This window comes from Rutilus rutilus, assembly GCF_951802725.1.
Source record: "Rutilus rutilus genome assembly, chromosome: 16".
Classification (NCBI taxonomy): Eukaryota; Metazoa; Chordata; class Actinopteri; order Cypriniformes; family Leuciscidae; genus Rutilus; species Rutilus rutilus.
Window position 1 is genome coordinate 5,962,659 of NC_140224.1, and position 67,196 is coordinate 6,029,854.

The 67,196-nt window shown below is 39.6% G+C and overlaps 2 protein-coding genes across 3 annotated transcripts; both read right to left on the bottom strand.

The window, feature by feature from the left end:
• Positions 1 to 12,674: 12,674 nt before the first annotated feature.
• On the bottom strand, positions 12,675 to 41,568 carry LOC311305754 (poly [ADP-ribose] polymerase tankyrase-2-like). Of its 2 annotated transcripts, XM_084433583.1 has the most exons (27): positions 41,202 to 41,550; positions 36,540 to 36,764; positions 36,285 to 36,380; positions 35,139 to 35,175; positions 34,938 to 35,013; positions 34,595 to 34,689; positions 31,320 to 31,386; positions 31,039 to 31,225; positions 30,835 to 30,956; positions 29,990 to 30,081; positions 29,817 to 29,895; positions 28,109 to 28,280; positions 26,902 to 26,981; positions 26,617 to 26,762; positions 25,683 to 25,848; positions 25,367 to 25,586; positions 23,368 to 23,477; positions 20,442 to 20,630; positions 19,279 to 19,522; positions 19,113 to 19,195; positions 18,015 to 18,135; positions 17,037 to 17,134; positions 16,188 to 16,262; positions 15,278 to 15,383; positions 14,730 to 14,916; positions 14,377 to 14,533; positions 12,675 to 13,557 (listed from the first exon to the last, which is right to left on the bottom strand). In XM_084433583.1, the coding sequence occupies exons 1-27, from the start codon at positions 41,380 to 41,382 to the stop codon at positions 13,498 to 13,500; spliced, it is 3,471 nt and encodes a 1,156-aa protein (XP_084289709.1). In that variant the 5' UTR covers positions 41,383 to 41,550; the 3' UTR covers positions 12,675 to 13,497. The 2 variants fall into 2 exon arrangements, with proteins under 2 accessions (XP_084289709.1, XP_084289710.1); XM_084433584.1 differs by lacking the exon at positions 20,442 to 20,630 and having other exon boundaries at positions 41,202 to 41,568.
• A 3,228-nt stretch (positions 41,569 to 44,796) lies between these two features.
• abi3b (ABI family, member 3b) lies at positions 44,797 to 54,358 on the bottom strand. The gene is made up of 5 exons (XM_084435133.1): positions 54,129 to 54,358; positions 52,714 to 52,881; positions 52,314 to 52,508; positions 45,888 to 45,964; positions 44,797 to 45,566 (listed from the first exon to the last, which is right to left on the bottom strand). Exons 1-5 carry the CDS (start codon positions 54,258 to 54,260, stop codon positions 44,960 to 44,962), a joined length of 1,179 nt encoding a protein of 392 aa, XP_084291259.1. The 5' UTR covers positions 54,261 to 54,358; the 3' UTR covers positions 44,797 to 44,959.
• Positions 54,359 to 67,196: the final 12,838 nt, after the last annotated feature.

Genomic DNA, 67,196 nt, shown 5'->3' on the forward strand with positions numbered 1-67,196 from the left:
TGATAACCTTCCCCGTGTATTGGTGAACTGGCGTTGGACCAATATATCGGGCCTTACAAGCTTAAGAGGCTTCTTTCAAAAACATAAAAAATAGTAATGTTTCCACTCCTTTTTTGACTGGTATATTTGCAGCCAAATTTTTTTTGGGTATATATAAATATAGAGATCAAAACCACTAATAAACTCCAAAAATGTTTCAATCAATTTTGTTTCTGGGTCATTATGTGTAACGATGCATGCAGGGAAGATGAAGACAGAAGACTCAGGTTCTCAGAAAACACTGATAAGTTTAATTCTTACTCAAAAAGCAAGCAAACAGGCAGTGCAAACACATCTAAACATAACAGAGACTGGACCAAGAGTGAAGGCCAGGGTGAGGCTTAAATGACAAACTGAAACGAGCTAATAAATGACACAGCTGAAACCAATGAACTAATAATGATGACGGTAACCATGGAAACTGAACAAAGGCGGGAAACTGAACAAAGGAACAAGTGAAACTCAGACATGAACAAAACAGGGAAACAGATTAAAAACAAACCCTGACATTATGTCCAAGTAATTTTGAATGACTTCATAATCGCATTATGTGCAGTTATAATCGTTGGTGAGTGTGGGGAATATGAAGACGCTCCCCAGTCAGTGTTTCAAACTTCACGACATACATTATGTGTTTTAAGGTTCTGCAAAATATGCTATGCAATGCTTTTGTGCTCGAGCCCTATAAGTGCAGACTCATTTGAAGCAATTATTCATTCCATGTGTACTTTCATAAAATATGACCAGCACTGAAATATAATTCTGTTAAAAAAACATATAATGAAAATAGAGCCCTTCTCCTTTCCTGTATATCAGAATGTCTGCAGTCAAAAAGTGCAGTGAAATGTGCGGTACCTTTGAACTTTTAAACACATGAGCAGGTATTGTATTCTCTGAGCCGTGTGACTTATTTACCCAAAACATGACATCTCCTCCAAAACATGTCAGAAGAAATGCAAATGAGAGAAAAAAAATCAAAGGTCAGGTCAATAGATGATGTGTATGGAAGATTTTAACGCTGCCATAAGGAACAAATGTCAGTGGAAGCAAACTGAGCACCAAGAATATGCTTAAAATTCATTCCCACACTGTAAAGGAGGCATGCTTGTTAAAAAAAACATGCCACTTCCTCCTCTCAAAGGTCAAGAAGAACTGGAGCTGTACATGCACAGTGCAAAATTCACAACTACAGATTGCCAGGGAGAATATCAAGAACATGTTCACATCATATATATATATATATATATATACAACTAAGCACCATTACCATGCAAAATCTGTTCTCATTACTGTAAGATTGTAATGATAGTATTTGTTGTACAGTTTTTAATTAAATAATCTGATGCCAAACGCTTCCTTTCACTTTTCACAATACTGGATAATAAAACACACCTGATGCACACTGGGATGTAGTTTTATTTTGATCAGGTCAGGATTTTCTTCTGCCCTGTCTTTCTTTCTCCTCCCCACTGCATTTATTTGCATGCAAATGAACCTCAGGTGCTGCTACCTGAATTCTAATCATCGTTTAAATCAAGTGTATTATTGGAGTATATATCAAAAGTTTCTTTAAGACTTGGGAATGACACAGGGTGACTATATCATCGCCCTGTGATGAATGCCAGTGTAGAGTTTCCCAGCTGCGGTTCCCTGAAATATATTATTTATTGTGCGTTTGAGCAAGTTGTTGTTACTGAAGTGCATGAATTCAATGCATGAATCACGGGATCACACGGGATCAAAACATGGTGTATATACCAAGTGTTCTGGGGGTATACGATAGGATCTGGTAAAGATTAAAATGAAATTTAAAGTAGTATTTACTTTAGGCAAGGCAAGGCAAGGCAAGTTTATTTATATAGCACATTTCATACACAATGGCAATTCAAAGTGCTTTACATAGAAGAAATTAAAATAATAAAAAGAAATAAGAATAATTAAAACAGTTTAGAAAAATAAAATAAAATACAGTACAAACAGTCGGACAAACAGCGGCACAGTGCTCATTCAGTAAATGCATAGCTAAACAGAAGTGTTTTGAGTCTGGATTTGAATGTGACTACTTTTAAGGAGAACGTACTCAGCATTGGTGCTGACTTATGAATTTACACATGGTTTGTCCTAAAGCATATTAAAAACACCACATAGACATATAAACAGCATTAAAGTGGTGGTTGATTATGATTTAACTTTTCTAACTTTAGTTAGTGTGTAATGTTGTTGCTGTTTGAGCATAAACAACATCTGCAACGCTCAAAGCAAAGGAAGATATTTGCTTTTAAAAGAAAACGTTTTTTAAGGACTACAGCAAACTGGTAGGGACTACACAACATTCCTCTCGGGTTAGTGACATCACCAACCCTAAAATTTACATAAACCCCGCCCCATGTTGAGAAGAGGAAGAGTTGTTATAGTAGAGCACATTTGTGAGTCTGCTCAAGCTGTCGCATTCGTCTTTTCACATGCAATACAGTAACACAAATGCAATAGCATGTCACTCTGTAGGCATCTTACAACAGTTCCCACACTAGCGATTTTATAGATTATCATGACAGAATATTCTAATCAAAGACTTGAAGATAGTTAACTCCACATCAGCAACATAAATCCATCAGCTAACCATTCAGAAACATCCACGCATTCTTGAGTCTCTCCGTCATTGTCCGACTCCAGTTTAAACATAAAAGAAAGAACAGTTTTTGACATTTTAGTGCTTGTCTGTGTAAGGTAATTGGAGCTGCTAACACACACACATGCTGTAAAAAATTATCTGTGGGGTATTTTGAACTAAAACTTCACATACACACTCTGGGGACAACAGAGACTTATTTTACATATTGTAAAAAGGGGCATTATACCACCCCTTTAAAAGCTCGATTTTCACCACTGGGGGACTTTAAATGTATAATTACTGTCACAGTGTCTGGTTTTGTGTATCTGTTGATGTGTTTGTGGGTGTGGGATCTGTGTGTGTGTTGCTTGTTTGTTGCTTAGAAACCAGCTGATCACTTAATCAGCCCGCAGCTGCAGCTAGTTAATTCTGTTTGTTAGCTGCCTATATCTAGCGGGAGTGATTATTGCATGGTGTCGGTTCGTCACTCGTGTTTATGCTCTCTTACCCAGTTCCGGTGCCTGAGTTCCTTACGGAGTTATTTCCTCGATCTCGTCTGTGTTCCCAGACTTCTGGAGATCGTGTGGAGTTCTCTTCATTCCAGTTCCCGGTTGACATCCACCCAGAATTATTCATATCACTCATCCTCTGCGCTGTATTTATATCCTGGTCGCCCGCCTGCTATACGCGGTGTTTTGAGTGTTTCATCTGTTCAACCTGCTTTCAATAAACTGTTTTCTTGCATTTGGATCTACGACTCTCATTCTGACAGAACGAACCGACCATCATTGAATCCAGCAAGCACGGTGGAATTGCAGAAGGACTCCATCAATATAAAGATCCAGCATTATGGGGTTTCATATCCTTCCTCCTAATACGGAGAAGGAGAGGAGGGGACGGGTCTAAAATTTGATGGTCCTACGCCAGCAGGGCCAGACGGTGGGTTGTCTGGCTCAGACTTTTTGGACTCTCTCTAGAGGTATGGACTACAATGATGCGGGATTGAAAGATTTTTTAATGTCTGCTTGGATGACCCATTGCCTGGGTGGGAAATAAAGGGGCTGGAGATCCTGGACTTTTGGGGGTTCACCAGATACCTTCATCATCGGAGCCAGTGGAATACACCAGTCACGCCTGTGTCTCCTAACAGGATGGCTGAGTCTACGCCTGTGTCTCCTAACAGGATGGCTGAGTCTACGCCTGCGTCTCCTGACGGGATGGCTGACCCTGCGCCTGTGTCTCGTGACAAGATGGCCGCCATGCCCTTGCCGGAGATTGTAGCGCCTCCAGAGGCGGTGGGCTCGATGCCACCATCTTGCCATCGTAGGCGGAGGAGGAGGAAGCAGGTGTCCACCGTCCCTCAAGACATGGAGGTCGTCACGTCTGCCGATCCAGAGACTGTTCACGTCACGTCTGCCGATCCAGAGACTGTTCACGTCACGTCTGCCGATCCAGAGACTGTTCACGTCACGTCTGCCGATCCAGAGACTGTTCACGTCACGTTTGCCGAGCCAGTGTTTCCGAACAAGATGGAAGCCGCCGAGCCAGTGTCTCTGGACAAGATGGTCACCGCCGAGCCAGTGTTTCCGGACAAGATGGCCGCCGCCGAGCCAGTGTCTCCGGACAGGATGGCCGCCACTGAGCCAGTGTCTCCGGACAGGATGGCCGCCGCAGAGCCTGTGTCTCCGGACAAGATGGCCACTGCCGAGCCTGTGTCTCCGGACAAGATGGCCGCCACTGAGCCTGTGTCTCCGGACAAGATGGCCGCCGCTGAGCCTGTTCCTGAGCCGGTGTCTGTTCCTGTTCCTGAGCCGGTGCCTGTTCCTGAGCCGGTGCCTGTTCCATTTCCTTTAGCCGGTGCCTGTTCCTGAGCCGATGCCTGTTCCTGAGCTGGTGCCTGTTCCTGTTCCTGAACCGGTGCCTGTTCCTGAGCCGGGGTCTATTCCTGTTCGTGAGCCGGGGTCTGTTCCTGAGCCGGTGTCTGTTCCTGTTCCTGAGCCGGTGTCTGTTCCTGTTTCTGAGCCGGTGTCGGTTCCTGTGCCATGGCCGCCCAAGGAGTCGTCTCCACCATGGCCGTCCGAAGGATCGTCTCCGCCCTGGTCGTCTCCACCGTGGCCCGCCCGAGGGGTCGTTTCCGCCGTGGCCGCCCGATGGACTGCCTGATCCGTCCTGATCCGGGGGGGGGGGGGGTAAATGTCACAGTGTCTGGTTTTGTGTATCTGTTGATATGTTTGTGGGTGTGGGATCTGTGTGTGTGTTGCTTGTTTGTTGCTTAGAAACCAGCTGATCACTTAATCAGCCCGCAGCTGCAGCTAGTTAATTCTGTTTGTTAGCTGCCTATATCTAGCAGGAGTGATTATTGCATGGTGTCGGTTCGTCACTCGTGTTTATGCTCTCTTACCCAGTTCCGGTGCCTGAGTTCCTTACGGAGTTATTTTCTCGATCTCGTCTGTGTTCCCAGACTTCTGGAGATCGTGTGGAGTTCTTGTCATTCCAGTTCCCGGTTGTCATTCACCCAGAATTATTCATATCACTCATCCTCTCCGCTGAATTTATATCCTAGTCGCCCGCCTGCTATACGTGGTGTTTTGAGTGTTTCATCTGTTCAACCTGCTTTCAGTAAACTGTTTGCTTGCATTTGGATCTACGACTCTCATTCTGACAATTACACTGTAACAGGGACACATTCAAATAAAGGTTTACCAAAATTTTCTTTTGTGTTCCACAAAAAAATAAAAATAAAATACAAATACAGCATACAGGTTTGGAACGACATGAGGGTTAATTAATAATAGTAATAAACATTGGTTTATTGCTTCACTGTTGAGGAGTGTGCCTAACAGAAACCTGCACATGTTAATCCATTTAACAAAAGGGTTTCAAGACAGCAGCAGAGTTCCCTCGTCTCATCAGTAAGTCAGAGGATTGTATATACCTTTATTCCGCTCCTACATTTGCATGTCAACGGGACTCACCCAGAAGCAGGAGTTCACAGGAAGGGGACTCAGGATCCTTTGGGAAGACTGATAACAGTGATGAAACGACACTCACAGATGCTTGCTGATCCCTTGTGGGCCACATGGCAACACACATCCCAATTAGTTACATACTCCTACCTAACACTCCCTAAAAAATGTGATTATATAAGAGAAAAGAACAAAACAAGATGTGGAAGGGTGGAAGTTTAGCTGAAAATACCAACTGGAACTGTGCTGCAGATTTGAGAAGTCTCGGATAGCATGCGACAAGTCACAAAGAGTACCAGGGTGAATCTAAAGAACATATTCAAGTCATTTTTCAAAATAAATAAATAAATAAATAAATAAATAAATACAAATCTTACATGTTTGTCCATGTATGCTCAATTTCATATAGTAGTTTTTTAAGTGATCATCTGATCTGTTAATGCCATGTGTCTTACAGTAGCAGACAGAAAAAAAATCCATTTCATGCAATAAAAATGAACAAAACATGTACTATACCTTAATTACGTAAATATTTAGGATTTATTTGATAGTTAGGGTCACTGCTCACCATAAAAGATCCATCTGCCCATGCATTAGAATCAGTCATTTTTCCCCTAAATATAAACATGTGTCAGCTAGACGGACGCCTTTGACTGTTGCATCGTTTGACTTTTATCAGTGTCTTGTTTTAAGTTCGCAGTTTAAAGTCATGAAATGAAAAAAAAAAAAAGTCATACGGTAGATAGAAAAACTTCTATAGTGGTGAACGATGACAAATATATTTTTTTTTATCCCCATTTGCTCCAATAGCAAAAGAAAACGCTCGTGATAGTTTCCACGGCTTTCAAGGAAAGAGGAAAAAAAATACAGAAGAGAGAAATATGTCAAATTTGCCATCACTCCCTCAGAAATTTTATTAGAAACATTTTCAGCAGTGTTAAATTATTTTGTTGTTGTTGTTTTTTGACAGTTACTGCATTATAAATGTGTATTTATAAAAAATAAAAAAAATGTAATATGAAAAACTTTACTAGATTGCGATGTTGATAACTGGAACACTCTGTGAAGAGGGACCATTTGTCTTATTGTGAACAATTCAGCAGTACTTTTTTTTGTCCTTGTAATGTTTAGTCACCATGAAATCAAAATTGACAGTTTTTATGGAATATGGAGTATTTATTATAAACTATTTTTCCGTGGACATAATTTTTTTTAATTATAAATTCATGTGCCCTCGTAATCTTTAATCAAAATAACTTCCCCTCACTCTTACAGCAACATCTCTTCTCTTCTCTGATGACGTGTTTACTGGCTCGAGGGTGGGGCAACCTGTCACTCATATGAGATCGACCAATAGCAAACTAGAAAACCATCCAATCAATTCCAGATGGACAAAATCAAGTCCCGCCTACATTTGTTCTTTTGCGAGAAGCTGCTTCACTCCATCACAGCAGAGTTGTGGCCAAATCGTTAGTCAGACTTGTGACCCAAAGGTCGCAGGTTAGACTCTCAATACTGGCAGGAATCAACTGAGGTGTCCTTGAGCAAGGCACCCAAACCCCAATCACTCCCCGGGCGCCGCAGTGAAGAGCTGCAGAGTGTGTTCACTACTCACTGCTCCTAATGTGTGTGCACTTACTTGGATGGGTTAAATGCAGAGGACAAATTACATGAATGGGTTATCATACTTGGCCTTCACGTCACTTCACTTAGATATATACGTCACAATAGGGAACAAAGGCTATCGCAACTTTGCTTCATACCGACTGCGACTTCAACCAAAATGTCATATCTGGACCTTTCTGTGAAAACAACAGACTTCTCTGATCATTTAGTCAGCTTAAACCATACATGACAAAAGTCGATGTATTTTGATTTAAGAATGCTTAGATATTTGTACAAGAAAACAAGACAAAAATACTGAGTAAGTAAATAATTTTTTGAAGAGTTCTTCTCATATTGACTTCAGTTGCTCACCTCCAAATGCCCACTATTGGACAGCATATACGAACTCCAATAAACCACCAAACCTCGACCCCTTGATTCTGATGTTGTGAAGCACAACAAACATGAATCGAACTGTAAGCATATCTAGAGTACTGTATGTTTCAGGCCTATTCAGATCACCAAAACAAGCTCGTCTAACCAAGTGTTTGGTAAGGACCACACAGTCCAGATGGGAGTAAATATTGGGATAAGGAAAAAATATGTTGATTGCAAGAAACAAATTAACTTGTGAATGAAGCTTGCAGTCTTTTGATCATCGAACAAAAGAAAACGCAGGACTGAGAGAAGAAGATAAGTACAGAGACAGAGAGAGACGTGACTTCAATAGCCTTCTTTGTATTCATATTGCTATCTGAAGGGGTGAGGACACTAGAGGATTTCATTTGTCTGTGTAACCACCACTCTAATAGCTATACATCAAACGCGCGGGCTGACTGTCTAACTAGCATATGCATATATGCACACTGATTATTCCTATAAAGAAATAAACCATGCTTGTAAGATTATATATTTATTTCAGTGAACCGAATAAGTTTCCATTAGCAGTAGAGACGAATCCATCCATCAACAGTCTGAATCTGGTGTGCTGTCAGAAGCATTCGACTGGAATGACAAAGACAAAGGAACACACACACACCCACACACACACACACACTTGGAGGTCACATATGAAATGCCAGCGTCCTGCTTCATGGTTTGTCTCCACTCTCTATGGTACATGATGGGAAGGGACAGCAAAAGAATTTCTTTGAAGGATCCTCAATGCCATGTCTTTTTCTTCAGGGCAAATCAATAGACACTTTCCAACATATGTTGCCTAGAAAAGAAAAATGCATTTTGGTTTCATGAAGCCAGATCAGTCATCTATCTTGGTTAGCTAGCTGTGGAAAACAAAGGTTTTATCTGACACTATGAGAGAAAATGGATAGGCCTACACACACACACACACGCACACACACACACACACACACACACACACACACACACACACACACACGCACGCACACGCACACACATACGCAATTGAAACGGGAAACCATTAAGATTTGTAAAGGTTTCTGAAAGACATATTTTTTACACATCAAGGCTGCATTTATTCGATCACAAATACAATACACAGACATATTGTTAACACTGTTTTATTTTTTAATGTATTGTAAAATGCAATTTATTCCTGCGATGGCAAAGCTGAAAGTTCAGCATCATTACTCCAGTCTTTTTTGCTTCTCAATTATTATAAATGATTACATGAGCTCAATTATTAATAATGGTTATTATTATTATTATGTTATTATATAAACAGTTTTTTGCCGCTTAATATTTTTGTGGAAACTGAGATGCATTTTTCCAAGATTCTCTGACGAATAGAAAATTCAAAAGAACAGAATTGATTTGAAATAGAAATCTTTTGTTACATTATAAATGTTTTTACTGCCACTGATCAATTTAATGCATCTTTGCTGAATAACATTTTTTACCCCAAACTCTTGAATGGTAGAGTATCACGGTTTCCACAAAAAAGAAAAGAAAAAAAGTTTTCAACATTGATAATAATAAGAAATGTTTCTTGAGCAGCAAATCAGCATGTTAGAATGATTTCTGAAGGATCATGTGACACTGAAGACTGGAGTGACGATGCTGAAAATTCAGCTTTGCATCACAGGAATACATTTTTAAGTATACATATTAAATTGTAATAATATTTTACAATGTTACTCTTTTTAGTGCATTTTTGTTCAAATAAATGCAGCCTTCGCAGGCATTAGAGACTTCTTATGTCAGTTTTCTAGACGCAATAAAGAATGTGTTTTGAGCGGCAGAAGCAGCACTGGCACATTTCAGGCTTATTGACTGTCCAGACAGTTAGATGGACAGCTTGGCAGCCCTGCTATTCTGTTATATGTCCTTGACTTTGAGTGAATATGAGCATTGTGATAGTCAGACAGCTTCAGAAAACTTTTGGACTGAATACTGTCAACAGCCTGACACATGCAACTGCACACAATCTGCACACATTCAGTTATTAAATTCCAAAATATTATGAGACAAACAAAAAGGCCAATGCAATACCATAAATATGTCATATCTTTTTTTTTTTTTTTTTTGAGAACTTTAAGATAATTATATCACATAATAACAACAACAATAATAAAAAGTAATTATGTTATATCATTATCTAAAAGTTCTCAGTTAAAAAAGAAAAAAGATATGACATTTATGGAATGTGCCATTTGACAGTCTTATTCTTTCAAAAGCATTTTACTTTCACGAAAACGTCTGCAGCACAAAAGTAAATCATTTGTGTATGAACCTGTCCTGAAATGCATATTATGTAATGTCACTAAAACAGGCATCTATCTTTCTTTCATGATGAATTCAGTTTTTTTTTTTTTTTGTTAAGCAGCTAGCTTGCTAATAGATGCAGATATTCACATGGATTAGCAACGTGTTTTCCTGAGCTCATGTAGTCATTGCATTTGCAATGTGCAATACTTAAAGTCTGAAGCAAGGGACTTTAAACAGAACACGACAACAGTCTAAAGGCCACAAGGAACGGAAGTTGCGATAGTCTTTTCTGGCTTCTCGAACAAGAAAAAATTTAGGGCGGGACTTGATTTTGAGCCTCGTGCTGAGATGTCATTTGAGTGACAGGTTGCCCCGCCCTCGTTTCAGTAAACACAAAATAAGAGAAGAGATGTTGCTGCAAGAGGAAAGGTTATTATATAACTTTATAACTTTTATATTTTTGAAAATGTGAACAGATAATCATTTATAAAAACAAAACAAGCATTGTCCATATTTATGACAATATATCATGGGAGAAATCCTAACAAAGACTACCCTGGTAATCCAGAGTTCTCGTGAGAGCACAAGTTGAATTTGCTCTGCGAGTTACTCTGGTGTCGAGTAATGATGGGTCATTTATGTAGAAGAAATGTGAAATTATTTTTGAATTTGGAGCTTTCTAGACTGAGAAAAGCCAGAAAATGTATTTTTGGCTTATGTGGATGAAAGACTACAACTCCCAGAATGCACTTGCTTCACTTGCCCTAGGAGGGCACTCCCAAGCCACGCCTATCGGTAAGAGAGTGCAGTTTAAAACAACAAGGCTAGTGAGTCTCCGTGACGAGTCTGCCCGGGATTTCGAGATCGCCCAAAATGTCCGGGATTCGGCTTTTGCGTTCTACAGTCACCATTCATTATGTTTACTGTGGCGAGCAGGACGAGACTGAGGGCCGTGGGAGATGATGAGAGGCCGGTGGCGTGATTACTGAGACACACCGGTCTCGTATCTCTCACGGAGGAGTGGAAATTTTCTTAGAAATGTTAAAACGCACATCAACCGATCACTTGTTTAGCGTTCATGTAAACACTACATTCAGATTCACCAATCTGAATGAATTCAGTTAGATTGAAACAAAAGGTGTGCATGTAAACAATGAATGGCGAATGCAGAAAGCAAAAGCCGAATCCCGGACATTTTGGACGATCTCGACGGCCGGACATGTCTCGGAAAAAGAGGATGGTAACCCCTACTACTCAGCTTTCTCCACAGAACAAGAGCCTGCTAGCTTAGCTTCCAAAAAAAGTTGGACACTATGTGTACATTCTGTGAGTGAGATCCCACCCTCTATGGGCGGGTTGAAAAACAATGACGATTTTTGCGTCATCTGAGGATTTTTTCCAGACAAAAAATACATAAATCTCTCGTCTCAGGGGGATATGAGGGTGGAAAGCATGGTAATTCGAAAATACTACAGGTTTTCTACTAATACGCTTAATGCTAAATCCTGAAGTATCCCTTTAAATATGCCCATCTTTCTGAGCTGCACCAATCACATCGGGTTATCTGATATAGGCGGGCCAGAGGCGAGATGACTACAGCACTGCGACGTCGAACGGTCGAAGTCATTAGTAAATATTGCAAGATGGCCATGGATGAACTGAACACCATTTGTTTGAAACGGCTTTGGCCACTACAATGAAAGATTTAGACATTTTCTCTAAAAGAGGAACAGAAGACGGCGCTCGAAACGTTCCTTTGCAAGAAGGGCGTTTTTGCTGTTTTGCCGGATATTGTAAGGGGTAAAGCCGCCTTTCCACTGCACACGACAAACGACAGCCGTCGGACCGGAAGTCATTCATTTCCAATGGAGAGTCGTACGGGAGCTGCGGGGAGTTCCGATCATATGCGTATGCGGAAATTTCGGATCCGAGCTTCGGATGCGTTGAAATATCTGAACTTCTGACACCAGGGGGCGAAATGCGACAATTGAATGCGAATATCGCATTTCGTCCCCTGGTGTCAATCGCACGGAACTTTGAAATTGGTCGTGAAGCAAACCGTTACCCTCGGCTATTCACAATGGTAAAATGAATGATTTTCTTCAAAATATCTTCTTTTGTGTTCAGCAGAAGAAAGAAAGTCATACAGGTTTGGAAGAACATGAGGGTGAGTAAATGAGGACAGCATTTTCATTTTTTGGTGAACTATCCCAGTCTATAATCTACCTGTGAGCTCCGCTGGTAGCTAAGCCATAACTTGTTGTGATTGGTCGTAGTGTTATCCAATTGCGTGCAGTGAGATTGTCAAATGCACGCTTGGTGCCGCCCTTCGAGCTTGCCGATTTTCATTAGTCGACGCCAGACCATTAATCTTTCAGATTTAGGTCTGGATTTCCAGGCTAAACAAAGACTACCATGGTAGCTAAAAAATCATTTATGTTATCATAATTTCTGTGCAGTTTTTCATTCATTTTTACATTAAAGATTGGAGCTTGCATTTAACCCAAGCTTTGCACTAAAAGGCAAACTCATGCTATTCTTTGAAGTATCTTTTTAAATATAATTTACCATGTAAATGCCTTGGTACATTAATATATTACCCGTGACACAATCACAGTACTCACTTAAGGTTTAAAGTTTTGGCTTTTCAGTTTCACCCAAAGCACAACAGTGCCTCCTGTTGGCCATTTGTTAGTTTCACAAACGACTGCTGCACTGAGATGGAGGATTCACTTTGTGGGATAATAACGACAGAAACAATACCAGAGGTTGATAAAAAGCGTCTCTTTATTTGATCGTACTGTTGTTGACGCCGTTGTTTGTAGGACATAGTAACACATCATTAACATGACATTACATAAGGAAAAACTGACATGTTCATGCACAACAGGGTACAAATACTTATGAACTACAAAAAAAAAAAAAAAAAAAAAAATCATATCAAATTCCAGAAACAATTCGTTCAAGCACCCAATATGTTGCAGACTGAGAATGAAGCAAATATTAAGTAGTCTTGTTAAAAAGTTCAGCAATTAAACACTTGAATCAATATGGGACATCCTGTGGGATGACGGTGTCCTTTTGAAAGTTAAATTCATACTTTTTTTGGGAGGGCAACAATGCTGTCAAGAAGACATTTCTAGATCATTTTATATGTGGATTAAGTCACATCCTGTTCTGCCAAATAATCTTTATCTTGAATACTTGATGCTTTTCAATTGGTCTGATGCTTCAGAAAAATCCCTGTACTCACATTGTGTAAAACTGCAGGATAGTGGCAAACATTTACATCTCAGGCATAGATCTCTTATGATACAAACATCGATAAATTAATTAGTACAAAATATATACATTTGTCTTTGTAAAATAAATAAGTAAACTTTGTGATGGATGAGGAAAGGAAATGCAACTTTTGTAACCAGTGTTAGTGACTGAACTGGTGAGGCCAGTTTGTCGGACATTTCATTAAGTTGCTGTAAATGAGATAAAAGCAGACAGCTGTAGCAAGAGAATAACGTTATACATTCTATAAAAATTGCATGCAGTAAACAAGCAGTTTCTCTCGTCTGAGACGGAAAGACCCGTGTGTTAATCTGTAGAACTGTCCGGTTTGATGATCTGGTATGTGATCAAATATTCCGGATAAGCCTTGGGATGCAAAATGGCAAATGTAGTATTAGTTTCACATAATACAATCTGTCAATATACTATGTATATATATATATATATAGCAATTATATTTCACAGCAATTAATTGATTGATTTAGAAAGCATTAAATTGATCCAAATTGACAGTAAATAGATTTAGTGTTACAAAAAAAAAAATCTATTTCAAATAAATGCTCTACTTTTGCACTTCCTATTCACCAATATTAATTTATTCACCTATTCATCATTGTTTTCACAAAAATATTAAGCAGCAAAAACTGTTTTCGACATTGATAATAACTAGAAATATTTCTTGAGCAGCAAATCCCGCATATTAGAATCATTTCTGAAGGATCATGTGACACTGAAGACTGGAGTAATGATGCTGAAAATTCAGCTTTGCATCACAGGAATAAATTACATTTTAAAATATATTCAAATAGAAAATAGGTATTTTAAATTGAGAAACATATTTCACAATATCACTCTTTTTACTGTATTTCTGATCAAATAAATACAGCCCTGATGAGCAGACCCAAACTTTTGAACGGAAGTGTACACGTCGCCAAATGACATAAATATGGGAAGCTTTTGTTTATTTTTGTAGAAATATTTGCAATATTATTTAGAATAATAGAGTTTTACATTTTATGAGGAAATTGTGAATGATTCTTGCTTTATTCTAATATGAAACACTCACTTTCGCTATCTGAGTAAAATGCAACAAATAAAAAATCTGGCCTATACTTTTTGTCTCAGAATTAAAATGGGTTGAGAATGCCATTTCACGTTGACTATAGATCGATAATTCTGTATTACCTGCTCTCCTCTGTAGATGACGTACTCAGCCAGAGCAAGACCGTTGACACTGGGCCGGCCAGTGACTGAGTGGTGTCCTGGTGGCGAGTGGGCCATCTTCATAGCGCTGAACTGCAGGAAGGACTTTCCCAAAGTCACACGGCAGAACAGAAGATGCCTGGGATGGGTAGACAGATCCAAAATTAAGAGCATGAGCACTTTAGAAAGGAAATAGGAAATCAATTTCACCTCAAGGTTTTGGAAAAGAACACGTTGCTGAAAAAACACTTAGATCGGCACATTGTGCTGGGAAACATGAAGCCACTTAAATGAGAGCCCTGGCCTCCATTCCCTGTAACGGGATCTCATCTCACCTCTGACACGCGTAACATGACCTGTCCTTGTGAAGAGGGCAACCTGTTCCTCCTCCTATTCCGTAAACATACTGGTTGCTTTTGGAAGAGTTTTCCGCAAAATAGATCCCGGCCCCGAACATTCCCCCAATGTACGCGTGCCTCTCATCGAAGCCCTTGTGAATGATGGCGTTTACGAACGGTGAACCTGGGAAAGCAGAAACGTCTCTTTAAGGTTTGATTGATCAGAATTGGGCTGCAACTAACGATTATTTTGATAATCGATTAATCAGTCGATTATTTCTTCGGTTAATCGATTAAACAAATGGGATCAAATCCCAAAATAATCATTTGAATAAAAAATATATATTATTTGATTAAATTATTGGTCACAATTCGTACTATTAACTGACTAATAACTATGACTTTTGCCTCAAAAAAGTCTTTGATTATTTCTTTATTTTTGATTCTTTTAATGATCAATTAGTTGTTACAGCCCTACTGAGAATAGCAGTGAATGAATGAGTCATTTACACCAGGCCTTGGATGGATAGACAGATCACACACACCATGGAACAGCATGCGTTCATTGGAATGGTTGTGGTTCTCCTCAGAAACCTCCTTCCTGCGATGAGTGTATCTCTCCCACAGCTTCTTGTTGCACACCTTCTGGATCTGGGAGCAAAAAGAAAAGATTTTAGTGGCACTTTTTGATTTGATAACATTAGTTAACGCATTAGGCATGAACTACTGAACTAAACGACACGAACAAGCAACAATAAACCATTTTCTACACATATATGAATCTAGGTTAATGTTAATTTATAAATATATTATTGTTCATTTTAAAATAATGTCTGTTGATAATATTAATTGATAATTTATATAACTTGAAATGTTAAAAATGTAGAAATTGACATTAACCTGGATTAATAAATGTTGTAAAAAGTATTGTTTCTTGTTAGTTCACGATGCCTTGTGCATTAACAAATGTTAACAAAATATTATAACGTGTTTTCTTTATTATACCAAGAGTTTCTTGGCCAGGGGCATTGTAACGCCACATTTTTTGGTTTGGTATGGAAAAAGAGTCTTTTTGAAGAGCACGATACACACATAAGTTTTACTTCACATGAATAAAAGAACAAGGAAATATTTTGGAACGGCACTACTAAAAAAAATTACATTTAAACAAGACTAACATTTTTTTTACCTTTATTTGCATTTATCCAAAGGGACTAAGATTGCATTCAAGGTATATACAATTTTATTAATTTACATGACTTTTTCCAGCTCAGGAAAATCAATTCTCTAACATTTCTGGGCTTTCCATGACTGTTTGAAACCCTGGAAGTAATGCAATGTGAAAAGACAGATGCAGAGGCAGGGAAGCGGTGTGGAAACGAAGCAGCCACAGTTTAAGAACAGCCTAATATAACAAAAGAAGAGAAAAACTATGAAGACATCCAAATCTCTTACCTTCACAATGTTGTATCTGTTGAAAATCCCACCCGCATGGCCGCCATCCCTGTGTTCCCTTATTGTGCTTTGCATCTGTTCAGAGACACAAGAGAACCAAAGTAAACAAAGTACATCCTCTGTGTTTTAATAATTATTCTACACATTCTGTCCAAGGATACTTATTTGTATATGGCTTCTAGGGGTGTAACAATATATCTTGTCACAATATATCGCAATACAAAAATGCAACAATATGTATTGTGGATAGTTCACCCAAAATAAAAATTACCCTGTGAGAAAAAATTGAGGTTTTCAGAGTCAAAGTATATTCATATGTTGAATATAATGTATAATAATGGGGGAATATTAGTGGGTCCTGATAATGCTTATGTTATAAGTTACCAGTAAAAAGTGGCCTACATTATTTAAAATATATCTAGCCAGTGACAGAGCATAGCAAGCATATTCGTCTAAAATAATTCTGTATTCAGGTTCAGAATCATGAATATATTTATTCTGGTGTCACCATTGTCCAAGCCTATTCATTTACACCCACAATGTTATATCAAATTTAGCATTTAATCAACAGTACATTTTTTCTTAACCTTTTATTATATGTCTTGGAGTATCGCAATAATATCGTATCGTGAGTTCAGTATCGTGATATGTATCGAATCGTGAAATTAGGGTATCGTTACACCCCTAATGGCTTCATAAGCCACTTGAACGTGTACATGCCCTATTACTGGATTCTCCTAGTACACTTATGGATAACAAGATTGCGATTATGTTAAACAAATATTTCTAAGGGTCTGAGGCAGATGCTGATCAAAGTGAGAAATGATAAACATATGAACAAAACTTTACCTCCTCCTCAACGGACTGAAACTCCTTGTCGTCTGGAGACAGATCTATCAGTATTGTTCCACTGTTGGTCGTGTTCAGGGTAGAGTAAGGGTTTAAACCTGGGATGGGGATATAAATATTTAAGTGCAAATTAATCTGCAAAGCAAAAGCTTCAGCTACGATCTTAAAGGGTCATATGAGTAATCAAAGCAAAAAGGGGGGAAAATAATTACAATTATTTACTGTACAGTTAGTTTGTATTAGAGCTTTCAATAATTTTTTTATATATTAGGGATGCACGATATATTGGTCACCATACTGGTATCGGCCGATATATGTTCATTCTTAATGTTATCCTTATCGGCCCAAGTGATTAACTGTGTAAGTACATAATGTGCATGTAGGCTACGTTATGTAGGCTACATAAAATTATAATGAGAACATCATTATAATTGTGTGCTTGGGACATTTTAACGGTGAGACTTTTGTTTTTGTAATCAGGCTCTCAAAAAATATATAAAAACGATTTATCGGGCAATACATCGGTTATCGGCTTTCAAATATAAAGAATCATTGGTTATCGGTATCGGGCAAACATTTCATATTGGGGCATCCCTAAAATATATGCTAATCAATTCATTAAATTAATTGCAATCAATCACATATATTAATATTTGCTAAAACATAAATGCGTGTGAGAGTGAGAGTAAAAATCTTTAAAAAAACATCAACATCGTTTAACTGTAATGCTGATAGAGGGGATGTAAAATGAAATACTTTTTGACAGTATAACTTTGTTTAACATTAAAAGTTGACTTCAGGATAAGTAAATAAACGTATGCATAAAATGACCTCACTAAAAAAGCAACTTGTCCTGAGAAAAATATCCAACGTCAAGCAGAGTTCTTAGTGGAAACAGATCAAAGTGATCTTTAAAGCCTCTCTCTAATTAAGCATTCTCTCAAATTAACTGTTCTAGATGAAAGAAGAGGCTCTTACTCTGAGGTCCACTCATAAGTCTCTCCACTCCTTTGATGATCTTGTGTCTGTGACCGTAAGCGGTGATCCCGATCTCCTTCAGCTCTTTGTGTCCCATTTCCACCAGGACGTCCAGAGTTATCTAAACGGCACAAACCAGGCATGTGACTAATGTATTAATCCATTGATCAGCAAGACCTCAACATTGTGTTCCTCTATGAATCTCAATATTTCAGTCAGTTCTGAAGCTAAAACATATTTTGGGAGAAATTAAATAAAGATGAACAGATTACAAATATTTAAGTCTAAGCTTTTGCTACAGGTTGTACAGTAATAAATCGGTTCATCCTACAACGTTCTCTCTCAAATGCCACTTTTGAAAGTCTGATTAATTTTTTTTCATTCTAGTGAATTGATTCATCAAACGGTTCTCTCTCACATATGTAGCATTGAAAAATCAGTTAAATTCTAGTGAATCAGTTCATTCTAAATGGTTCTCAATCACATATGTGGCATTTCGAAAGTACCATTCATTTTAGTGACTCAGTTCATCCTACATGGTTCTCTCTCACATATGTAGCATTGAAAAGCCAGTTTCATTCTAGTGAATCAGTTCATCCTAAAATTGTATCTGTCCCAATTGTTGCACGGTAAAGGCAAGTTAAATCTAGTGAACTGGTTCATCCTAAATGGTTCTTTCTCGCTTATGTTGCATTGGAAAGTCTGATTCATTCTAGAGAACCAGTTCATCTCTAACAGTTCTCTCTCACATATGTAGCATTGGAAAGTCTCATTCGTTCTAATCAATGGTTTCTTTCGGACAAAAGATTCACAAAAATAATTGAGATACAGATAAATGAGGGTGTTATTATTGTATTTAGCTAAATTTACCTGTACAGGTTTGATATTGTGATCTTGTTCATTCATTCAAAACCCCTTCAGTGTTTTGCTTTTAGCTTAACAAGCTAAAGTTTCAAAGTAGCTCTGCCAGTGTTGTAGTCTTGCTCCGACTCTAAAACTCAAGGTCTCGGTCTTGTTGTGAACTCTGTCTTGACTCAGACTAAAAGTTGGACTCGCTATTGATAACACTATAATAAACATTGAAACATTAGCAATTACCTGCTCTCTGTCAAAGATCTCCAGCAAATGTTCCAGGCCCAGGTTGTGAAGGAACTGGCTGATACTCAACTCCATAGCTAGACCTGAAAAACCAACAGGTTATTTACAGAAAGCTTTCAGTAGTCACCAAATAATTGCTACAAGCATGAATCTTAAATTAACCCACCCCCCTCTTTCGTCTGTATGCCTACGGCCCCTTCGGCTCCAGAAGACGACAGAAGTGTGGTCATCTCGGGGAAGGTCCCGGACTGGCCGTCCATACCGGAGTTTGAAGAGAGAGTGGGACTCGAGCTGAGAGTGGATGGCACGACTCCCACAGACGTCGAGACGCTGATAACCTGGGGCTTATAGCACGCCGGCAGCGCTGAAGGAGGCATGGCTGCCGTGAGGAGGGCTCGCACATCGTCCGTCTAGAGAGAGAGATGCGCAACATCAGAAAGTCCCAAACAATTAAGTAACGACCGATTTCTTGAGACAGACAAGACTGCAGGTCTCCCAAACTGACTCGCATTTAGTCACAAACTTATGTGAGTGTCAGTCAGATCTCAAGCATGTAGACCGTGAGTTCAGCAACAAAAATGCAAATAAGGAAGCATTTGTATACAAGACCAGTGAAAATGCTAATTTCATTAAAGCAAGCTGTTGGCATGCATCCTTGGTTAAAGGGATAGTTGACACAAAAATGAAGATTTTGTCATCATTTACTCACCCCAGTGTTATTTTAGTATCATTGATATACTATTATAGTTTTGTTAATATTTTGAACTAGATTTTATATTTTCTTTTTCACCTTATATTTTATGTTGGGAATTTTTTTTAATAAAGTAAGTATATTTATGAGAAAATATTGATTCATGGCTAATTGTTAGTTGCAGCCTTAGTTTAAAGAATGTTCAAGCTGCTCCTTTCAAAACTTAAATGTCATGAGGATGCATTCATGATGACAGAATTTTCATTTCTGGTTGATCTATCCCTTTAAATATCTTCCTCCAGGCATCAGACAGGCATATTTTCCCACTCCAGACGTTACTGCATGTGCAAATGTGGAGTATTTTCAGGCAATGTTGAATGGAATGATCAGTAAGCCTCCTCAAGCACTGAATACACAAAAAGAAAAGTACCAACCCTATAAAACAGACATATTTATGAGATAAAAAACAAAGAGATAATTCTCCCTGGCATGATTAAAAGAAGTTTGGCTTGAGAAGGCTTAACTGTATCAGACGTGCAGAAAATGAACAGAACGGTAGATAAGCGGTTGGAGACGAGGAGAAAGATCTTCTTTCCCCGATGTGGCTTGTCCAATAAGCACACAGAAAGAGTGAATACCGTCACGAGGTCCAGCGGCGACTGGCCTTCCTGGTTGCGGAGCGTGGGGTCGGCCCCGTGAGCTAGAAGCAGTGCACACAACTGGGTCCTGCCTTTCTGCGCCGCCTCGTGCAAAGGGGTGAACGCCCACTTATCTGTGGCACTGACGCATGCGTTGTACTTGATGAGCAAAGCGGCCACATCCACATGCTGCAATGAAACACATGGAGCGGTCGTGCTCTCGGGTTGGTGTCTCTTTCACTTCTTGACGAAAGTTGCTGCATGAATATGTCTATGCATGGCTGCCAAACGGCACCGCACCTTTTTCCCTTCCCCAACAGGTTATTATTAAGGTGAACACAACACCTGCACAACTTTAAACTGTCATTCCAAACATGTATGACTGACCATTTTTGGTGCCAAATTTGAAAATGCGATTGAAAGGAGATTTGAGAGCTGGGCACAACCTAAAACTTTTTGACTTTCTCTCTTTGTGTAAATCAACTACGGGTTCAGAGTATTTATTATTCCCCACATTAATTTCACATGTCTAGTACAATTATGTGGTTTTGCTTCATTAATAGTGTATACTTTTTTCTTTATTTACCCCGAAAGAATGGAAGTGAAATGTGACAACATGTCCCATAGGTGGGGTACATTATAACATGACCATATGTTATCAGATCTATTAAAAAAATATACAAGACAAACTAAAATATTTTGTCAATAAAATACAATTTCTAACTTTTTCATGTCAAATAATGGCATTTTTTAATAATTAAAAATAAACTAATTTTTGAGTTTGACAACGAACACACCGCAAAACACAGCTATACAGCATAGTTCAAAAACATAATAATAATTCATAATTTCTGAACATTTACTCTCAGTCTTTATTCACCTCTTTCTCATGGTTTCTCAACTTAATTCATAAATGTTGTTAATGTGAGTTATATCACTAACATCACAGAATAGCATAGTTCTAATAGAGGCACTTTGTAACGCAGTGTTACAACGTGCCTCACCTACGCAACTGGGATTTAAACCCGGTTTGTGTCTTCTGCTGGTTAGAGCCGCATTAATCTAATCTAATAGCTAAATAACAAATTGGAGCTTAAAATAATAGCAGACTTGCCTGATGGTATATAAACACTAAAAACTAAGATGAAAAATTAAAGGGGTGGTTGATTATGATTTCACTTTTTTAACTTTAGTTAGTGTGTAATGTTGCTGTTTGAGTATAAACAACATCTGCAAAGTTACAATGCTCAAAGTTCAAAGCAAAGGAAGATATTTTCTTTTAAAGAAATGGCTTTTTAAGGACTACAACAAACGGCTGGTAGGGACTACAGGACATTCCTCCCGGGTTAGTGACATCACCAACCCTAGAATTTACATAAACCCCGCCCCCGGGAACACGATTTATAGATTATCAAGACAGAATATGCTAATCAATGACTAGAAAATAACTACACATAAGCTACATACATTCATCAACTAACCATTCAGAAACTTCCTGTTGCATCCTACATGTTGTCACTTCTTCTTGAGTCTCTCTATCATTGTCTGAATCCGGTTTGAACATAGGGCTAACATTTTTTGAAATTTTCAGTGCATGTCTGTGTGAGGTAAAAGGACACAAGCTGTTGAAGCTCCGCCCTCTGTGCCGGGAGCAGCAGCTCATTTGCATTTAAAGGGACAGACACAAAACGAGGCGTTTTTGCTCACCCTCAAAAAGTGACAATTTTAACATGCTATATAAAATATTTGTGGGGTATTTTGAGCTAAAACTTCACATACACACTCTGGGGACATCAAAGACTTATTTGACATCTTGTGACAAGGGAATTATACCACCCCTTTAACTTCAGTAAGAAATTTACTTTTGCTATGGTTAAATAAATGTTCTGTGATATCTTCCAAAGATTTTTGAATTTAGGCACAATTTTTTCTCTATATAGTGTTGATATGGCAACTTGTAAATATACTAAGTTTTATCATGCTGGCATGTGTGGAAGCTTTTAAACCATGTGTGTTACAACTAGCCCCGTGTTAGGTTGTGCCCCGCTCATCCCTATATTGGAATCTTATGGATTACTTTTATGGTGCTTCTTTGTCATTTTTGGAACAAAACATTAGATTTTTAAAAATAAAAGTCACTTTCTGTGTTCCATGGAGGAAAGAAAGCCATACGGGTTTGGGAAGACATATTGGTGAAACATTTCTTGACTGAACTATTCATTTAAGAAATGTTTATAAGATTGCAGATATCTGGGAAAAGGGAAAAGGTTGAGAAAGGGAAACTGATTTTTACCAGAAACAAATCAAGGATGTTCAGTTGACTTTCACACAACAGAGACTATCAGACTTTTGTGATAGACTGCTGCAGTGATGAGATATTTTGGAAGTTAGCATCACACTGGTTCCCTCGACAAAAACCCAAATTTTCCTTTGTCTTTTAATCTATTGCAAAAAATAAGCTCTGTGATCAACAAAAGTTTATGATACTTGCATGTTTTGTTCATCAAGATAATTTTCACAAATTAACACAACTTTTTTCAACTTTGAAGCCTAAATACAATTACCAGAAATTAAAAGCTAACCTTAGGCCATAAACGAACTACACCACGGTCACTCAACTTCAACGTCACAACCAATAAGCTTCCAACAACTCTTTCAGTCTTTAATGAATAAAAAAAAAACATTTTCCATTTGCGATTATAAACTCAACAGGGCTCTGAAAGAGAGTAGATGAGTTTACCTGTTCAGGTGATGACGTTTAATGTCCTCGACAACCTTTGTAGCAACATTTTGCCACTTGTTAGCAACTACATTTTCAAGACACGTAAAAGCTTTAAACATCACGAGTGGGGTATTACTGGCGTGTTTTATGTCATAGAATAAAATGTGAAAATAACTGATCATGTTAGGTGTACGCAGTACTCACCCCGTAAGATGCAGCGTTGTGTAGGGGAATGAGACCACCTTTATCCTGAGAGTTCACCTCTGCCCCGTGCTGCAGCAGATATTCAGCCACCTCCAAATTATTATAGCCAGCTAATCATACAGAAAACGAACACCACCAACATGAAAATATACTTTTTCAATTTGTTCATATTTCAGATATTTTATTCATTTATTTGAGCACGTTTTGTAAAGTTCACTAAAGTCAATTTTTTAATGACTATTTGCTCTTAGCCATAAACTGATTCCAAATGCAAATGTAGCAGGCGTAACAAAGCCAGAATGTTTAAAAAGGTCTCCAGGTTCTGGTTTTGCCTTTAAATCAACTGTGCATCTTAGATTCCGACCCATTCAATATGTGCTGCAGCCGCGGCGCTACCATTGGGCCCGGGTGGGCCTGGGCCCACCCATTTTAGGTCCGTGCCCACCCATTTTCTACTATGGTTTTGTACGTTTCTTCATTCGGATCTATTTGCGATCCATTCCATTCTAAACAAACAACGCAGTTTACATGCTTCGTCCTTGTTACATTATTCATTAAGATAGTAATTATTAAATGCACGCATAATTATCAGTGAACTTGATAAATGTTGCAGATATGTTTTACATGCATGCACAAACAAATGCCTTTCAACTTAGTGTGCAAAATTCAGAATAAAATGAATGTGCAGCAATTTGTACAAATAGAGAGTCTGTAGGCCTACTATATGTGTTGTAGCCATTAAATAAGCTCATTTAGTTTCATATTTGTTAAAATATTATAATGTTATTTTTTCATTTATGTTGATTATGAAAAGTTACGAGTAAGATAGGATGCGCAATATCGAGAGACATGGAGCGGGTCAGACATGATTTTGGCCACTTAAGGTTTGTTTTGTAGAAAGCCTTTTTTTAAGTGAATTTCGTTTTGTATAAATTGTATCTTAATTTTAATAATTTTTTTATCAACCAATTGCCTGGATTTAATAAATAAGAAGCAAATATAGCAGACAACATAATCATGGAGGCGCCTGCGGGGTCACTTGCATTGCTCGTGAACAGGAGCGCTCATCCTAACTTAACGAAACTCAGCATATGCCTCACAGACATGAAATATATCTTAAGAAAGCTTGAAATGTCTTTTTAACAATTTAAAATGAAAAGAAATAGGCTACTCTCTGGTTATGTAATCCATGATGTGCATTTCTCTCTATAGGCGCGTTCACTACGGAGATGGCGATCGTCAACTTCATCTTTACAGCTGTTGTTGCTGTTAATAAACTAAAAATAATAGGCCTATAATTTTATTAAACAATAAATTAAATGAAACTGTAATTGTATTAAAAAAAGCTACAAAAAATTCCTGTTTATATATCTTTTAAAACCTATGCTAATTACGCATTAAATTCAGGTAGGCTACTGAGTCCTCACTGTCCTCAGTGCCGCAGAAAAGCGCTGAAACGGAGATGAAGGGGAACCCGTTTTTTTTTTTTTTTTTTGGGGCTTATTTTAACTGGCCCATCCAGTTTTCTGGGGGCCCACCTACAATCAAAATCCTGGCGCCGCTAGTGATGTGCTGTATGCATAATTAGTGTTTTAATTTGAGAGAATGCAATTCTCAGTGCGCTCTGTCATCTAGTAAGTCTGTGTTTACTCTCTTTATTATTTATACATTTTTAAAAATCTCTTTATTTGTGTATAAATCTGAGGTTTAGTACCTGCTGTTTTAACAGATTACTTGTATATTAAGTTCACCTTTTTCAAATTGATACATTTTTAAATATTTCAGTAAATATTATAAAATAGTTTTATTGCAAAAACATTGTGCGTGTTATTTAAAATGTTTTAAATAAATTGTGTGATAACATTTTTAATGTATATATATCGGCCAGATATCAGCATCAGCATCTGCCCTAAAAAAAAAACCCTTATTGGTCAAACACTATCTATACAAACTTAAGTAAACTATTATATGAAAGCATCCTACTTTGACCCACACCTACCAGCGAGGTGCAGCGGAGTGGAGTGACGTCCCTGTGTGTCTCGACAGTTCACGTTGTCTGGAGTGCAGAGCTTTTTAACGCGAGTTAAGCAGCCTTTCTTAGCGGCGTCCAGCAGTGCTGCGTCACCCCTGAGCAGATCCTGAATGTCTGTATCCTCATCCTTCACCAAGTCCAGAGGGGTGTTTCCATCACGATTCTTTTTGGTCGGGTCGGCACCATGCTGTGTCAAGGAATTACTTTGTTATACTGTCGTGAACATAGCACTGAACACAGTGCTTCCTCCATCACTTTGCTGCCATTGATAATAGAAGAATACCTGAAGCAGCAGTTTGCAGATCTCATATTTGCCCTTGGCGGCCGCCTCGTGCAGTGGGGTGAACTTCCACAGGTCGGCCACGTTAACCACAGCACCGTGAATGACGAGGAGCTCGGCGACCTCGTAATGCCCATAGGAACAGGCGTTGTGCAAGGGGACCAGGCCACTATGTAGCACAAAACGGAGACATCATCTTACTTAAACCAATGGGTCGTTTTCACATTTCTCATAAGCAGAAGTCGTCATAGTTGGGTAAACTTCTATAGTGGTGAACAGGAGATAACAAATATAATTTTTGTATTCCCATTACCTAATAGCGAAAAACAAAACAAAAAAAACATGATAGCATTTCCACAACTTTCCAAAAGAGGTGAAAAATATGGAGAGATTGATTACAGCAGTCAGAACAGAGAATGATGTGAAATTTGTCGTCACTCCCTCAGCCGTTGTATCAGAAACACCCTCGCAGCAGTTATTATGCTTTTTTGTAATTTACTGCCAAGGCAATATAAAACAAAGTATAACATTATAAATGTATATAAAAAACTGTTTATGAAATCCTTTGTTTATGAATCTACTTGAATAGGTCATCCTGCTTGAATGTTCAAAAATCACTTTATTTGATTTTTTGACATATTTGACATTGTTGCAGCTCCTCTCTTCCCAGTCTGTCAGTAACGCTCTATTTAGTTCCTGTCTCAATGAAGGCCCTCCTTCTGAAAAGTGCAATGTGCTCTGATTGGTCGACTGGATCAGTATGTTGTGATTGGTCAACCGCTTCCAGCATGTTTCGGAAATGTCACGCCCCTTACACTAACTGCATTAGATCTGTGGTGGAAAAAACAGCGTCTCTTGGACATGCGACAAAACACTACTAACGCAACTCAACCAGCCAACCCCCCCCCCCCCCCCCCCTTCCCTTTTGTCATCTCACCCCTTGTCTTTAGCGTGCACATCGGCTCCGTGCAGCAGCAGATACTCCACCACAGCTACACGGTTGTACCCCGCCGCAAAGTGTAGGGGTGTGGACTGCCTTCCCTCCACGTCTCTACAGTTCACGTTCTGAAGAGTACAGAGCTTCTACATGGAGAGGTAAAAAAATAAACTATTTATCAGTCCTAACATGGGAATCTGGTATAATCGACTTCATAATGATTTCACAACTACATGGGGGGAAAATTGATCATCTCACACTGTTTGGTGTATTTTTTGTCCTCACCTTCACCACTTCCAGACCTCCTGATTTGGAGGCTTCTAGCAGCTGCCTGTCTGTGTCTGAGTTGCCTGTAAATGTTCCCTCTGGGAATAAAAAAACAACAAGCAAGGTAAAAAAAAGAAGAATGTTTTTATGTTTATGTGCTTTTGTGTTTATTTTAAAGTGCCCTGATTATGTTATTTTAAAAGTCTCCTACAATCGGTTTACATGCATTCAGGGTAAAAAAAACACTGACATTTTCTCATAATATACATTGCAGCATCAGCTCTTTTCTCACAGTGCCAGAAACAGTTCAATAAAGGATTTAGTTTGTCTAATTGCCTCCTTTCCGAGAGCCTACTCTGCTCTTATTGGTCTAATGGCCCAGTCTGACCGTTATACTGCTTGTGTGTGTCGGAAATGAAACGCCCATTACACTGAATAATATATCTGAATTTCAGCTCTGGAGGCTTCCTCAGCACTTCTGTGCACAGTCATACAAACAGTAAAAATGGCATCAGGATTTACCGTTACCGTATCAATTTGAGCCCGAGTCCGGTAATGAAACATTGGAAGAAGCTGAGAGGATTTGCTTTTGCAAAGCAGAAAACAGCGTCTTCTCGACATGTCGACAACACGAATCAAACTCTTCCAGTCTCAGCTACAACTACAAGTGTTTGAGGGCGGGTCAAAGTAGATGTTGTTCTCAGGCAGCCGCAACATTTGTGGTGAAGAGAATTAAAAATTTTATGTAACAATTTACTGACGTGTTTTGGCTTAAAAGCCTTCCTCAGGGTCTCAAAGGAGGCAGCCAATGATGACGAACATAGGCTGGTATTATGCAAATTTGTTACAAATCTACTTTGTTCGTGCAGGAAGAACGAATGGAATTACTGACGACTCGTTTCAGGCTGTTTCAGTTCTTTCGTTTGGAAAGCAGTAATTACATTTGTCATGCACTTTGATCTTTTACATTCACAAACAGCAATACTACACAATACATGAAAGATGATTTCTGAAATAATGCATAATGGGGCACTTTAAACGATTAGTTAAATTTTTTTTTAAGCATTCTTAATCCAATCCTGTATTCCAATTGTAAACAAAACACAAATTCATGCTGATCTTTTCCATACAAGTGAAAAATGAAACAGCATAAACATTCTGCTAAATTTCTTTTTTTGTGTTCCACAGAAGAAAGTCATACAGGTTTGGAACGACATGAGGTCACCTCGCAGTATCTCCTGAATGCTTTGACTGGCGATCTGAGAGGGTGAGAAGCCCTGCAGGGAAGTGATGAGCGGGTCACATCCAGCACTCAGGAGCATGTGACAGGTCTGCAGATGACCACAGTGAGCTGCGCGGTGAAGCGCTGTCTGACCCAGGTTATCTACCGCATTCACCTGCACATCACAACAACACGTTCACGGGGAAAGCACTTTTTCAGTTTTGCATTACTGTTTTCTTTGTTTTTACAAACTGAGGGCCATATCAAAATAATTCGATGTATTTCCGATTGAAACAGGATATTCAACAAGACAAAACATGTAGGGGCTGAGATATGGGAAGTTACTGGTTGAGTCACTGGTTTGTGTACTGATGAAATCTGTATTATAAAAATGGATTTTGATTTCATGTTCAATCACAAGTCAAGTAAAATGTATGTGTATTGCGCTTTTCACAATACACATTGTTTCAATGCAGCTTTACAGATAATCTAGATGTTAATGTTTATAATATCTTAATATCTTCATGCCTTATAGTTGCATTTAGCAGATTAGAGCTGAGGTAAAATATAGTTTACACTTTGCAACGGTACATGCAATCAAGCAGTTGAGATTTGCCATCTATCTATCTATCTATCTATCTATCTATCTATCTATCTATCTATCTATCTATCTATCTATCTATCTATCTATCTATCTATCTATCTATCTATATCTATCTATATATATCTATATATATATGAAGAGTTCAGATGCAAAAGCCTCTAATTGCCATCTGAAATTTTCTTCTAGAATGATCATTTTTATCAAGTTTGTATATTTAAGTTCAATAATTTCACTTAAATGGCAATGCAAATTACCTATTAATTGTCATTTAAGTGAAATTACTTAACTTAAATATACAAGCTTTATAAAAAAATGATCATTCTAGAAGAAAATTTCAGATGGCACTTAGAGGCTTTTGCATCTGAACTCTTCATATATATATATATATATATATATATATATATTTTTTTTTTTGACTTACGCTAGTATACTGTATGCATACGGATAAAGTTGGACATACTTATTTAGTGAATGTTACATAAAGAGCTGTGCCATAGTACAGCTACATTTTTGCAACAAAATAAGTCAAGCGTTTGTGATTTGCTATATATTACTGTATATATCACCCTATGCGAGTATACTGTATGTATGTAAAAAAAATATATACAATTTTATAAAGAGAGCTCTGCGATAATACAGTTTACCTTTAACGAAGATATGAAGATATGAATCACGCAGCCAAGATTTGCTGTATAATATATTTTGCTTTATGTGAGCATACTGTATGCATGCAGGTAAAGCAGGATTTACTATATTTAACTTTTAATATATTGCAGGGTGATTAAATAGGTTACATTTTTTGATGATATAACAATTAAGGAGTTGCTATATAGTATAGAATAGCACTATATAGTACAATGTAAATGTGAGTGTACTGTTTGTAAGGGTGGATATACTGTACTTATAGTAGTTGAATAGTTTGTATTAATTATTAATTTGTTAGTTCATTCGAGTTATTAATTCATTATGTGTTGAATCACAGATTCAAGTATTTTCATCCTGATGGCATAAGTAAAGGCTGACAGAATAACTGTGATGCTAAAATAACATTTGTGGAGCCCATGTTTAATTCTGAATGTTTTACTGCAGCTGAAAAATCTCACTTACTTTCGCCTGGTGTTTCACCAACACCTCGATGATGTCATTGTGGGACTTCTCCGCGGCAAGATGCAGAGGTGTGAGGAAGCTGTGTGAAAGACAGAGATCCAGAAGCCATTACTGAATATGATACACGATCATTAAGACACGCTCTGCAAACCCGAACAACGCGACTGACTCACTCTTTGTTCTTCTCATTGACGTTGGCTCCTTTTCTGAGCAGCAATTCACAGATCTGTTTCCTCTTGGGATAGGGCGACGTGGAGGCACAATGCTATCAAAGACAATCACAGAAATCTCTTTTATTCACTTGAAGATCTATAAAAATCTCTATTCTTTAGAAGGTTTGTGTTTAATTGTAGCATTCACAGGTGTGTGCATATCAGATATGTTTTGAACCTCTTCAATCGTGGCTCATTCAATAGGATTTAATAGTTGTAAATATGCTTTTTACAGTCATTGTGTTGAGTCTTTTTTTAAAAAGTGACTATAAATAAGAAAATATTTCCAGAAAAAAAGGCCTTAACTGGAATGGAATTAATACTTTTATTTAAGGATGCATTCAATTGACAGTAAAGACATTATAACATTATATATATATATTATACATTAGAATGTTATAATGTAAAATATTTCTATTTCAAATAAATCCTGTTCTTTTGGAAAAAATTATTATTCTATTTAATAAAAGAATCCTGAAATAAATGTATCATGGTTTCCACAAAAATATAAAGCAACACAATTTTTATCACTGATAATAAGAAATGTTTCTTAAGCAACAAATCAGCATTTTAGAAAGATTTCCATGACACTGGAAACAGAAAAGTAATTACATTTATTTATATTTAAATAGAAAAGTTATTTTTGAATTTTTACTGTATTTTTGATCAAATAAATGCAAACTTGGAAAACATAAGATACTTCTTTCAAAAATATTTAAAGAATCTTACCTTGAAATTGTTATAATTAAATTTTTTTTTTTTTTTTAAATATAATACATATAATAAAAAAGAGAAAATAGCCTTACTAGAGCTGTCTCTTGGGTTAGAGGGTGTTTGAAGTTGATGGTCTCAAGAGAGAGGTGTTTTTTAAAGCAGGCCATGTCCGCCTCACGTGCTGCCCGCAGCAAAGCGTGACCTCTGAACTCATCTGCAACAGAGAGAGACGCCCCATCAGTCATTTACGCAGCAAACAAAACATTAGCTGATCTTAGTAGCAGTCACACGCTTACACGCCAGACGCTCTTTCAGCAGGGTGTTCGGGGCCAGGTCCATCGCGCTCCTGTTGTGGCAGTTGAGGAAGTTGGGGTCGGCCCCGTAGCTGAGCAGGAGAGAACAGACCTCCGCTCGGTTTTTTGAGGCTGCCTCGTGCAAAGGTGTGAACTGCCACAGGTCCATAGCGTTGACACAGGCTCCATGCTGCGGAAAAAAGGAAAAGATGGAGTGTAGTTACCACGTCAACTAAAATGAAAGAACTCAGAACAAGAAAGCAGACAAAAAAACGCGTGAATACCTTTACAAGCAACTCAGCTACCTCATAGTGACCGTATGAACAGGCGTTATGAAGAGGCACAAGATCACTGTAAACACAAGGCCAAGTGTAAGATAGTGTACAATGAAAATGAAAGACAATGCAACAATGAAAGAAGACTACCGTTTTTATCAGAATGTTTTGGGTTCAAAGTTAAGTCAAATTTGACACATTCCTCAGATTGCAAGAACAAACAAAAAATGTGTTTACAGCTAAGTCTAGGGGACGATATACACACTGTTCCGAAAGTATAGTCACATGTTTAAGTTAAGTTAACATGAGACTAGTGTAATAGAATTGAATATTAACCTTGTCTGTACATCCAATTTTTTTTTTAACTAGGGATGCACCAATATTAAAATTCTGGACGATATCGGTGGGCTGATAATTATTTGCATGTTATGGCCAATATCTAAATAAATTAATATATAATAATATTTCAATCATGACAACTCTTGATCATGAAAACTCATACTATGTGAGCATGTAAGATATGCTGCTGCTTAATGAATAGGCATACATAAATCCTGTAGCAGATCTAGGCAGGTGGAGCTGGGGAGGTGGAGGGTTTCAGAGGAACTATGGTGACGTGCAAAAGAACACTGAGCCAGACTATTTAAATTAGAGGTCAACCGTTTGATAGATTTAGATTAATCAGCAAAAATCCATACCGATAGTTTTTCCGGAATGTGTCCATTGCTGGAGCAGCTGAGAAGGGTGCACTGTCATTATACAGTACGAGAGCGGCCTCTAGAGGCGAGATAAAAACTATCACTAACACCTTGTGGTGTTTGTTTTTACATGTGAGGCTGCGCACTGCACAGAGCGGGATAATTCAGATGCGGATTTAAAACAGACAATGAAACGGTATGTATACAGTACACTGTTTTCATATCAAGGTAATTAATTTGTTGTCTAGATGCTGCATTAGTGGAGAGCGCTAGAGGACGCTAACATTACTAGTACCTCAGCAGTGACAAGCAAGACCGACCCAAATGTTTAATGTCACGATTGTGACCATCTATTTGCATTAGGCTAGTTTATATCCAACTGGTCGCTTTAATGCATTATTTATCCAGTCAAGTTGTATATTTAAAGCTAGTGATGTGAGAAAGCAAACTGCATTGTCATGCAGCCGACAGAAACATATAAACATATCAGAAACGCATTCAATTTCAGCTCTTTTTTATCATCATTGTAATACATATTTGTTATTTTGAGTAGATAATCAAGTGTTCTAAAAAAGAAGGAAATAAAGTGAGAGAGTATACATACAATACATACAGTGGGGAGAACAAGTATTTGATACACTGCCGATTTTGCAGGTTTTCCCACTTACAAAGCATGTAGAAGTCTGTAATTTTTATCATAGGTACTCTTCAACTGTGAAAGACGGAATCTAAAACAAAAATCCAGAAAATCACATTGTATGATTTTTAAGTAATTAATTTGCATTTTATTGCATGACATAAGTATTTGATACATCAGAAAAGCAGAACTTAATATTTGGTACAGAAACCTTTGTTTGCAATTACAGAGATCATACGTTTCCTGTAGTTCTTGACCAGGTTTGCACACACTGCAGCAGGGATTTTGGCCCACTCCTCCATACAGACCTTCTCCAGATCCTTCAGGTTTCAGAGCTGTCGCTGGGCAATATGGACTTTCAGCTCCCTCCAAAGATTTTCTATTGGGTTCAGGTCTGGAGACTGGCTAGGCCACGCCAGGACCTTGAGATGCTTCTTACGGAGCCACTCCTTAGTTGCCCTGGCTGTGTGTTTCGGGTCGTTGTCATGCTGGAAGACCCAGCCACGACCCATCTTCAATGCTCTTACTGAGGGAAGGAGGTTGTTGGCCAAGATCTCGCGATACATGGCCCCATCCATCCTCCCCTCAATACGGTGCAGTCGTCCTGTCCCCTTTGCAGAAAAGCATCCCCAAAGAATGATGTTTCCACCTCCATGCTTCACGGTTGGGATGGTGTTCTTGGGGTTGTACTCATCCTTTTTCTTCCTCCAAACACGGTGAGTGGAGTTTAGACCAAAAAGCTCTATTTTTGTCTCATCAGACCACATGACCTTCTCCCATTCCTCCTCTGGATCATCCAGATGGTCATTGGCAAACTTCAGACGGGCCTGGACATGCGCTGGCTTGAGCAGGGGGACATTGCGTGCGATGCAGGATTTTAATCCATGACGGCGTAGTGTGTTACTAATGGTTTTCTTTGAGACTGTGGTCCCAGCTCTCTTCAGGTCATTGACCAGGTCCTGCCGTGTAGTTCTGGGCTGATCCCTCACCTTCCTCATGATCATTGATGCCCCACAAGGTGAGATCTTGCATGGTGCCCCAGACCGAGGGAGATTGACCGCCATCTTGAACTTCTTCCATTTTATAATAATTGCGCCAACAGTTGTTGCCTTCTCACCAAGCTGCTTGCCTATTGTCCTGTAGCCCACCCCAGCCTTGTGCAGGTCTACAATTTTATCCCTGATGTCCTTACACAGCTCTCTGGTCTTGGCCATTGTGTAGAGGTTGGAGTCTGTTTGATTGAGTGTGTGGACAGGTGTCTTTTATACAGGTAACGAGTTCAAACAGGTGCAGTTAATACAGGTAATGAGTGGAGAACAGGAGGGCTTCTTAAAGAAAAACTAACAGGTCTGTGAGAACCGGAATTTGTACTGGTTGGTAGGTGATCAAATACTTATGTCATGCAATAAAATGCAGATTAATTATTTAAAAATCATACAATGTGATTTTCTGGATTTTTGTGGTGTACCTATGATAAAAATTACAGACCTCTACATGCTTTGTAAGTAGGAAAACCTGCAAAATCGGCAGTGTATCAAATACTTGTTCTCCCCACTGTATGTTACATATCTATTTTCAATGATATAGCGTTTGTGTAGATTAACCGGTTTTCGGCCAGCATGGGCCAAACTAGTTATCGTTATTGGTCAAATTCACTATCAGTCGACCTTCAATTTAAATGTTGAGCAAGCAATCTCACTGGCTGCAGAATCAGCAGAGGCCATTATGGTTCTGTGCATCTCTACAAAGGCGGTAAAGCCAGTAAAAAGAGACTGGAATTATGCCTGTGGAGCGTCTTACGTCCATTTTAAGTGCATTACCGTAAACAGAAGTTTTATTTGTTTTTTTGTTTTTTTTACAAACTGAAGGCAATCTATTTCTGTGCTAACTGACAGCATAGAGCTTAACTTGTACGGCACTTTAAGTCACACTCAACACAGACATCGCACCCTTTATCTTTAGCGTGCACGTCGGCTCCATGCTCCAACAACAGCTGCACTGTCTTCACACGATTATAGCCCGCCGCCAGATGCAGAGGGGTGGACTGCAACCAACAAACAATCCATTCAGAAACACATATGCAAAGTATTATTTAAATGAAGATGCATGTAGAACCTAGAACTATTACATACTGTATGAAATGTCTGGCTACATTACGTTTTATTTGAGTGGCTCGGTAATGTTGAGAACATTTGAAGATGGTTTTACATTAACAATCCCACTGTCAAACAGATGGCAAAATTTGAGGCAACACTTGATTAAATATAAATGAACTATAATTTAATAAATCACCTTCCTTCCGTCACTAGCGTGACAGTTCACATTTAATGGTGTGAGGAGGCTCATCAGTTTTTCTTCATTTCCACTTCTGTATAAAAGCAATGAGCGGCAAGTCAATTAAAAGAACAATGCGAGTCACGACAGCAATTTAGCTTAGCAATATTCATCTCTCCTCAGGTCTCCTGAACAATATTGAGCTTAAATTGTTATTACCTTGCGCTCTCGAGGAGTTCATCCTTTCTATATTCACCTAGATTTAAGAAAGAATTAAGCATATTAACATAAATGGCAATCTCGTTTGAGCACAAATGAAAAGCCAAGCCACCAGGAGAACATGCCAGCCTTGAGTAAATTGGCAATTACTAAACACAGTCTTAAAAACAAATAGAGGAAAAACAAATGAGAATTGTGGGAATAACTCTAAATTATCGTAAATAAAAGTTTCCTAGTTAAAAATTGGGCACGAACGCCCTAGGATAATTTTGATACCCAAGTTCCAGAGTTAGGCGGGCCATAAACTTTAAACATGGCGGAGGAACTTTAAACACAACAGCTCCATCACCTTGTCTTGTCGTTAAAGTAGTGCATTTTTACATTATGAATAACCATTTGAAGCATATTGTGTGTTTTATACTGTACACAGCAAAAACAGCCTGTATTTGAGCAAAATTCCAGAATTGTCAGCAAACTGACTATCTAGATAGCGCGGTGAAGGTTTACATTGAAGGTTGTCAATGAATGGGACACTAAACATAATTTTGGCTTTAATAAGATTTTCCCAATAAATAGGCAAGAATTAACCTGGTTTTCTCATTTCTGTTCTTTCCAACAACAAAGCACTTGGAGCGCGACAAGCTCGTAATCACAACTTCAGAAGTGGAAAAGTAGGACATTTCCAATAGCACGTGAAGGCAGCATAAGAATAAAGTATTCCAGAAAGACATGTAATAAAAAACAATAAAAATCTCATGTAGTGCTGCAACTAACAAATATTTTGAACATCGATGAATCTGTCGATTATTTTTTCGATTAATCCTTTAAACAGATGAAAAATAAAATCCCCAAATGATTCATTAAAACAATTTACATATTGATTTAAAAATGAATTTATTTTAATCCATTATTTACCAAAATTTTATTCCACATGCTGGCCAATGATGTCCTCCATAAAATGTGCTTTAAAAGGCGTGAAAACAAATATTGTGAACTTATATAGCCTATGTAGGCTATGCTATATATTACTGTTTGCACTGTACAATGAGGCATGACCTTGTATCATTACCCAGCAGCCGATCTTCCTCTCATTACATTGAATCTGACTGTGGACTAGAGCTTTAAGAGGTTCAAGAGCTCGCTCACCGGTCAGCACAGTTTTGGTGGAAGCTTCAGCCAAGTCAAGCGCTGTCCTTCCATCAGTGTTTCGGATGGTTGGCTCAGCACCATGTTGTAGTAAAACTACCAATGACAAACATGACACAAACAGCATTATACATTCTACATACAAATGAGATCCACGTTTGACGTACTTTTCTCATCAAAACAAGTTATTATGAATGCATGTGCATTATAGTGTAAACTTTGTTACTAGAAGGTCTGAGAGGCACCAGGTTTTACCAATGCAGACGTCGATCTTGCCCTTGATGGCAGCCTCGTGGAGTGGGGTATAATTCCAGTTGTCTCTGGAGTTGGCATCAGCCCCGTGTTGCAGAAGCAGGTTGACGACCTCAGCATGACCAAAAGAGCAGGCGTTGTGCAGCGAGATGAGACCACCATCATCGCAGGCGTGCACGTTAGCACCGTTTAGAAGGAGGTAGTCCACCACATCTCTACGGCCAAAACCTGCCACAGAACAGTCCATCGCTTTATACAGAGGCGGACAGAGTACACAGCTTCATTACTTGAGTAAAAGTACAGATACCCCTTGCTAAATTTTACTCAAGTACAAGTAAAAGTACTACAGTCAGATGTCTACTTAAGTAAAAGTACTAAAGTACTTGTTTTTAAAAGTACTTGAGTATCAAGAGTACAAGAGTACATTTTCTAAATATTGCATTACTACTGCCACAGTGCTTACATTGGTAAACACAGCAAACACTTGAAGCGAAAACTATCATTAACTTGTTCAGAAAATTGAAATAGTCTGCCGAGGTGGGGCCATGCGACATTTTTTTTCCCAGGATGGTAGGGTATACTTTCTATGCTTGGTTATGCAGTCCCTAACAATTTACTTGCCATTGTTATGTGCCATTGCACACACACACACATGTCTATATTACTAACAGAGCACTATCGCTCTACACTGGCCAAAAGGGGACTCTCTGACCGATGTCTACCTATCCAACAGGGGACTCCCATCAAGGTTATTGTAGTCTGGCATTTTTAAATTAGTTTTTACTTTAATATCATTTTCAAATTTCCAATAAATTTCAGTTAGTTTAATGTTTGCAGTTTACAGCTAACTCTTGTGAAAACCTCTTAATAATAAAAATAAAATAATAGTTTGAGGATGAACAAAGAACCAAACATATGCAACTAAAAAGTACAGAATATTCATTCATACTCATTCATATTAAAAATTAAATCTTGTTAAACATGGTGTATAAGAGGGGGAAAAAGGGGAAAAAAATATGCGTATGATTATTATGATTATTCTTTAAGGTTGTTTCTATGATTAATCCTTTCCAACATTATTCTTGTATTGATACATTTATGCCTTTTTTCTATTGCAGCGTTTCATAGTTAGTTCATAGTTATACTCATATTCAAATGTTCTATTCAGACTAGACATTTAGTATAGGCCTACTTCTACTCTGACAAATGTAGCCTACATCTATTTCTGGGCTAGACATGCAATTTGTTTTTTCCGTTTTCTGCTCAGTGTGGTATCTAATCTAATATGTATGGTTTAGTTTCACATGAGATGGTTATCTTACCTGGAATTAATGTACAGCTGTATTTGCATAAAGTCTAGTCATGATAGAAATAATTAATTGGCTATTTCTGCTTCTTAGGGCTGGTTCACACAGAAAGCGGTTTTGGTTGGAAAAACGGAAAAAAGACGCGGGCAGTGGAATGGGAAAAAAGTGCAAGGTCTCGAGACATTTGTCGTTAGTTTTGTTTAGTTTTAGTTTTTCATTTTTGTTGAAATTTCTATTTTATTTCAGTTTATGCAAATGTTTTTTGACCAATAGTTTTAGTCTTAGTTTCATTTTTCGTTTACGAAAAAAACTTTGACTCCCATAGCCTGCAATGGAACTGTGTGTGTGTGTGTATTTAAGTTCAGTAATTTCACTAAATGGCAATGAATATTACCTATTAATTGTCATTTAAGTGAAATTACTGAACTTAAATATACAAGCTTGATAAAAATTACCATTCTAGAAGACATTTTCAGATGGCACTTAGAGGCTTTGGCATCTGAACTCTTCATATTGTAACTATATATATATAGTTACAAAATGAAGACAGACTTCACTGCCAGTTCACTTCACTGTTCACACACACACACACACACACACACACACACACACACACACACACACACACACACACACACACACACACACACACACACACACACACACACACACACACACACACACACAGTTCCATTGCAGGCTATGGGAGTCCCCTGTTCGATAGGTAGAGATCGGTCAGAGTTGCAGGTCCCCACTTGGCATGTTTGTTTTTTTTTTTATAAAAAAATGCATTTTTAAAGTTATATTAAGAAAAAAGACCTTAAAAGAAAATTTTGTATGTCATTTTTGTTTCTTTAAAATGACCAGAAACACTAGTCCCCTATTGGCCAGTGTAGAGCGATAGTCCCCTGTTTGTAATATAGACGTGTGTGTGTGTGTGTGTGTGTGTGTGTGTGTGTGTGTGTTCCTTTGGAGGGTGTGGTTATCAGGTAGGGGAGGTTCAGTGAGCTTCAGTGCCCAGGGGCCCCTGGGGGTACTAATCCAGCCTTGCCTACCATCCTGGAAAAAAAAAAAACTCCCGGGATGGACCTGCTGCGTCTTCATCCATTGTTTCGTCTCTTATCTAAATCTGACCATTTGAGAGGGAAACAACAAATTGAGGGTTTCCGAGATGTTCCGAGAGATCTTTGTTCCTTTTTTTTTTTGAAGAAGAAGTAACGGGTACTCATAGTTATGGATAGAAATGTAGTGGAGTAAAGAGTACAATATTTGCCTCTCAAATGTACTTGAGTAAAGTCATGAGTACTCCCCAAAAATGATACTTGAGTAAAGTACAGATCCCTCAAAATTGTACTTAAGTACTGTACTCAAGTAAATGTACTCCGTTACTGTCCGGCTCTGGCTTTACATGATGAACATATTTCATTTAGTCTTTTATTCACATATTAACATTGATCAGCAAACATAAACAGAAGCTCAACCGAACTCGCATGACGTGCGATAACAAACCTCTTTGGTTCTTGCTGAAGCTCAAACATGCTGCGTAACACAAGAATGAACCTCATTAGTTCTCGCACGTCAAGCGAACATGCTTGAGCTTCTGTTTACCACAATTGATGTGTGAGTTGATGAATGAATGTGTGAATAAAAGCCTAAATTCAATCTGTTAATCATAAAGTGATCGAGTCTCTTCAGAAAATTTGGATTAAACCGCTCAAATCATATTGATTAGTTTTACGATCTCTTTATGAACTTTTTGAACCATCAAAGTGGTAGTTGCGTAGCTGTCAATAGAGGGACAGAAATCTCTCAGATTTCATTCGTTCAGTCGTTTTTTGATTTAATGGCAGTTCATGCGTGAACGTTCAGCCTATTATATAGGTTAGTCAATGCATTATTCTTTTCTTTTTGTATTAGTGTTTAAAATATATAATTTAAATTTACAATTATTTTTATTATTTTTTTAAACTTACTGGGCGAGGGAGACCATGCTAACAGCCGTCATTTACCAACTGATGCAAAGCGTTGGTGAATTTATATCTACACAGAAGAAGTTGTGTCGAGCCATTCGTTAGTCTGGTTGTTTGATGAGAAAACGATTAAATGTAGTTGCAATAAACGAGATAAGAATCCACACATCAGCTGCTGCAGCAGAGGACTTTTATTCTGCTGCGGAACCATAGACTGTAAAAAAATAAGAACTGATGACGGAACAGTTTGATCTTCGGCTGACAAATCAGAGGAAAGGGGCGTTTCATTCCCGCCCAAGTGTAGAAATCGAATATTCAAGCTGTTTATTCATTTTTCTGCCTCAGAACAAAAAACGAAAAATCAAGCTGAATTCTTGTTTTTCGAGTTTTAAAAAAAAAAAATTAAAAACGAAAAAGGAACTGTTTTCTCATTTTTCTATTTTCAATATTAAATCAAAAAACGACTGAACGAATGACACGGATTATGAAATCTGAGAGATTTCTGTCCCTCTATTGACAGCTACGCAACTGAACGAATGATACACGGATTTTTCATCAAAAATATCTTCATCTGTGTTAGAAGATGAATGAAAATTACATGTTTGGAACGACATGAGGGTGAGTAGCCTAATTAATGACAGAATTTTCATTTTTGGGTGAACTATCTCTTAACTACATTAGTTACCTGAACTAACAGTGAAAAATACTTCTAAAGCATTTATTAGTCTTAGTTTATATAATTTCACAACTAATACATTATTAAAATCATTTGATATTATTTAATAGATCAGAACTAACATGAACAAATAATGAACCAATGTTACTTAGCAAAGATAAATAAATACTGTAACAAATTGTTAGTTCATTGTTAACCTTAAATAGTACTGGGACCTTATTTTAAAGTGTTACCTGTATTAGTAGTTTAGTGAATATATATATATATATATATATATATATATATATATATATATATATATATATATAGGCTATATACACAGTGTATATGTACATTGTTCAAAGTGTTCCAGAAATAACATAAGCACGTATGCTGTTCTTAGTAGCCAACTTAATTTAACACTAACATCAACAAAAAAATTATTTAGTAATCTCAAAAACCCTGTATAAATTAGGCTAAGAAGCTTTTGTCCTTTTTAGTTGATTAATTATTAATGATGATATGCAAATACAATTGTATTGGGGAAATAATACAAATTGTACAGTAATAAAAGATATTATAATGACGATGATACAAATAGAACAGAACAGAAAATAAACGAATAGCCTAGAATACAGTAAGAAATAGAAAACATAATATTGTTTTAGAAAATAAAACGCATAGAATAGAATAGAATAGAATAGAATAGAATAAATTACACAGTGGTTCTCACCCGCAGCGAAGTGCAGCGGTGTGGATTTCCTGCCCGCCGTGTCCCTGCTGTTCACATTCTCCGGGCACACGAGCTTCTTCACCCGCTCCAGGTCTCCGCTCCGGCAGGCCTCGAACAACTCCCTGCTCGGCTCGGCAGACCCGGAGCTCTCCGTGAGCCCCGAAAAGCGCCGGAGCGACATGGACAAGCTAGGGGCTGAGAGTGGGAAATGTGGAATACACACTATTCCCAAGGCTTGACATGAAGGCAGGAAAGAGGCGTGGATCTCCACAGTTAAAACCTTTCTGTAACATCCATTAGAAGAGAAGAAATGATTCAGGGTGTCTTTGGTTGTTAAATGTACAGAGCTGTGTCTAAAAATCACAGAAATGTTAGGAACGGATAGAATGTCAATTCGTGAGAACGTGGGATCTTGGAATAGGCGGGGCTTTGTGGCTCAAAACTGTTCTCTTATTGGTCACGAACGAGTCAGAATAATAATAGCGCAACAATAGATAGCCTATGTATTTATTTATTATCTATGAATGCAACCACTGTGCACCCCTACTTTTTTCAGTGGCCTTCGTTCTTGGAAAATACTCTCCCCATATACTCTCCTTGAATTTTCCCCATTAAGATAAAAAAAAAAAAAAAAAAAAAAAAAATAGATAATGCATCAGAAACAATGAACCAAACCAAAAGCATATTCAATTGGATCGTTGGCCAACTATGATCGCAATTTCCATTGAACTCTATTGGCAACGACGGAACTTGCGACCATAGTTGGCTTTGGGAAACGCATCCCAGATGAGCTACCTTAATTTGAAACAAAATGTATCTGAAAATCAGACAAAAAAGACAAAGATACAAGACGAGGGAAAGAACTACAATCCCATGATGCATTGCAAACGACACAATCAAAATGCAAATGACAGTTAGGCCTATAAAAGTATTGTTTTAAAGTTTGAGAGGTTATCCACCTTATTTTTCAGTTAAGAATAGGCTTCAGCCATTTTAAATGTTATTGTGTCTGGCTTCCAGTATCATTCGCTTCCAGTAATCTTTATCTGTAGCCTACAACACAGCTCGTTATGCAGCTTGATATTGCAAACTGGTATTACTTACCATATTATTTTAATGTATTGTCTTAATTATAAACATGCTGGTTTGTAGCGCAAACAGTTTTACAGTTTAATGCACTTTTATATATTTGTTATTTCCCATAATAAATTGGAAGTCTCGCACATTCACCGAAAACACCTTACTTCCGCGTTAAAAAATGGTAGATAGGGAGATTTATTCTTGGTGTTTTATTTTGAACTATTCTCTGATTGGTGGACACTTTTTGCAGAATCATGGGTAATGTAGTTTTGTCCACCAGGAATCCGGTTGATAAACATGATTCATTTAAAAAATATACTGAAATAATGTAGGCTTTTGACTTCAACAGAAGCATAGCCACCGATTAACAACCTCGTAGCTCACAGTTTTTACCCCCGGAAACACTTACTGTTTCACTGCATTCTGCTAGTTCAACTACAGTGTCCAAATGAATTCCGCTTAGTTTGTCAGTATAATTATTGAAAGAGCACTAAAACAGCGTTGTCACATGGTGTGACTTTTCTCAGTGATGTTCACGACGGACAAAACACAGTGGTTTGTGATCACTATTTGACTAAACACAACGTTCAGAGATTGTAATAGCTCAATGTAGCATCTGAGCCGACAGGCGCCCTCTGTAGGAATCTAAGCTGACTCGTCGCGCATGATGATGCCCCAAAATATGTCTAGGAAGGCACCTCAATTGGTTTTGAGAGGTATCTCGTTACGCAATGACAGACCAACAGAGGTGGACAGTAACAAAGTACATTTACTTGAGTACTGTACTTTTTTGAGTATCTGCACTTTACCTGAGTATTATTTTTTCTGGAAACGTTTTACTTTAAAGCGGGGCTCAGTAGTTTCGGGATTTCTTCGCTGTATTCTCGCTTTTTGCTCGCAGGTTTCTCTCTAGAGCTCCCCCCACAGCTTCGGAATAGATATTTGACAACACTGTTGTAAAAACTCGTTGGCGATTCTCAGACACCAGAGGCTAGTAGATCAACGAAATCAAAGCAGATGGGACATTCTTTAAAACGTCTTCTTCATTCGGGTTGGAACAGCGTGAGGGAGCGCAATAATGACAGCATTTTAGCAGATTTCTTTTAGCCATAAAGCAATTGTTTACATCGCGAGACCTGATATCACGCGATACTTCCTGACGCGGCGGCCGGCGGCCCGCCGGCTCAAAGTTGCAAGTGCGGATTTTCCGCTCACGGGCACCAGGGGGGTGCGAAACGACCACCATTCAACCCGAAATAAGTAATATAACCATTCCAATGACTCCGAAGCTGTTCAGTTAAGGTAAAAAAGTTACTTAGTTCACCTTTAACTTCACTACATTTGAAAGACAAAAAGCTATCATACTTTTTACTCCACTAAATTTCTGTCAAGGTCCTTGAGGAGAAAGTAGTAACGTCAGTCAATGGACGATTTTTGTTGCATTTTGGTTGGAAATGAAAGTCGGGTTGACGTCAGAACCCGATGTTGGATTGACGTCAGAACCTGACTGATGTTGGTTTCTGACGTCAACCCGATTTTCATTTTCAACCACAATACAACGTCTGTCCAACGTTGGAGATTATCGTCAATCTGACATTGGATTCTGACCTCAACCTGATTTTCATTTTAAACGTTGGGTTTGGTCTTCTAAATGCGAATTTTGTCGTTGTTTTGGAGAACACTAGCTTATAGATAACAGTAAGGCGAACATATTCATACTAAAAGCCGAAAAACTTTAAATAGTGCACTATTTGAGGGAACAGCCATTTGGGTGTCTGAAACCATTGTAGACGTTATTGAGTGCACTTATTCAATCTCACATTCAATCCCACACTGAAACATGTGTTCCAGAAATAAATTTGATATTGATATGAGGGTAGGCAGGCATAGATTCTAAGGCATAAGGGAGCCTACTGCAAGTATTACATACAACAATAATAAAACAATGCATTGATATTTACTTTTTTACTTTTGATAGGCCTACTTAAGTACTTTTAAAAACGAGTTGCCTACTTCTGCACTTTTAGGCTACTTAAGTAAAAATCTTTACAACTTTTACTTGTAACGGAGTAATATTTGACCAGTAGTAGGCTATATGTAGGTAGGTTACTTTCACTCAAGGAAGATTTCTTACTTTGTCCACTCATAAATATGATAATGTCATGTCACAACTTTCATCATAATGAATGCGTTCGTTGTGAATTTAATGCTCTTCCTGCACTGAACACCGAATTCACTTCAGTTTCAAATAGGCTGATATAATGTATAGACTCGGTGCTGCCACCTTCAGTGCAGTGCCTGTTTTGTTTTCATTTCCATAAAATTGTTGCATGCATGGACAACAGCAGCTTTGATATTATTATTATTTTTAAATATTTAATCACAGAATAAAATAAATGTAGAATTATATCATATGTAGAAATATATCAAGAAATCTAGATATATATCATAAAAAGAATAAGAAAAAGTCTTATATTACACACTTTAATATGCTTTATACAAAACAACATTGCCTTTATTTAATATTTTATAAACATTTATGTTTATAACATGTATTCATGTAACATTTATAAAGAAAATATCATAATATGTAATTTAAAAACATACAAAAATATTATCCTATCAAATGTAGTCTTTTGCATAAAACAAAGCATAAAATTAACATTGAAATTCAACATTCAAAATGGAGGAGGTGGAGGAGGAGGTGGTGGAACAAATTTTCCTCCTGTATTAGGAGGAGGAGGAGGCGGTGGTGGCATGGAGGCATTTTGGGGAGGTGGAGGTGGTGGAGGTATAGAAGATCCACTGTAGGCAGAGCTAGGAGGAGGAGGTGGAGGAGGAGGAGGAGGAGGAGGAGGAACGGCTGTCTTGCCCTGAGGTGGAGGTGGAGGAGGCACGTTGCCGAGAGGAGGTGGTGGTGGAGGAGGTGGACCAGCCATGTTACCTGGGGGAGGAGGTGGTGGTGGAGGATTTGCTGATGTCATTGAAGTATTTTGGCCAGGTGGAGGTGGTGGAGGAGGAAGCAAAAATCCTCCATACTCAGGATTAGGTGGAGGTGGAGAGGGAGGAGGGGGTGGAGGTGGAGCGTCTCCCATCTCATCATCTAGGAGAGGTGGAGGAGGCAGCATGGACAGGTCGGGATAGGCATATGGAGGTGTAGACGGGGAGCGGTCAGACTTGAGTGAAGGAGACGGTGAAGCTGGAGAGAGACCAGGAGGAGCTGTGAAACTAGAGCCCACCCAGTCGGGCACTGATGGAGGAGGAACTGCGATACCCAAGAAAGACCTGAAACCACAGCAAATACATCAGATTTCTGAAGACAATGGGACAAACTGAGTTCATTGAAAACATTTGAAGAGTTCAGATGCAAAAGCCTCTAAGTGCCATCTGAAATTTTCTTCTAGAATGATAATTTTTATCAAGCTCGTATTTTTAAGGTCAGCAATTTCACTTAAATGGCAATGAAAATAACCTATTGATTGTCATTTAAGTGAAATTACTGAACTTAAATAGACGAGCTTGATAATAATGATCATTCTAGAAGAAAATTTCAGATCTGAACTCTTCATTTGTAACCAAATCAGTAAAAGCCATTGTATTACATACCAGTTGAAGGTGCTGGTCTCCTGTGTGCCAAGTTGTTTTAAAGAGTCCTCATTGTCTGTTTCTGATTTTGGCTCTTCCTTCGATGTCACAGATCAGCATAATAATTTGAAATAAATAAATCAGTTCATCAATAGGGGTTTTAAAAATGCTGCGCGAAGGATTGAATAAAATATTAAAATATTTTAAATTCCATTACAAATATGATACCTTATAATTAATTATGAAAAACATAAAAAGTATAAGTACATTCCCAAATAGTTTGGTTTCTACTTATTTTGGTTCCAATGAATCTATGACTATGAAAAAATAGTAATAAAAAATAAATTAAAAAAAATGCAGTTAAAACCCCTTTTTAAGAGGCAAGTACGTCATTCACATGCTATATATATTGAAATATTATTATTTAAAAAATACATTATATTAATAAATACTATAAATAAATAAATAAATAAATACTATTACATACACCACTTTTCAAATGTTTTAATGCTACTGAAAGAAGTCTCTTATGCTGACCAAGCCTGCATTTACAGTATTTGATTAAAAATACAGTAAAAACAGTAATATTGTTACAGAGCGGGCTCCCGCACCGCCTCCTCTCCACCACCAGAGGGAGCCTTCACCGGAATACTAGTTCTCTCGGGAACTCCAATCCCCATAATGCTTCATACCTGGGACTGATTGCGCACACACCTGCACCTCATTCAGACTCTCTATTTAATCCACACTCAAATGGAAGATCAGTGCGAAGTATTGCATTGCCACGGCCTGTAATTTCTGAGCGTTTACCCTATTCTACTGATCTTGTTGCCGACCTCGGATTGTTATCTCACTTCTGCCTGCTTGCTGCCTGTCTTGACTTGGATTGCCTTTGGATTATTGTCTCTTGCTGCCTGCCCCGATCTTCTGCCGGTTACCTGACTACTCTCTCTGTGTTGACCTTTGATTTCCCTGTTTGCTGTTCTCTGACCCCTGCCTGTTTGACGTTCCTTCAATAAAGCTGCAAATGGATCCTTCTCAATCTCCTGTGTCATTACAGAATACTTCGCCATCAACTGATCCAGCAGCTGTTCTGCAGATATCCACTGAACTTACCTCTCAAGCATCTCGTCTGGATCTACATCACCATCAACTTAGTCATTTGACTTCACTCACCGAGCAACTGGTTCTGGGTCTGCAAGAACTACGAACTGCGATCACAAATCCTCCTGTTGCACCTGCCAGTTCTTCCCCAGAAAATCCTCCACCGGCTGCCACTCCCTCAGTAAATCCACGGCTGGCTTTCCCCGAGAAGTTCGATGGAAACCCCACGAAATGCAAGGGATTTCTGCTTCAATGTACTCTCTTTGTGGAGCAGCAACCGTCATTATACACCACCAACGCAAGCCGGATTGCGTTTGTTTGTTCACTGCTCACGGGGCGAGCGCTAGAATGGGCTACAGCTGTTTGGAGAACTGATGGGTCTTCCTTCGCTTCGTTTAGTGAGTTTTTGCAACAATTCCGCCAGGTTTTCGAACATTCTACTGAGAGAGGAGACGCCGGGGAACAGCTACTATCTCTCACTCAAGGGAATAAAACTGCAGCCGAATATGCTCTAACTTTCCGCACACTCGCAGCACAAACTGACTGGGTCGAGAGCACTCTGAAAACTCTCTTTCGCAAAGGTCTCACCATGGAACTCCAGTCCGAACTAGCCTGCCGTGATGAAGGGAGAACTCTGACAGAATACATTGATCTAGCTATCCAAGTGGATAATCTAATTCGCTCACGACGATCAGTTCGACCCTTGCAGCTATATCATCACGAAACACCCACTCAACATGAACCCATGCAGATTGGTTTTACTCACATCACTCCAGAGGAGAGAGAGCGCCGCATACAACACCGATTGTGCTTGTATTGTGGTCAATCAGGACACATGAAATTTGCATGCCCAACCCGTCCTTCTGCCAGTTCCCGTGCGGTGAGTCCACGCATTAAAATTTCTATGAATCCATCCAGTTTCCAATTGCCAGTAATTATCACGATAAGAGGAAAGATTTTTAGAACCATAGCTCTCATTGACTCCGGGGCTGCTGGAAACTTTATGTCCCGTACTTTTGCTGAACAATGCAGACTCAATCTAACGCCTTGTCTTTCCTCCTTGGCAGTGGAGGCGTTAGACGGCCGACCCCTCGGAGAGGGAAGGATTCAGGACACCACAGAAGAGATTAAACTTCACGTTGGCACATTGCACACAGAGATCATCAGTTTTTATGTCATTCAATCACCCCATCATCCCATCATATTGGGGCATCCCTGGTTACACGCTCATAACCCACATATTTCCTGGAAGGAGGGTCAAATCATACATTGGGATGCTTCATGCCAGAACCGCTGCCTGACTCCTGTGACTCGCATATCGCTTCAAGAGACGAAAAGTGAGCCCTCGAATCCCAGCAGCCCAACTCACCGACCACCTAGGGAGAATCACATTCCTTTGCAAAACACAGAGCCTGAATCCTCAGCTAACAAAGAACCTAACATACCTGCTGTATACACAGACCTCCTCGAAGCCTTTAGCAAGAAGAAGGCATCCCAGCTCCCCGAACATCGCCCTACTGACTGTGCCATAGACCTCCTTCCGGGTGCTTCTCCGTCTCGTGGACGGATATTTCCTCTATCCCAACCTGAATCCGAAGCCATGAAAAACTACATCCATGAGGAATTATCCAAAGGTTTCATCAGACCCTCAACTTCCCCTGCTGCCGCTGGGTTTTTCTTTGTCAAGAAGAAGGACGGTGGTCTACGACCCTGCATTGACTACCGGGCACTAAATGATATCACAGTCAAGTTCCGCTACCCCCTACCACTCGTGCCCGCGGCACTCGAACAACTCCGCAAAGCCCAGTATTTCACTAAACTGGATTTACGCAACGCCTATAATCTGATCCGTATTCGTGAGGGGGACGAGTGGAAGACGGCGTTTTCCACCACTAGTGGGCACTACGAATATCTGGTCATGCCTTTCGGTTTATCCAACAGTCCATCCGTGTTTCAATCCTTTATGAACGACGTCTTCCGAGACATGTTGGACAAATGGGTGATCGTTTACATTGACGACATTCTAATTTATTCCAATTCCATGGAGGAACACATTCAGCAGGTCAGGCTGGTCCTTGAGCGACTCATACAACATCAACTCTACGCCAAAGCTGAGAAATGTGAATTTCATCAGACAAGAACGTCCTTCTTGGGTTACATTATCGGTCAGGAAGGGGTCGCTATGGACGAAAGAAAGGTAAAAGGAGTTCTGGACTGGCCGCTACCTCAAACCCTCAAAGAATTACAACGTTTCCTGGGGTTCGCCAACTTCTACAGAAGGTTCATTAGAAATTTCAGCATCATCGCGGCTCCTTTAACCGCAATGACCAAACGTCATTCGACTCGATTAAAGTGGTCAGAGGAGGCAGAACAGGCTTTCAAGGAACTCAAATCCCGATTTACATCTGCACCCATTCTCCATCATCCAGACCCTGAACGCCAATTCATTGTGGAGGTAGACGCTTCTAACACAGGAGTCGGGGCTGTACTATCACAGCGACAGGGTAACCCAGAAAAAATGTATCCATGCGCCTTCTTCTCCCGCAAACTTACGCCAGCTGAACAAAACTACGACGTGGGGAACAGAGAATTGCTCGCAATGAAATTGGCACTGGAAGAATGGCGACACTGGCTGGAAGGAGCAAACCAATCCTTTGTCATCCTAACCGATCATAAGAACCTGGAGTATCTACGGTCAGCTAAACGCCTAAATCCACGACAAGCCAGATGGGCACTATTCTTTACTAGATTTCAATTCACCGTCACATATCGACCAGGAACCAAGAATATCAAAGCAGATGCTCTATCACGTCAAACAGAAGGCACAATTCAGAACCACACTCCAGAGAACATAATTCAGACAAATCTGCTGGTAGCTCCAGTACAGTGGGATTTGGTCACGGAGATTCAACAAGCGAACAGTCAGGTGAGACCCCCTTCTGAATGTCCGGATAATTTACTGTTTGTTCCAGAAACTCTCCGCTCCCGGCTCCTTGATCATGTGCACTCCAATCCCAGTTCAGGGCATCCAGGAATCACGGCTACCATTCATCTCTTGCAGAATCGCTTCTGGTGGCCGACGCTACGGGTCGACACCACTATACATGTAAAGAACTGTGTCAGCTGCAATACGTCCAAATCACCCAGACAATTACCTGCTGGGCTGTTAACACCACTTCCCACACCTCGCCGCCCCTGGTCCCATATTGCAATTGACTTCATCACAGATCTACCTAAATCGCAAGGACACACCACCATACTCACCATTGTCGACCGATTCTCCAAAGCATGCCGTCTCATACCTTTACCCAAACTCCCCACTGCTCTAGAAACAGCTGAAATTCTGTGCAACCAAGTGTTCCGCTTGTATGGTTTACCTGAGGATATTGTTTCCGACCGGGGTCCTCAGTTCACATCCAGAGTTTGGACTGCATTCTTCAAAAATCTGAATGTCAACATCAGTTTGACCTCAGGGTACCATCCACAATCCAACGGACAGACAGAACGTCTGAACCAGGATGTCACACGTTTCCTAAGATCCTACTGCCAGAAGGAACAAGCCGAGTGGAGCCGGTATCTATTCTGGGCCGAATACGCACAAAATTCACTGATCAAACCTGCCACAGGTATTACTCCTTTTAAATGCGTCTTGGGCTTTCAACCACCATTGTTCCCTTGGTCAGGGGAACCAACAGAACTACCATCTGTCACAGAGTGGCTACGCAAGAGCGAGGTGATCTGGGATCAGGCTCATATACATCTCCTTCATGCAGTCAGACGACAAGAACAACAGGCCAATCGTCATCGGCGCCCTGCTCCGAAGTACAGCGCTGGTCAGTGGGTGTGGCTCTCCACAAGAGATCTGAGACTTCGACTTCCCTGCCGCAAACTCAGCCCCAGGTATGTTGGACCATTTCAGATATTAAAACAAGTTTCTCCTGTATCTTTTCGTTTGGATTTACCTGCTGACTACCGCATCTCTCCCACATTCCATGTATCTCTGTTGAAACCTGCCGGTGGGCCTGGAGGAGCGTCGGAAGTGGGAGCTGCAGCTCCAGACCCCTCACCCATCCTGATTGACGGCGAGGAGGCGTATCGGGTGCACGAAGTGCTGGACTCCAGACGCCGGGGTAACGTCCTCCAATACCTGGTGGACTGGGAGGGGTACGGTCCGGAGGAACAATCTTGGGTCAATGCCGGAGATATCCTGGACCCATCACTCACTGAAGAGTTTCATCAAACATACCCGGGAAAACCGGCCCCTAGACCCCGTGGAAGACCCCGGCGTCGTCTGCCTTCTCGCCTCAGGAGCTGCTCGCAGGGGGGGGGCTCTGTTACAGAGCGGGCTCCCGCACCGCCTCCTCTCCACCACCAGAGGGAGCCTTCACCGGAATACTAGTTCTCTCGGGAACTCCAATCCCCATAATGCTTCATACCTGGGACTGATTGCGCACACACCTGCACCTCATTCAGACTCTCTATTTAATCCACACTCAAATGGAAGATCAGTGCGAAGTATTGCATTGCCACGGCCTGTAATTTCTGAGCGTTTACCCTATTCTACTGATCTTGTTGCCGACCTCGGATTGTTATCTCACTTCTGCCTGCTTGCTGCCTGTCTTGACTTGGATTGCCTTTGGATTATTGTCTCTTGCTGCCTGCCCCGATCTTCTGCCGGTTACCTGACTACTCTCTCTGTGTTGACCTTTGATTTCCCTGTTTGCTGTTCTCTGACCCCTGCCTGTTTGACGTTCCTTCAATAAAGCTGCAAATGGATCCTTCTCAATCTCCTGTGTCATTACAAATATTGTGAAATATTATTACAACTTAACATACCTGTTTTTTATTTTTATATATTTTAAAATGTGATGCAAAGCTGAATTTTCAGCATCATTACTCCAGTCTTCAGTGTCACATGATCCTTCAGAAATCATTCTAATATGCCGATTTGATGCTTTTCTGATTTTCATTGTTGAAACTTTTGTGGAAATTTTCATCCCCTCAATTGTTTGATGAATAGAAAGTGCAAACTAACAGCATTTTTTTTAAACAGTTTTTTTTGCAAACATGTAAATGTCTTTAGTGCAATTAAATGCACTGTTGATGAATACAAGTATACATTTTTTTTAAAGAAAAATCCCAAACTATTGAATGTTAGTATATAATAACCTTAGACAACAGAATTCTACATATAGGCATGATCCACATTAGATCACATATTATTTATATTATATAATTTATAACATTAAAACATGTCTAAATTTTCTTTTAATTCAATCACAAGTAAAAAAAAACACAGCAATGTAAGTAAAAAGTATTATGTTTGGATATATATTTGCTCACATTGTTGCTGGCTTCCCAGTGGCTGTGGCCCAGTTTGTCCAGGCGGGTGTAGGATATGGGAACACGTCTGTACACGCGAAACGGCTCCCGTCCTTCTGCTGGGGTAACCAGCTTCTGAGTCCGGGGAACTTTGGACTGTTTGGTCAGCACTCCGATCTCTCTCCGGGCAATTTTCTCCTTGTACATGCCAACTGTCTGAATGTGAACACGGACATTAAGAGGCTATTTTTGCCATAATATGCAACTTTGACAAGATTACTATTCATGTCTATTAACCAGGAGCAAACACTAGTGTTTTATATTTCTAGCATTGTCCTGACTTGCCCTTAGTAATGACTGGCAATGGCATTGTATTTCATGAGAATCTGGTGCTTTCCGTTGAGTGATAACAGGAGCTCACCAGAGACAGCATGTTGACGGAGGACTCCATCTGTTTGAGCTGAACCGTCTGCACATCTAAAATCTTCAGCACAGATACGGCCAGATTGTTGATCTGGTACGAGACACTGGCCAGGGCCTGCGCGGTGAGAGCTTTGGACTCTTCAATGACACTTTTGGTGTCCTCCACCTAAAGGTAAATAATCATTTTCAATAAGCCTACTCTTCCATGTCAGACTGAAAGAACTCCATACATTCTACGACATCTGAAACATGTAATCAAGGACTTACATTTCTAGTTTGACTGAATATTACAGAAACGTTGCGCTCTGGAGAACATCAAATGTTTCTATTTACAATGTGTTTTTACAGAGGTGAGCAATGTAGCCAATCACAGACATGTTTGATGACCTCTTGATCGCAATGGTCAATCTCATTTACAAAGTGTAGACTCAAAGCAAGTAAGAGATTCACTGTGCAGTGTAGACGTTATCATATAACGGAACTTTGTGAGATCGTGATGAACCGAGGTGAATGGCAGCATTTTAGTGATTATAACCTGAGCAGTTTTTCAATATAATATTACGGTTCCTCTTCATTTTGATGGTCCCTTTAACAAGTTCTGTTGACTGTAAGCAACGTTGCATGTCTACTAACTCTCATTCATTAGAGTGTTAGCAGATTATTAGTAGACTATTAGGGTTAGGGTTAGAATGAGCTGACGTACTTGCAAAGTTACTTATAGTCAGTAGAATGATTTCTTGGGGACCATCACAATAAAGAGTTAGCAGAAATTAAACAGACAGTCTACTAATACTCTAAGTTAGTTGACATGTAGTTACTTACAGTCAACAGAATGTTCAAAAGGGCACCTCAAAATTAAGTGTTAGTTAGCCTATACCATTATTAAATATTATCCTTATTATTAAAGACCTGCAAATGATATCATATGAATATGAAAGGCATTTGCAAAATTATTGCTTTCAATATAACAGACCTCCAGGATACAGATATGGATTCCTAGATAAACATGTTAAGAACAGTTTCAATGGAGTTCTAGGAATACATACCACAGCCTTGTTTAGGCATGTACGCCCTCGCGAAGCTGAAGACTCGAAAAGAGTCCAGACTTAAGAAAGGTTTTTCAGTAATCCATGTGAATAATTAATGGAGCTTTGAAACAAATTCCACTTTTGGTGAGATACTCGTATATTTTGCAAATGTAATAAAATCCAGTTATTAAATTCACGTGCATTAAAAAAATACTAGACTACTTATCAGTGAGTGTAAATATTACAATGCATTTTTAAATCAGTACATACTATATATTTTTAGGCCTAATGTAAACATAAGATCACATAATATCAAGTAAAATCTCTAAAATACTCTATTTATGAGAATTTATATTAAAATAAAACAATGAAATAAATGTCTCACGTTGAGGTATTTGTTCTGGCAGTAATCGGCCACTTTGTGAAGGTTGCTGTGATTGTCTAGGAGAGCTTTTCTTGCCGTCGGAGCCTCTTGAAGGATTTTGTCTATGCATTCTTTACAGTTGTTGTCTCTCATTGTGCAGATCTGCAGTATAATGTACTGTATGCTGCTGGTTATGGCTCCTCTCTACTGACTCTGGTAAGACAAAACTAAGGTGAACTAGTGAGCGACTGAAGTGAAGATGACAGGCACAGACATGTTGGAAGAGTGGGTGTGTTTATAAAGCAGTTCTGCACACACTTTCAGATCTCACAATAATCTTTAGTGCAGACATACAGAGTGTGTTATCTATCTGTCTGTCTGTCTGTCTATCTATCTATCGTTCGTATAGGAAAGAACAATGTCAACATTCTTCAGTAAATTATGACAGGATTCAATTGTTTTACACTATCCCTTTAGAAGAGAGAGAGAAAATAATGCATGTCTTTGTGTGACCACAAGAGGCCACAATACAGCTATCAAAGTGTATTAGGTCCTTTATTTCAGTTCAGCTAGTGTGGAACTCTATTTCCCTTTTTTCACTCGTTGTGAAGTGTATTAAATGCATTTTGGTCTGTTAATAGCTAATTTAACAATACTCTTGTCCGAGTCTTACATCTAAGTTTGTTCAGAAAATGAAATATTAAATATTTAACCATGCTATTAAACAGTGATCAATTCCATGACCATAAAACTCTGGTAATTCGTCACTAAACTGACTTTTATCACCAATACAACAACACAGATAAAAACTGTTGATCGGGTACTTTTAAAGTTATTATATTGCTGTTAATGCCCCATCACTGCGAGCTGTGCATTTTAATGATGTGTCTGATAGGCATGGGCATGGCTATTGCTATTATGAACTGAGGCCTAATAGATTAGCCATCATATTTTGCCCATGTGATTGATATTTCATGAGCAAAGTCTGTGTGCAGCTGGGGTTGTTATCATTGTCGCTTATCTGCATGCCAGTTACGTGCATCACGTTTTTACAGAGATAAATATTGTCATTTTCTTTTATGCATGCAAAGCACTTTCATGCTGTATAAAGAGCATATCAGCTCCCGTCTGCATATTCACTATATACAAAATAATATATTTATAATGTGTTACAATTATGCGAAAAAAATGAAGGCTGAAACATTTCATGCTATTAACTGCTCCCATGCCAACAGCATTGAAGATCTTTGTGACTGATAACAATAGTGCGTTCCAGGAGAGGGAAAATCTTTTCCACAGGAGCATATAGAGCTGGGGAGTTCAATGAAAAAAAGAAATCCATCATGAAACAATATTGCCTTTGTTCGGGAAAGGCCCTTCAAGGGTGCTGCAAAATTATCCGTCTGACCTTTATATGTAATTACATTTGGTCCAATTTTGACCTCTCTTCATTGAGGGACATTAAAAAAAATGGCCATGAATTCTAACACTGTCACGTGTCAGTGTTTGTTTGTATGTATTTTCAGTAGTCACACGTCTTCCTTTGTTCTTTTCCCGCCACTCCTTCGTATCCATTACTGTCATTTAGTTCATTTGTATCACCTGTGTTTAGTTAATCATCATCATCATCATCTGTATCACCTGTGTCCTGTTAATCAGTCTTCATCTGTGTTTGTATTTAATTCCATTCTGTTCAGTCAGTCTTTGTCCGATCCCTGTTGTGTTAAGTGTGTGTACCTTCTGCCTGTCTGTTAGTAAAAGTTTGCATTAGAACTTTTGATTCTCTCTCTTCTTCTGCCTGCACCACACAGTGACAAACACCACTCTTTTTTTTTTTTTTTTACAAGCAGCATATAATTGTAAATATTTCAACTTATATTAACTAAATATTGGAGGCTCTTAAAAGTTTCGTGTTGTCTTGCTGCTCAAGATTACCCTGGTAATCCAGAGTTCTCGCGAGAGCACAAGTTGAATTTTCTCAGCGAGTTACTCTGGTGTCGAGTAATGATGCTCATTAAATATGCCCCTCTATCTGAGCTGCACCAATCACATCGGGTTATCTGATATAGGCGGGCCAGAGACGAGATGATGACAGCGCTGCAATGTCGAAGTCATTAGTAAACATTGCAAGATGGTTGGATGAACACCATTTGTTTGAAACGGCTTTGGCCGCTACAATGAAAGATTTAGACTTTTTCTCTAAAAGAGGAACAGAAGACGGCGCTCGAATCGTTCCTTTGCAAGAAGGGCGGTTTTGCCGTTTTGACGACCGGATACGGTAGTAAGAGTCTAATCTACCAGTTAGCTCTGCTGGATCTAAGAGATAACTTGTTGTGATTGGTCGTAGTGTTATCCAATTGCGTGCAGTGAGATTTTCAAATGCATGCTTGGTGCCGCCCCTCGAGCTGGCCGATTTTCATTAGTCGACGCCAGACCATTAATCTTTTAGATTTAGGTCTGGATTTCCAGGCTAGCTCAAGATAGTCACTAGTGAAGAGAGGGCTATTCGTTCTTGTGGTGCCATCAGTCAGTGTCGTCATGATGTCGTTTTCCAGTTTTCCAATGGGAATGCTAACGGATAGTTCTTTCAAGATATTAGGCCTCTCTAAAAATTGGTTATTCTCTGTTCTGATATGATCATATCAGCTTTTAAAAGGGAAAAAGAAAACATTTCCCATATCCTTTGCTGTTGACGTAGAAGGTGTCAAATCAAACAAGGGTATATTGGAGTAATTAATACTAATAAAATATTCTTTCAAAGAATGCTCTTTCAAAGTTATCTGGTATTTAACCCTTGTGCATCCTTATGGACATTTTTGTCTTTTTCAGTTTAGTTTTTTTTTTATCACTTTGCCTGTGTTAATGCTAACTGCATAAAAATTGGCACAGGTGTGCATTTTTATTGGAATTTTACTATTTCACCGCCATTTCCTTTAAAAAAATATGTTTTGCTCTAGTTACACAAAATACTTCCTCAGCGCCTTTTGGATAAAAATGTCCCCATTGAAACCCATTAAAACTGCAATTTTTAATCACTTTAAAAAAATTAAATTTGTAATTTGTAATCTTTGTTAAGAGGCTTTCATTCAGTTGGCAAGGCTTCAAAAAAAAAAAAAAAAAAATTTTTTACCAGATGGTGCCATTTTTTCAGGTTTGGCCTATAAAGCAAATACTCACTTTATTCCTGTTTTCTGCTTCGGCATATTATAGAGCCAATTTGATAAATTATGCAACGATAATTGTGTGGGTGTGTTGGTATGTGTGTTATAAAAAAAATATGTGTGTGTGTGTTTGTAATATTGAGAGAGAAAAACTCAACTGCAGATCTAAAATCCAATCACTGTGTGCACACAGTTTTGCTGACATCCAATGGGGAAAATTTGTTACTGCGCCCAAACAAATCTTACCAAAAGCTCATTTTTTGAGATATCAACCTCAAATTTGGAACACAACTTGTATAGATTTATGGCTTTGATTTTCTAGCCGTTTTAGAATTCAACTTGTTTCAAAAAATATATATTTTATATAAAATAATATTCATAAATAATTTTCATAAACTTAAACTTATATAACTTTTTTTGGGATTTACTTATTATTATTTTTATACTTCAGCAATAATCTGCCAAGGGTCTTCTTTAAAATGAGACCAAACTTAAGTCTGTGCTCGCAAGCTTCACATTTTATTGACAGTTTTTTGACACAGACATTTTTGTCCACTATGTACCTATGTGTAACTTTTTTTAATTGATGCACAAGAGTAAATAATGTTCTCAAAACATTAGCACAAACACTTTGTTTTTACCTGAAAGTTTTAGATGGATGTTCATTTAAAGCTTTTTTAAATGCTATATTTGATACTTTTGAATGTTCTCTTATCATTCGCATAACCAATAATTATTATTTTTTTAAACTGGATGGAACATAAAAATGTCGGCATTATGTTCACATGCACCCTATGATGATTAAAATCCACACATGCCTTTTTTATATTCCACATAAATCATAAACAGTGAGTCGCTCACGTTTTCTAGAAATTGTGACATCACAATGTAACAGGCCCCTAGCCAGGCTCCGCCCTCCTACATATTCCTACGTATCATTTTCCTTCAGTACTTCGTCTGGGTTTGCGGTATATTCTTGGGTTTTCTCCGGCCAATTTTTTGGCGGTCCAATCAGTGAACAGAGGGAGTGGCTGAGAACGATGACGTTGAGGTGCGCTAGTTTGAGTTGTAGATATTTACATTTACGCATTTGGCAGATGCTTTTATCCAAAGCGACTTACATCAAGCAAGTTAGTTCTGGCAGGTCACGTTAGTCAAGCTCGCATCAGCTGATCCACATCTACCTATAGGAATATGTAGCCTATCACCGTATACATATATAAGCTCCTTCAGTGTTATCAGCAGCTATCGCGTTTCTCAGGAGCTAATTACCCTCCTCCATCCCCAGCTCCTCCTCTCGCCCAGTCAGGATTTGACATTCTGATTCCCCTTGAATCAGAATAATTATCGAATATGTTGTACTTTTAAAATCTTGAATTAAATATATTTGCAAATTTTCATGTTGGTTCTGTTCTGTTTACCCCAAGGGGGATTATTGCTGCTCTCCCTGCTCTTATCCATGCTAGGCTGAATGGAACGGAACCATACCGCCAATCCAAACTGTATGCTAATTGTCAATCATATTTGACGGTAGTGGTCCTGACAGAAATTTCATTTCAAGATACACATTTACATTCTTATCAGTTCTTATCAGACATAGGTCACGACCAAACGTTAGCGATTGGTTATGGCAGATCCAGAGTGGCTCTGGGCAGATCCAATAGTTTTAAACTTCAACAGAGTACCTGCCTTCAAGGAAGTTTACACTTGTCAATGGAGAGTGGTCAGACTCTCTGTACAAATCAAATGTAAATAACCAGGCTAACAGGCCCCGCCCACGACTGAAGGAATCTGCAGCCACGAGATAAACAATCGAAATGTTCTGTTGTTGGTGTAGTAGACAGACATTGACTGTTGTGCTCGGGTTCTTCTTCTTCTTTCGTGTGTCGTCATCAAATGTCCAGCTCAGTAGAACTCAGCCACGTTCTCATCTCAGGTCCCACGTCGAAGAGGCCGGCCTCCGAGGGTGGTTTATACAGTGGACAGGTGGTGATTATGTGCTCAGCTGTCTGCTCTGGCTCCCCACACTCACACACTGCTCTGTCCTCCAGGCCCCACTTCCTCATCGATGCTTTGTAACATCCAACCCCAGTTCGCAGGCGGTTTAGCAGAGTCCATTGCCGGCGTGGCAGATCCTCTCCTTCAAGACCGCCTCCAGGGTCATAGATGTAACGGTGGATTCGTGAGGGCCCTGCTGACTCCCACTCCTGCTTCCAGGCTGCCGCGAGCCATGCCTCTGTAGACAGGTCCTCAGGGAGGGACCTGAGCAGGTCTTGTGCCGCCTTGTTGTACGGGTGGCGGGACTTCAGTCTATGAGGAAGCAGTGCTGTTGTGGTGGTATTGTGCAGGATATGCCAGTTGTATCTTTGGGCTTTCCTTGCAAGAGCGAGGGTAGCAGCCTCTCGTCGGAGGCCGGCCGGGGCAATTCCCGCTAGTGTTGGCAGATGGTAGACAGGGGTAGATTTCAGGCAGCCAGTTATAGTCCGAAGGGCGGTGTTTATGGCAGTGTCGACTTTCCTGGCGTGTGGGCTTCTGCACCAGGCTGGGGCACAGTATTCAGCTGTGGAGAAGACGAGAGCTACTGTTGATATTCGAAGCACCTTGGCAGTTGCACCCCAGCTAGTACCAGCGAGACGTCGAATTATTGCGGCCCTTGATGACACTTTGGCCGTCACTTCTTCAAGGTGTTGTTTGAATGTTAGAGATCTATCCAGGCGTACGCCAAGGTACCGTGGGGCTTGCTGGAACTCAAGGCGCTTGTTATTAACGAATCTGTCCAGTTCCCGTCTGGCCTCACTGTTGTTCAGGTGGTAAGCTGCTGCAACTGTCTTGCCGATGCTGAGCTGTAAACGCCACTCACGCAGGTAGGCTGCCAAGGTGTCCATGTCCTGGTTTAGGCTGGCCTGCATCTGCTCCCATGTTTGTCGTCTCATCATAATGGCCAGGTCGTCAGCGTAACCATATTTCCGGGATGTTGTTTCCGGTAAGTCGTGGATGTAGATATTGAATAACATCGGTGCGAGGACAGAACCCTGCGGAACACCATTCCTCAGCCTTCTAAGCCTGCTGCATTGACCGTCACTGGTCTTTAAGGTGAAGCTGCGGTTCGTCACCATCTCAATGATGAACTTCACCATGTGCCGGTCGGGAATGATCTTTAGTAGCTTTAGGTGGAGTCCGCGGTGCCAGACGGTATCGTAAGCGGCTGTGAGATCAAGCAACACTACTCCAGCCTTCTGTTTTTCCTGAAAGCTGTCCTCAATGTCTTGGGTGAGCAGTGTCACCTGGTCAACCGTTGACCGACCGCGCCGGAAGCCAGCTTGTTCCCGTGGGAGTTGAGGGTCCACTATTGGCTCGATACGATTATAGATCAGCCTCTCCAGGGTTTTGAATGGGACGCAGAGCAGTGAGATGGGTCGGTAGGATTTGGGGTCTTCAGCAGGCTTGTTTGGTTTTGGAAGGGCTATGACAGCAGCGCGGCGCCATATCTTCGGGAGCTTGGACCTCCGAAGGCATGTCGAGTAGAATGAGCAGAGCCATACAGATGTTCTTACACTCTGGTGAGTCACAAACTCAGGGTGGATGTAATCATGGCCTGGTGCTTTCCCTTGTTTGGTCTTACTCAAGGCAGTCTGGAGTTCAGCTGTTGTAAATTCCCCTGACAAGTTGGCGTCCACACTAGCTGCTCTACACAGGGAAGTCACCTGGTGTGATGTTGTGCGGGCAAAGTTCTTATCAGCATCAGGGAAACAGCTGTTCTTAAGGAGCTGGGATGCGATGGCATTTGCTGTTATTGGGCACCGGGAGGTCGATGGTGTTCTACCTGTCAGCTGGTTTATTGTCCGCCACGCCTTACGGCTGGAGTGGGTGAAGTCAATTGACTGAACTACTTCTGTCCAACTTGACCTTCGGGTGGCATCTAGCTTCTGCAGAAGTACCGTTGCAGATTCTTCAACTTCCTCCCTGGAGCTTGCCTGCTGGTGGACATGCAGGAGGTGGCTGCATTCTCCATCCCAGCCCGGGATGTAGTTTGTGTTAAAGCCACGGGGGATGGTTTTCCTTGCTGCCCCAAGGAGTACTCTGCAGTAGGCTGCATACCCAGCGTCCACGTCGGCGTTGTCTGGGTCTGGGAGACAGAATTATGTCTTTTCTGTCTCCTCAGTGAATGACTGCCAATTTGCCTTACGAAAGTTCCATCTCCTGACGGGTTTCCCTGCAACTGGCTGCACCAGGGATGGGACCTTTATGATGGACGGTCGATGGTGTGAGCGGGGGAACCTATCCAGGACACGTCTCTCTGGCTTTTGAGCCGTGTGCCACACAGCGAAAGCCAAGTCCGGGTTGGTGTGGGTGTTCCAGCGTGCTGAAAAGTAGCTTGGAGGTTCTTTGGGGTCGAACAGCAGCAACGCATTGGCACTGGAGGCCCATTGGCTTAATGTCTCTCCATTTGGTGTAGTATGACTGTAACCCCAGTCTATGTGTTGGCAGTTAAAGTCCCCTGCATAGATGGCGGGTGCAGGTGCCGGTGGAAGTGATGCCATGGTCAGCATTGATGGTGGGGGCTTGTAGACATTGACAACCGTTGTGGTCTGCACCTTAGTGGACAGCCATTCGATACTCGAGCCTGGTGGAGATTGGCCAGTGGCTGTCCAACTAAGGTTGTTCCTTACAAAGGTTGCAAGTCCATGCTGTTTGCTGTGGGTAACCCCAGCTAGCTGGAAACCGGGCAGTTTGAGGATGTTATCACTGTCACGGTGTGTCTCCTGGAGGAGGACGGCTGCTACTTTGTGGGAGTCAGCGAGATGGTAGATGACTTCCATTTTGGCGGTGGTAAGGCCCTCTACATTAAGTTGGAACACCGACAGACCTTGGTACTCGATGGTCGGGATGGTCACTCGTCCTGACATAGACGCACCATGTCCCTTCGGTCTCTTGCACCTCGGTCTGCCAGCTAGATGATGACTGGTTGGCGACATTAGTTTCGCAAGCTGGTCTTGCACCATTTCTTGCTACTCACGGAGGAGGCCGCGTGAAGGCTGTCGTCATCTCCTCCATCTGCTCATCTGCTCGGGTGAATGTGATTTACAAGTACAACATCTTTGTTGATCCTGGAACAACATTCCAATCAACCAATCAGATTTGAGGGACAAGTTTAGAGTTTATGTCAAGTTGCTTACAACCAGGGTTTGGTGCTTCTACATCAGTGATATTCACCTATCATTTCCCTCTAATCCAGTGATCTCAAACTGAATTCCTGGAGGGCCACAGCTCTGCACAGTTTTGCTCCAACCCTAATCAAACACACCTGATCCAGCTAATCAAGGTCTTCAGGATTACTAGAAACTTCCTTGCAGGTGTGAGTTGGAGCTGGTTGGAGCTAAACTGTGCAGAGCTGTGGCCCTCCAGGAATTGAGTTTGAGACCACTGCTCTAATCCTTTAGTGATAACTTATGGGTAGGGTTAGGTTTAGGGATAGGGTTAATATTAGTGATGGTGAAATGAAGCTTTGTGAAGCACTGGGGCTTTCCCCCTCGACTGTATCATAAAATGGTTCATTACTCGAAGCTTTTAAACACGTTGCACACTAACGACATCTTGTGGTCAAAAGGTGGAAAAGCTGCCTTTCTGTCCCAGAAGACCGTTTTTTTAATTTTGTATTTAATAAATCACTTTGTGCTCTGTAAACCACAAAGCAATACAATCAGTCCTCATAATTCATGTGTTAGTGTTGATGTAGTTCTTACACAATGTATGAACAAACAACTGTATGAATTAATTTATGAAAAAAATAAAAATAATAAATGGGACTAATTCACTTGTACAGAAACAATTCTTATGAATTTGCTTTGATCTACAAATGCAGCCTTATTCACATAAACTTTAGCCTCAGTCCTAATTCTACGAGTTCAAAGGCAAGGCTCATGTAGGCATATATAATCAAAACAAACGAAAATTGTGTGGAATGGTGAAAGTGCTTGTGAACTGGGGAGCTGACATTTTATTTTGTGGGTAATTTAAGAAATTAAAGATTTTTATTAAGGAACACTGGACTTGTTCAACAGTGTGAGGGCTAAGTCTATTTATTTTTTTATTTACTACTACGGAAGGGCATGACACTCGAAACCTGCTTAAGGGGTTCGCGCTATTTTTGAATCTGAATCATGATCTGAATATGAAGCAGTCACGTGACTGTGTGTGGAAACGAAGCTTCGGACGTCACAGATCACGTGGTTATGGCAAAACTAATCAAGTTCCGATACACTGCTTCAACGTGAGATGTTTTGGTTTTTTGATACAAGCTTCATGTGACCAAACCGGAAAACAGGTCTCATTACTTCCGCCTTTCGAAGACAGCGCGGTAACAGCAGTGTCTCTGGTAACAGTATGATTGCAGCAAATGAACTGACGGCAATTTTAAGGTTTCACTTCATCCCTTTGTTCTTTTAATTGGTTAAAATTATTATCTTGTGTCCATATCAGATCTTCAGCGAGAAAAATAACGTTAACAATACAGTATCACGTTATTAGCTTACAGTAATGGACTGACGGCGATAGCTATCGTAATGCTAACCTAGCTAGCTATTGTTTACGTTTTCATTAGATTATAGTATCTGAATGTTAGTGAAGGAAAAATGTCTTTGTCAAAAAAAATTAAGTACCAGAAGCGGGAGAATCCAAACAGTGAATTCTGCTGTGTACCGCAATGCACAATGTCAGGGAAGTTTCACTCCACCGTAAGCTTTGTGAATGAATTTTAATTAATCACCTTTAATTAATCAACTAACATTTGTTTTTCTTGCAGGAATAACATTCATATGCTTTTAATGTGTCAAAACTCTTTGGGAAAAACTTTGAGACTTTGAGTGTATGTGTCTATGTGTTATTAATAACAGAAAGGGGAACTGAAACTAGACATGACTAGTTCGCAAAAAACCTTGTGATAAGTAATCAGAGTTTGCTTATGCCAGTGACAGAGGGAAAAGGTTGGGGCTTTTGAACCAATTGAACCAATCATATTGAAGGTGACATGTTAGTCTTATTTGTTTTCTTGATTCTATAAAAACTGTTGTATATGTGTTTTACGGTGGGATTCTCAATGGAATTTGTCTGAGATCCTCCGGCCTTACTTCTTGGGAGAGATTCCCTGAGAACTGCTCGGGAAGATCTCCCGGCCGTGATTAAAGCATTTAAAGGACAATTGCAGGTCTGTTTGTCGATTTATTCCTGCGCAGGAAGCTAGTTTAGGTAGGAAGCTAGTTTAGGGAAGCAAATTAGTTAGAAACTCGGCCAGTTGTCGACTGAAGACGCAAGAGCTAGAGTATAAAGGTATTGGGTGTCGATTGTAGACGCCCCAGTTTAAGGTATTGGTGTCGAGTGGAGACGCCACAGATATTAAGATCAGTAGGGTGTCGAGTGGAGACGCCCCAGATAGTTAGGTTTAGAAAAAATATCTACGACAGCTTCCATCACTTCCCAAAGGATGTAACCTTTAGAAACTCAATGTGAGTGTGCACACCGACGCGAAAAACGGCACGCGTAAAAAAAGCGTAATTTTTTTAAAAACGCCTCGGGTTCGTTTTTTTGGTTTGACGCGCCGCGTCAAAAACTATCCGACCAATGAGATTGGCGCTTTTGCTCACGTGTCTGGAGCTTCTGAAGTTACAGTAAAACACACCTTGGGGGCGCTCAAACACAAAACGAGCACACATACGTAACGGCGAAGAAGATATACGCCAAGTAGCGTCTACACTGCCGGGAAGAAATAAGACGAGGAAGATGTAAGGCAAGATGAATGTAGAGCTGCTGGTCTCGTTGGTGTCGGAACATAAAGAACTATATGACAAACGCGACAGCGGAGTATTTCTGTTTTACATTAAGCGCCATCTAACGTCAGGGAATGAATTTGCATGTTCACTCGGCTCATCGTCAGCGAAAATCGCTTGGGTGTGAACACAAAAAACGCTGGCGAATAACGCGCGCCGATATTCGTCCCGGTGTGTATGGCCCTTAAGACTTATATTACATCTTGTAAAAAGGGACATAATAGGTCCCCTTTAAATGTTCATACATTATTCAAAAGTAATGTTTTTATGTCTTAATGGGATCGTTAGCAACACCTTCCACCCTTTTAGCTGGGTGTTACATTAGTGGTATTGCCTATTGCTGAAGTTGAGAACCTCTGTTATAAATAGCTTTGTGGTTACATGTTGATCGATGCAAATGAGAAACAGGGCTGCACATTAAAGTCATATCATTGCAATCCCCCCCTCCTAGCTTAATATTCATTTGGTGGACATTTCTCGTAATGCCAGTGAGAACCCTGCTGTTTTATGATTTCAACATACTAGAAAACCCTGATGCACATGAGCCAACAATTGCTCTGAGATTACTTCATTTAACAGGAACATGTACAGGATAAATTCGTGCCAGCCCGGGGGTTTCCAAAAATACTCTGGGAAGAAGAAATTAGCATTTATGTTTTCACTCAAGAGAGCTGTTGCTGCAGTTTCTATATGGTCAGTTCACTAAAATCAACCTAATGCGTCCTAAACAAACCTCAGCCTTTATACCTGGATTCACATAGATATACACACACTCCTGATTGTTAGTAATTATTTACATAAGGAGACTCCCATGCAAGAAAAAAACATGTCTTGCTCATATAGTTTGTCCTAGACTCTAGGACAAACTATATGAGCAAGACATGTTTTTTTCTTGCATGGGAGTCTCCTTATGTAAATAATTAGACAATAACAAGATTAAATGGAGGCAGTCGGAGACTAATGATATGTATCCTGCTTCTCAAACTTTTCTGCTTAGAAAAAAACCTTAATCTCTCATGTAAAAATGGAAGCTTTGTTTCCGCCACGGGGGGAAAAATCTTGCTATTCTGAGTTTATACTGTAACTCAGTATATTTATACTGTGAGATAAACCTGCAATTATGAGAAAGAAAAATGAGAATTGTGAGATAAAAAGCCGAAATTACCTTTTTATTTTTTATTCTGTGGTCGGAAACGAGCTTCCATATGTCTCTCCTCTAAAGTTTTACTGAAAAGATCTCTCAGAGATTTCTATCTGACTGTATACAACAATATACAGTCTCATTTCTGCCTAGTTTTAATGTCTCCGAATCAATCCGAGGAAGTAGACACTTAACTGAGAACACCAAGTCTCTTGAGTTATGAAAAAGCACTTTGAGCGATAAAATCATCTGGGCTGTGCCAATAAGACCTAAAGAGCATCAAGGGAGACCTTGGAAGAAGACAATGAAACAAACTGAAGAAATCAGCCAGAGATGTTCTCCACGTTGGAGCAGGTTTTTATTATGCCGATCAGATGAACCCTGTGGGTTTCCCCTGGCTCAGTCAAAGCTATAGCTCTTCCCTTATCTCTGCAGATTGGATGTTGTGAACAATCATAGCTCTGACACACTTCACAGAGTTCCATTACGGCCCCAGAATTGAATTACCTGCAGAAGTCATTGGGAGCTGGTGGATGTGTTTGTGGATAGCGCTTCAGTGTAAAGTTCATTCATCTCACCTGCAACTTTAGCTTTATTTCAAAGTCAGCTAGATGATCAACAGATTTACATAAGGACTTGCAGGTAAAGTCAACATGAAATGCAGTTCGGAACCATTTCCCTAAAGGGATAGTTCACCCAGAATACTGTCATGTTGTTCCAAACCCATTAGATCTTCAGAACACAAATGAAGATATTTGTCTCACAATGTTTGTCTACCCATTGAAAGTCCACACAACCAAAACTTTCATGCATCAAAAAAGTCGTCTTTCAAGGGATGGACAAAAAATATGAGAGAAAATCTTAATTTGTGTTCTGAAGATGAACAAAGGTCAATTTATTAGGTAAACTTTCCCTTTAATAAGATACATTTCTGAGTGAAACATGATATTCAACAATAAATAAA

Coding starts and splice junctions, on each gene's coding strand:
- LOC311305754 (XM_084433583.1), bottom strand. CDS start 41,382: ATGTCGCTCCGGCGCTTTTCGGGGCTCACGGAGAGCTCCGGGTCTGCC. Junction 30,082..30,834: donor TAACCCAAGAGACAGCTCTA/GTAAGGCTATTT, acceptor TGTCTTTGATAG/CATTGTGCCTCCACGTCGCC. Junction 26,982..28,108: donor CATTCAGGAGATACTGCGAG/GTGACCTCATGT, acceptor TTTTATTCCCAG/AGGGAACATTTACAGGCAAC.
- abi3b (XM_084435133.1), bottom strand. CDS start 54,260: ATGAGAGACAACAACTGTAAAGAATGCATAGACAAAATCCTTCAAGAG. Junction 52,509..52,713: donor CCGTCAACATGCTGTCTCTG/GTGAGCTCCTGT, acceptor GTTCACATTCAG/ACAGTTGGCATGTACAAGGA. Junction 45,965..52,313: donor ACTGGGAAGCCAGCAACAAT/GTGAGCAAATAT, acceptor GTGACATCGAAG/GAAGAGCCAAAATCAGAAAC.